Raw genomic sequence first — 72,089 nt, forward strand, 5'->3', positions numbered from 1 at the left:
TGCCTTCTCACAAGCTGAGCATCAGTGATGATCATGTAAGTAGCATTCATCAACCGGCTGTTTCTCTTGAACACTGTCTATAAAAACACTTTACATTGATTGAGTTTCATACTTAACAGGTTACTCAAAGATCTAGTTTAAGCCAAACTCTGAAGCTGTCATAGCAGTACATTCAAGATCCCTTTTTCACAGAATCACAGAATCATCTAGGTTGGAAAAGATCTTGAAGATCATCTAGTCCAACCATTAACCCAACACTGACAGTTCCCAACTACACCATATCCCTAAGCGCTATGTCAACCCAACTCTTAAACACCTCCAGGGATGGGGACTCCACCACCTCCCTGGGCAGCCCATTCCAACACCTAACAACCCGTTCTGTAAAGAAATGCTTCCTAATATCTAGTCTAAACCTTCCCTGGCGCAACTTGAGGCCATTCCCTCTTGTCCTATCGCTTGTTACTTGGTTAAAGAGGCTCATCCCCAGCTCTCTGCAACCTCCTTTCAGGTAGCTGTAGAGGGCGATGAGGTCTCCCCTCAGCCTCCTCTTCTCCAGACTAAACAACCCCAGTTCCCTCAGGCTCTCCTCGTACGAGATGTGCTCCAGACCCTTCACCAGCTTCGTTGCCCTTCTCTGGACATGCTCGAGTAATTCAATGTCCTTTTTGCAGTGAGGGGCCCAAAACCGAACACAGTAATTGAGGTGCGGCCTTGGCTTTCTAGACACCCCCACTACAGAAAATATTCTGAATACACTGTCATTAAATATAGCCTGCTTAGATGACAGTTGGGCACTAAAGTGTACAGATCTCCTGTATAAGGAGCCAAGATATTAATGAGGAATGTTATATTCTTCTTTCTAGCCAGGCAGAACAGACATATGAATACTTAGGGGTTTCGTAACCATCCCATTTTTCTGAGTTGGGTATCTCTCAGTCTTTCCTGTGAGAGTCATTCGTACATTTGTACAACATTGGTTGATTGAAGCACGGACCCTGATTGCCAGCTTTCCTCTTCTTGTTCTTCTCAGCTCTTTGTGATAGGGAAATTGAGCTGATTTATCTGCAAAACAGAACTTCTCTGTTGATAACCTCCTTCCTGTTATACTTTGAGACTCACAATCTCTCCTCAGCAGATGTTTGGCCACCTGGCTACAATTCCACCTGAAACTGAATTTCCTAGTTGTGAACTGCTGGACTAAGACTTGCCCTTTTTCTTGAATGTCATAGCTAGCTTAAACAGTTCCCAGTTCATTCCCCACAGGATTTCTTTACAAGTCTATATCACCCATTCACTGGAAGGCAAAAGGCATCAGATGGGCAATGGAAAAACTGGACTGCTCAGTGGAGTAGTATTTAAGTATTCACACAAACCCGAGTTTGGATGACTGATTTTTTTGCAGTGCTACCAGAAGTGCACTTTAAACACAAGATTATTTTGTCATGGGAAGATAATGGAAACAGGGAAAAAAGTAAAAATGGAAATTTTGAAGATTAGGGACTGAAAGTTCCAGCCCTGAGACATTAAAATACCAAAACAGGAACATTAACAAGACAGTACTTGCATCCAATTGGCTTTTACAGGTGCTAAGTAACTGTGCGTGTGGCAAAAGTGATTTTATTTTCTGATTTTTTTTTCTCCAAATGAAAAATATTTAACATTCCTTGTTTAAAAATGTTTAGGGAACCACTACAAGTTGAAAAGGTCTTAAATTTCACAAGACAAAAACCATGTAATCTGAACTTCCTCACCCCACTGGATTCCCCATCTCTAAAGTAATTTGAACAGAAATAGTCCCAGAAGTCCAGAGGATTAGGAAAGAAAAAATAATCATTTCATTCTGAGTAGAAAGCCATGTTGCATATATGAAATAAATTAGACTAAAAAGTGCCAGGACCTCAAATTTGAAGGCAAGAGAAAAAAACTCTTCACTTCAAGGGGAACTGGAGGCTATTTTTTCAGGCAGAGAACAAATTCAAAGATTACTTCAGACTTATCCACAGCTAGAGCAAACCAAGCACTAAAAATGACTCAAAACACAGAAGTAAAGCTGAAAAAAAATGCTGAAAATTATATATACTGTGAATATCCTTAGCATAATAACTAACTAGAGTAGTATGAATTTCAGCCTTTTATATTATTTACACATTAAAATGATCTAAGAAACTATATATTTTCTATAATCACATTGCTAAATAGTAACTTATTTTTTTTCCTTTCTTTCTAATATTGCAAGATAGGTCTAAAAGCAAGCATTTTAACTTTTTTAAGTAGTGACAACTGAAAAGTGAGAATTTTAGGAAATATACCCTTTCATACTACCTTTGAGTACAGGACTATTTCTGGTGATAAAAATGCCAATGGCAGAAAAATATGTCTAGAGTAATTTGAATATGAGGTTCTGATTTTGCAGTAAAAGTTGAGTGAATATAGGTGGCAGTCATATAAAATTTCCTAAAGGAGTGGTCCACCATGAACCTAAAAATTCAGGCCTTAGTTTTTTCTGTTTAGCACAAAGCCACATTTGAACAGCACATTCTATGTAGATGTGTAAACATAATGTCATAAGAAAGAAATAAAATATTTGCACCTGGTTTAGTAAATTGACTAGGAAAAATGCTTCACTTAGAAGAATCAAATTAGAATTATTAGACCACATGCACTGATGATGAATGAAGTTTCAACTGCAGTGATCTTGACAGGATTGCAAGTGTCCAGCACAGTCTGGTATATGGCCATTTTTCATTTATGTTTTATAGGTCAACATGACATAAGGAATATAGAAGATTATAATTTTATTAAGTAACAGCCATTCTCCTATGGAAGCACCTGGCTTTGCAGGTAAGCTATCTGTCCTTGCAAGACAGATTGTGAGTTTGAGAAGTGGAATAGGAAAATCAGCAGGGGATGAGGCAGCCACTAGAGATATTAGGTTTCAATTTAGAAAAATATCCACAGATCAAATACTTGTAACTTAAAAAAAACAGAAGATCCTTTATTTCTTTCTAACATCTGAAACAGGTGTTGGCTTCCTTCCTATATGCTTTCTACAGTCCACTCTTTTTTCTCATGGTGGGGAAAGCCCACTGTAATCAGAAATTTCAAAGTACCAGAGGGTTTGTTTTACTCAAGCAGTCCCAAGTGATCTAATAATTCTCGGGGCGGGGGAGGCGGGGGGAGGAAGAAGAAGAATTTAAAACTTAAAGTAGGGTAGGAAGAAATGTTGTGAAGAAAAGGAGTGTAAGAATTTAATCAAACATACACAAATCAGAAGAGAGGAACAACAAGAGTCTTAACATTTGACCTGTTACTTTGTTTTGATCATACCTCACATTCAGATCTCAGTTTGCATCCAAGCTTCTCAATTCTGACTGTTTCTAAAACAATATTTCATTTTGTTCCCTGAAATGTATTACCTGTGTTCTCATGTGCACAAAAGAGAAGGAGACTAAAGTACAAACGAAACCAGGGAAAAAGATCAGGATCAGGCCTGCTGCCTTTTCCTGTTCTAGATGGGTTACCCAATGTTTAGCATTTCTTTCTTGAAATATATTGCATCTAGATATACTTTAAATAATTTTTTCCAATTATGTAATTGTAAATTTCTTACTTCTGACTTGGAAAAGTATATTCAGTTGTCTTGAATTTCATCCATGTTCCTGTTCTTAGTTAGGAAAGAGACATACCTATAAAAATGACACAAAGTTTAAATAAGGCAGTAGGAAGATACTTAGAACCTGCCAAGAGAAAACATTAAGCTTGTAATTTTAGGTGGAACCTTGAAACCCTGTAAATTGCATAAGACAGATATCATTTTCATAAATATTTGATAATAGTAAATTTAATTTAATAAGACATCACAACTTTGTCTACATATTTATTTGTTATCTAAGGGAAAGTATTTCCTGTCCTTTAAAATTAACAGTTTCTCTAAAGCTTCAAAACTTCTTAGTGCCACAGCCAAAAACCACATCCTGTATGTTTCAGAAGATATGGTAGATGACTGTTAATAAACTAAGAAAGCACTGAAATACAGATTAAAGTGTAGCTAAAAAATAACGTTAACGATAACAATTGGAGCCATAATTGGAGGAAGCAGGTAAGATACTTGGAAGTGTCAACAAGTGAGAAATGGGAAAAATCTATAATTTTTTTCTAATTTTGTACTAGATGCTGCATGTATCTGTTGCTGGCGTTGGGAGAACACAGTGAAATGATAATTTTATAAATAAAACAATGAAAACACATATATTGATTTTTCTATGTAACTAGAACTTTAAGAAGCCTATAATTTGGAAGAACCTGATGTCCAAGTCCCGATAGCATTCTGAATTTATGGTGCAGGAGAAATAAATCATTAGGCTCTCTTGTGTCTCAATATCTGTGATACTGAGTAGGTTCTGCTTATGGTACATTCCTCTTACATCACAATGTTTGAAAGACTCTCAAAGACCAAGAAGTTCACTGGAGTACAATACCATGGTGTGCAGGGGAAAGAAAATTAAATCAAAAGGATCTTCGTACATATATTAAGGCATAAGTATTAAATACGTTTCTTAAGGTAGATCTGCAGGAAAGTACAGAGACATGCATATTGCCAGCCTGCACGACACCTGGATGAGAATTAATACAGCTTCATGGCTTCTGGTGTAGTGATAAAGTACTTCTCAGCAAGGCCTGACATGCTTTTCAAACTAGAGTTGGCAGGAACAGGGCATGCAGAGCTTGTTCATTTCCATCTGTGCCCGCCAGCATAGACGCTCTCTTCATAGGCATTTCTTGCTACCTTCTTTTGAAATTAGTAAGGCTAAAGCATCCTCAAGTACCTACTGGATTTAGCACCCAGTCAGAAGCTTCAGCATCCCAAAAGCAACTTATGAACATAAAACAGTCAAATAGCTATAGGAACCAAGGTTTAAAGAGGTTTTTCCTTTCTATCCAAAGCAGCATTGTTCACTCAACAGTTTTTGGCAACCAACCTCTAGCCTTGGCAAGGAGGCTTTATACTGACAGCTTCAGCTTACATGAACCTCATGTACCTGCCAAAAGCTTTTAGGCAAAGACCTAGATTTGCATTGCTTTAAATATAATATGTAACTCTAGGGTTTTACATATATTTTCTTAGTTTACGTGAATCTGAAAAAGGGAAGAAGAAGAGAAAATTATATCAATAAAAATTAAAAAGGAAAGAGTGTGAGACTCCAGTACTTTCTGAGGTCAGCCTGAGACCCCAGAAGACTTTTACTTGTCTTTTTTCTCGCATGTAGATTTGTGAGACCCCTAAAAATCTTGCCCATACAACATTTCCAACCCAGATCAGAAAACTGGGTATCATTTCCAGAAAGTTTTCATATCTGCTTCATTTATTCTCCAGTATAAGACACTACTAGAAGTGTTTTCTCTCCCTCTAAGGGAGAAGCAGCAAGAGAAAAGAAACACTCTACAGGACCATGACTACACCTCAGGGAAAATGGTCAGTCTGAAATGCTGTGAGACTTCAGGTAGCAAGAGGGCAAAGTTAAAAGTCCAACAGCCAAAAAAAAAGGAAAGCTTATTTTACATTATCTCATTAGCTGTGAGGTATACTGTTGTGATCAGAAAGACTGACAGTACCTTTTCAAACTTGGGTTGAACGGAGTGACTCTTATGCACCCTGTAAGAAAGAAAGCTGTGAATGAGCTGCTGCTTCTTTTCTTGATCAAAAGGTGATGTACTGGCTAACAGTGACCAGGATATCAGCCTGAACATGATTATGCAAATGACTGTGCTCCTGAGCAGGCAGAAACAGAAGACTGGCATCAAACCTTTACTGCACAACAAGCATGGTGCCAAAATGCAAGCTAACTGCAAAGCCTAAAGCAACACTGATACAGCCATACTGTTCTCAGGACCCAAGCAGCTGCCTTTATACAGCGCTCCATTTCACTCTGGAAAGGTGCTTACATGGCAGTGGTGGTGAAACACTGGAACAGGTTGCCCAGGGAAGTTGTAGATGTCCCCTCCCTGGAAGTGTTCAAGGCCAGGTTGGACGGGGCTTTGAGCAACCTGATCTAGTGGAAGGTGTCCCTGCCCATGACAGGGGGGTTGGAACTAGATGATCTTTAAGGTCCCTTCCAACCCAAACCATTCTATCATTCTATGAAAGTACCTGAGTTAATTAGTTTGAATTACAGCTTAGATACACTGGTTTGCAACAAGAATTCTTGCAGCTTTCCTCCAGTCAACGCATCCCTAGTGCTTTGCCCCTTGAATGTTACCTGTAGGATTTGTGTTTTGGGACTGGTGTTTCTAGAGCATGTTTGAATAGGAAGGAGAGGAAGAGAATAGGTTCTTTATTCTCTAATAAATCTTTCAGATTTGCAGTAGAAAAAGGTCTTTCTTGCTGAAAGCTACAGCATGCTTCTGTCATACTTCCTTATAGCATCAGTTCTATGATATTATTGCTATATATTTTAGGCAATTTTCCCTTTGTCTCAGACTATGACAAAATGAAAATATAATTCTCATTCAGTTGTTAGTCTTTAAAATTAAAGAGATTTCTAAAGTTCGTAGTAATAAAGACTAATTGTTGTTGCTGCAGAAATAGAATGAACTTTTCACACTTTTAAAAAAGTCGTCAGTTCTATGAGGAACTGTCCAAAAGCTGCAAGTTCCTTAAAAATAGTAGAGCTGAATGCCTAAAACTCTAACACAGAAGCAGAAGTAAAATCAGCTGATGCTTATCTATCCCACAAGCAGCTCTCATCACATGCTTATTTCCACTTTTTTAAATGAAGAGCAATGCAAATTAGTTCTTTTAAGCCATGATTATCACTTCATCTATTACAAGGTAAAATTTCCCTCCCTCTATACTGTAGGTCACTTGTATTTGCTTAGTTACTTTAATAGGAGTCAGACTTGATTTTTTTTTTTTTTTTTTTTTTTTAACTGGGAAGAGAAATTATCTCAAATTATTTTATTCTGTGGTATAGGTCAATTTCTGGAACATTCAAATGTCAGACACAGGCACATTTCTTGTCAGTGCCTCTGCTATGGTAGCATGATTTCTTCACAGTTCACATCCACACCTACTGTTCATGCTAAGTAAACATTTGCACCAGCCTCTATCTCTAACTGATCAACATTCCTTACCAAAATGAAGTTCACTGACCCATGGCAGATGAAGATCTTTAATGGAAGAGTTAATTTCAATGCTGTTGACCGCCTAAATATTAGAGGCCTCATTTAAGCCCCTCATCAAAACTCCTAAGGTCTCTCTCATCATTGGAAGATGGAGGGCAATTCACACCATCTTAAAACAGGTAGAATGAGTCTTCTTTCAGAAGTGCCTCTTTTCCTTGGCTAGGGAGAGATCACAGTCAACCAGCTGAGACTGAAATACACACAGAAGTTTTAAAGGGTATGTTAACAAGTAGTTCCCACTGAAAACACAGTTTTCAGTCTGTTATCTTAGGAGATTCTTCTGAATAACCCAGTCACTCTTGCCTGTACTTTGCACAGGATTAGGTAAATATAATTTGCCTATTATTTTACTGAACTACTTCAGTGTATGGCTGGGCAAACAGTTTGGGAAGAGACATCTGTGCTCACCTGAACAACAACAAATGCAAATGACATGCTTCAAACTGAAGTTGAACACTTACCCATTTAACTCCTTCCAGATAAAACCACAGAGACCATGGGGAGGAAAGAGCTTTAACATGCAGTGCAACACAAAGAACCACAGGAATTCTCTAAAGCTACTTAAAATTCTTTCAAAATGAAAAAATCCATTTGAAGAAAACACCTCCTGAAATATTTCTAAAGCTCTTCAGATATTTGTTATTATACTCCATACAGCCTTACCTAAGTTCAAGAAACCTCTGATAGATGTCTACAACTATAAACAAGGGTATCTTAGATGAATCCAGGTAGGGAGTACTGCCTTTTCATCAGGGTACAATGAGCACAAGCTGCCTGGAAAAAAGAAAGATTTCACTTTGGCCCTGTTCAGGTAACATCTGCAAATTAGATGAGGCAGCCACATAGAGGGGAAAATACAACAGTAATTTCTAGAGAAGTGTGTATGTCCATGTTAAAGAATGTCTAAACTAAGTGCTGCTTTGATTTTATTGAAAATGCTGTTGTTGCAGGGCATGATTCTACTCAGCAAGTAGCACTGAAGAAATCATACTTCTTAGATCCAAGATTATTGTTTGCTTTTGAGCTTTTCTTTGTTTTTCACTTTTCTACAAAACTAAAAAGTGCTTCATGCAAATATAAATGTAGACTGTCAACATAAGGGAACTGAAGGTTTCTGGTAGGAGAACATAGATTAGGCACTCAGTCCCTTTTAAATGTCCTGGAGCACTGCAGCACTTAACACCAACAAAACTATCATGACATTAAGATAACATTTTAATCTGAGATTATTTTGATTTGACTTGCTGAGGCCCCTGCTAACATTTCAAAATTTTTCAAACCAACAACATTAATGAAGAGAGCAGTCTTAATTCTGAACATGACAAAAATAACTCCACTTTGTTGGGGGTGGGGGCAGGGATGTTAGGACATGACAAGGTTATACATATAACTATTCTGATTTTCAAAACAGGCATATCTATGGATGTATGAGTTTGGGGGTAATAGCTAAACAACAATTTCCAAGCAAACTTTTACTTTGGACATAATAAAATGTGATTTGTTCTTTTATTCCCGAAGTAGAGAGATTACTACTCACTACTAGAAGAGAATGATATATTATCCCTTGTAAGCCTGTACATAAATTGTACAGTTTCATGTCATGTATGAATTTCAGTGAAGCTGCCATAGTCCACTGGACTACCATTTTACATCTCAGGTGCTTTTCTGTGTTAGCATTATTGCATTGATTACAGAATCACAGAATCACAGAATCATCTAGGTTGGAAAAGATCTTGAAGATCATCTAGTCCAACCATTAACCCAACACTGACAGTTCCCAACTACACCATATCCCTAAGCGCTATGTCAACCCGACTCTTAAACACCTCCAGGGATGGGGACTCCACCACCTCCCTGGGCAGCCCATTCCAACACCTAACAACCCATTCTGTAAAGAAATGCTTCCTAATATCTAGTCTAAACCTTCCCTGGTGCAACTTGAGGCCATTCCCTCTTGTCCTATCGCTTATAACTTGGTTAAAGAGACTCATCCCCAGCTCTCTGCAACCTCCTTTCGGGTAGTTGTAGAGGGTGATGAGGTCTCCCCTCAGCCTCCTCTTCTCCAGACTAAACACCCCCAGTTCCCTCAGCCGCTCCTCATACGACATGTGCTCCAGACCCTTCACCAGCTTCATTGCCCTTCTCTGGACATGCTCGAGTAATTCAGTGTCCTTTTTGCAGTGAGGGGCCCAAAACCGAACACAGTAATCGAGGTGCGGCCTCACCAGTGCCGAGTACAGGGGCAAAGATTACCTGGTTACTGAAATAAGAAAGATCTTTCAGGAGAAACAAAACTACATTCCTAAATCTTCATAATACTGCATGATACTAGAAGCTGTATTCTCATTTTGGCTATGATGGTATGAAGCCAGAATGATTCCCCTGACTTCAGTACAGTTGCACTATACTTAAAGTGGTGTTTCTAAGCAAGGAAATTCATAATAAAAGTTTTAGACACAACCTAAAATGTTTATAGACAGAAAAGAACTTAGAAAAGACACTTCGCTTATCACAGTTTAAAGTTAAATACTTAAAAAGAGAGTTATTACTTGTTACTCTGATTATGTCAAGAATGTGTTGGAATTCTGAAAGAATCTCAGGAATATGGTTTCTATTGCAAGGGAACATTTTTCCTTTTTCCTTTAGCAATCTAACAAATGGTGTCTCTCAGCTACTGCCAGCATCATTACATATCTTCCTGAAACTACATGTTCTCATTGTAAAGAGTTTTGATTTGGCACAAAAAGCATACATAACTCATGGTTCTGGTCCCTCTTCTGTCACTACATTTTATTCAATGTCTCCTTCACATATAAAAGCTATCCTTCCATTCAGAAGCATAAACCAGGACTGGATTAATGGTTGCTCATTCAATCGGTGAACTGGCCATTGTATATTCTGTTTTCATCATCTAAGATCTGCCATTCACCAACAAGTGAACAGATGCTTTAACAGGCAAATGTGGCAATAATGAGAATCACTTCAGCTAAGTTTTAAATTATACTTAATTACTCATATAAACTAGCTATAAACTAAATTATCATTTAATAATTTTGGCCAGAATGAAAAAAGTATATTCATCAAAGTCACAGTGCAAATATTAATAAGAGCAGAAATAGGTTAGTGCCCTGATGATTCAGCTATCTTTTCTCCCAGCAATGGTGTTCATTTTAACTGTCAAAGGCACAGCAAACAAGAGACAAAACTCCAAGTACCTGGAAAAGAAAAATTAGTCTGGGCTCATCATGTGCTATTTTACAAGAGGTTTGCTTGATACTTCTTGCATGATCCACTAATGACCATTTCTGTGTAAAGATCAAGCAAGAGAAAAGCCTGAAAATCTCTGCCTTGTAGAATCTGTGCTATTTCCTCTCCATAATAGAACTTGTTCAGAATGTATCAAAGAAATGAACATCCTTGTTAAAGAGTTCCTTTTTTTTTGATGCTATGTCCAAACCAGATTTTATCTCATTTTTATATTGTCCTATTAGGCTTACTGGAAACGTGTAAAATATTCACAGGTACAAATGCAAGCAGACCAAGCTGTCAGGATGTTCTGGACTTGCCATGAATGCCCAGGTTGTCTGCTCATACATAGCAAGGCAACTGATTATATCTAAGCACAGGCACTAAGGGAAATCTAGAGCCAGAACTTGAGTGCGCCCATACAGACCTGATATCTAGTCCCATAAAGTTGGCAGAAAAATAAAAGGGAATAGCATCTGTTAAGCAATAGATGATTTATAAACCACAGAATCTCTCACAGAGCCAGAAGTTTTAACAAATGCATTAAAAGTGTCATTGACATACTTTTTCTGTGTCAGCAAAAACACTATACAACATGTCCTAGTCTGATTACTTGCAAGCACTCCTACTCCTTCACTTTGTTGTCTGTTAAAGAAGCAAATAAATCATAGATTTTTATTGAGACAATATTGTTTAATCCTTATGCAGCAGAGGAGATGGTTTGGAAGGTACTTATCCATAGCAAGGATAATTATTTAGATTAATGGTTCCTCTCATTTCTGGTTGTGAGTCTTTGAGATTACAAATGGAATGAAACCACATTTTTGGCCAACAATTTATAGCACCTTTTTGGCATTCCACCTCCTGATTTTGTGAGCAGAAAAAAATATCAAAGTATAGCCGCTTTTTTACAGTAGTGATTGTAGGAGAAAAAGATACATGCTTGATTTCCATTCATACTAGTACCTCTGTATCATTTTCAGTGAAGCACCAAGTGAACAGATCCAGCCAAAGCTTTCTCCCAGGAGTCTGTCAGCATTTCTCTTAGGATTGGGCTACTGACATTACAAATTATTCTGACAATCCTCTTTGATCATTTGGTCATGTAACAGGCGAGTACATTAGAAGCCTTACTCGGATTAGCAACTGGCTTCAGGTGGGACCTTCTGCAGGTCAAGAATGTCCTGCATACACTAATGACACAGCAAGGGGAAAGCTATGACAAAACTCTTTTCAATAGTCTTTGAGGTTTCTGTGTATTTGTATCACATTGGGAATAGTAGGAGGTCTTCTTGCCTGAAACATATCACAGTATGCAACTCCAGAGAAGTGAAAGGGAACCTATTTGTTCAAATAAAGCCAGTGGTCATATTGCTACTGTTCTCTCCAAGCCATTCTTTGATGTTTTCGTGCCACAGATTCACAAAGAATAAACTCTGACAGTCTTCTCCAATGGAACAACCTACTACACTGTCTTTCAGAGAAGTCTCTGAGCAGGCATATGTGTCACAAATAAGCATCATTTTATATGCTTCACTTTGCCTTAGTTGTCAAAAAGCAAATTCATCAAAACTAAGAATTTGGTTTGTTTATGGAATAAATACATTTGAAAAAAATATTTTCTTTTTCCAATGCATACAAGTTAATCAAGAGGTACAATAGAGAAAAAAAAATGTACTAGTTAAGTTGAAAATCATACCAATGTGCTTAGAGTTCTTAAAATTAAATTAAATTATGCAAATTGATATTTGTAAATACCTCACACTTACAAAAGAACACAAAAAGTATAGTTCTTTTTAGTCCAAAAAACTTCTACGTTGAAATCTGTCAAATACGTTCCTGTGTTAACTTAACATTTAGTGTTTGTTTACACACTTCCCATCAAGAAAGAAAGAGTCCTGCACACTAATGTAGCCCTATATTGGTTTTTTATTTGTTTTCTTAACATTTCCATGTTCTTAAAGATGACTGCAATGTAGCTTGATAAGTTCAGTGGTCAAATATAAATGCAAAACTTTGAGGAGGCTGTCTCCTATTCCCCTCACAAAAAGATGACCTCCACACCTACCATTCCTTTCTACAGATGTTCTGATGAATCCATGTTAGTTAAAGATTTGACAAGCGGTCTTCTATGATGTATGTTCTGTAAACTGTGTAACTCTTTTAATGAGAACCACGTAAAACTAATTCTAGTTCAAAAAGTGAGCCAACATTTATCGACTCTCTAAGAAAAGAAATAAGGTTTTGTATTTCTGCATATTGGATGGCCATCTCAATTCTGCTTAAATGAATTACCATCAAAAAGACTGGCCATTGGTTATTTCTGAGTAACAGAGATTTTCTACAAAAAAGATGATACTGATTATTTAGAATGACATTCTTAATGAATCCCAATAAGACAAATTTGGGAGTGAAGTTATTCAGGGAATTGCCCATTAACAACTGATTTTTTTCTAAGTTAGAACCTCAGAATTTAGCCTATTAATGGTGGAGGTCATGCCTGAAAAGGACTCTATGAAGAGATATCATGAATTTTTAATCATATAGCACATTTTAAGGCAGATCTAGTCTAAAGCGTAAGTAATTCCACTAAAATAATGACATTGTACCTACATTAAATTGTGTTAAAAGGGAGCAACAGTCAGATCCTTAACCTGGTGATAGAAAATCTTTCTCTCTAGAAATTAATGGCATTTCTGTTACATTCATATTGCTTCTAGAGTAATGTTATCTCTGGTGAAACTGTGGGAGTGATTGTTATAGCAACAGGTGTTAATGTCATAAATCATAAACTACTGATGTCTAAGAACTCAAGATGAAATTTTCAGCAAAAGCAGAGATCAAATGTATGAAATGGCTTAAAGTAATTTAATAGGGAAAAAAATAGCTTGCTTTGTGTCTCTTCTTCTGCATCGTGTGAGCTTTGGTCTAGGGGTACCTATCTGAGATTTTCAAATAAGTTGTCCTTGTGAACATGTCTTCTCAAGGAAATTGAATGTATCATCTTACACATTTTTTGGCAAACAGACTACCCAGAGGCAATGCTAAGATACTAGACATTACTGAGTTCTGTAACATCAAGAAGCTAGGGATCTTCAAGACAGAAATATTTGTGACTTTTCTACAAAAAGGACAATGGCGATATTCAAATAAGCTCCAGAAAGGGAAATGTAGTCATTTATGCAAGCCAACATTCATTTGAAGAAAGGAAGGAAGGGTGACTGCGCTGTAGGGCTCTGATAAACTCAGAAGAACTAAACAACAAAATAAATACATAAAATAAAATAAAATATAGATTAACATAACTGCACAAAGTCTGTGTTAAATGCTGCACATAAGAGGTGATGAGACAAGAGAAATTTGTGTGCAGTATTGTAGATCATGATGATAAATAATGGTTTATTTGAGTAATATTTCCATTGCCTATGGAGGAAGCTTTATAATCATTTCAACTTCACTATTGACTCAATAATCCTAGTTCAGACATTTCATCTCTTATGACATATTGCCGTCATGTGCTTTGATAAGTGACATTACAAAGAATATAAGAATGTGTGAGATTCATCGTGCAGCCTGTAGACATTTCTAAAAAGAAATAAAAGAAAATCTTATTTTGGCACATACAAAGTGGTGTAAAAAAATCCACAATCCTTAACTAGGCTCTTTTAATCCCTATCCTATGTCCATTTCACTAGTATACCTATATATTTGACTTATTTGTAGATATTATATTATCCTCCCCATGAAAACACAATGTGCATGAACCATAAAAAAGTACTGACTAAAACAGGGAGAAGGCTACACTTGTTTTCATGTATTTTTCATCTCCTCTAAATACTCCAGTATTATAGTGGTACACCTGGGAGAGGGAAAGGGAGTTTTTATTGTTATTTTTGTTTCCACACACTTGGAACTTGCCTAGAAATGAACAATGACATTATTGAAATATCTCAGAAAAATTCCAGAATAATTGGTTTTATAGTATCATTGGTTTTGCCTGGAAATAAATTAAAGTTTAGAAAAATTGTCCAATTCAAAAGCTCTACGTCTCCCTGTCCCAAAAAAAAACCCCTGTAGAACAACCCACCTTTTCTTCCACCCCCAAAAATTCTTATCTAAAAAAAGCAAGAAAACAGAATAGTTTGGTTAGAAACCTAGAAATATCAACAGAAGAGCCTTGATAATACCACACAGAATTAGAAAAATATCCTCTTTCAGAATCCAGATTCTAACCAAAGTTGTTTCCACATTTACATCAAGGCCTTTATATTTTATAAAAAAGAAGCTCAAAGAGACTTTGACTATGACAGACAATGGAAGTTTAGGGATCACATCCTCAACAAATACATATAAATTATATTGCAGTCAGCTGACTTCAAATAGGCTGTACCAATATCTGCATTGCAACCACGTGAACTCCAGCCAGGTTAAGCTATGAGAATCCACACTGCCTCACTCATTCCCTGCAGGGCCATCTTTTTGTTGCTCCTGTACACACACTACTTCTCATCCACACTGGAAAAGTGGAATGTATATTATTTGACCTGAGTCAACTCCTACCCTCACTGAAAGAAAACTTTGTGAGACCAAGATTTCTGCCCAGGTAGACTGCCATACTGAGTACTGCGCCCGCTGCTGTCACTGTCTTGGATCCAAGAATTAACCAAAACCATCTGATAAAATGGTGAAGCCTGTTACGCTTTTCTGCTGTTTGCCTTGTTCCCTGTTTTTATTACATATTCCACTTTACACATGGAACCTCTCAGGTGACAAATAAAGACTGTTCTGTGAACAGTATTTATCATGTTATCTAACCTACACGAGAGATACAACTGCATTCATGATTTGCCCATACAATATACAAGGTATGCAGCTGAATAAGAAGTAAGACTGAATGGACATTGACAGCCAAATAACATCTGCTACTTCTGCTCCTGTCTGAGTAGGTACAAACATCTCTCTCCTAACCCTTACTATATTTAGCCAGCTCTGCTGCACCCTGCTTTAAATTCTCATCAATGACCTAAACCCAAATCCTGTTTCAGATCATTCAAGCTGAGCAGCTGAGGTTTCCAAGGCCACACACAGCTTGTCCATAAAAAAGTACATGGATAAAAGCTGATTTGATGGCTGATGCCTTCATGACAATTTGTATAATGCTAGTCCTGATCTGTTACTGAGCAGTTCTAATATTTAAGAGAATTTCCTTTTGACAGCAAGCTTTCAAATCTAGTGAAGAGCTGATTACAACATTTTATCTTTCCTAATATTGGAAAAGAATTCTAAATACAAGATAATAATTAAAGAGATGTTTTATTGCACAGATTTAACAATGAAGTGGATACAAACCTGTAATGTTAACAGTGTAGGAGTTAATGAAATTCAGTCACAGGAAAAGATGAAAGAGCATATAAAAAGAGCCCATTCTTCTTTCTATTCCCTTATAGGAAGCATAAGGGAATGAGAAGATTACTCTATTGAGTGAGAGAAGGTTGTTAGAGGGCAAACAGCTTCCTGGAATTTCACCAGAGACAACAAATCAGAAAAGGAGCTGCTAGGGGCTTTCTGTAGCAATAGTGAGCATAAAACAAAAAGATCTGTGAAGACAAAGATAAGCTTCAACCAAATATTTCACTCCCAACTTTCTCACCAAAAGCTTTGTGCCACCAGCAATATGGATGTTGAAGAAAATACGCCTTCATTAAAAAAAAATAAAGCTTTCATTCCTTTTTCATTCCTTAATGCTTTTCACATGAGAGCTTGCAGAATTATTCTCAAAAAGGATTTGCACCCATACAAGTGGAACTTTTTCTTCTTCAGTCAACCAACAGTTGTAACACATAAAATAGCAATTGGTAATTACATTTCTAACACCTTTAATCATTTTAGTAGGCCAGGAAGGGTCCAAATAAGCATTTTTCAAATGTCTTTTTAGTGATAGACCACAAGTAGAATTCCTTGCCTTCTTATGAGTTTCTTTTCATTGTATATTTCAGTGCTGTGCTAAATCTCCTGGTACCTGCTTCTATGTTAGCTGAATGATTCGTTTAATCACTGCAGCTGAATTTTCTTTCAAGACATCCTTCTCTGACATTGCTCCAAGATAAAATGTGTCATAGAGGCTGACACATACTATAGCAAATCTCTCAAAACTTATTCAAACATCAGCTGCCCAGAACTTCTCAAGCACTTAAAATGCACTCACCAATTCCTCCAATTGCCTATGGCAATTTACTCCTTCCTTCCCTTTCCCTATAACCAATATGGCCCACTTCCAGATGTATTACCCAAGCATTTCTCAGTGGCCAGAGATATATTGCAATTTTGGGTTTAGAACAGTGACCGGAACATTAACATACCAGACTTCATTCTATCACCTGCTCCATGAAATGAGACAAGGATATCCGTTCACAAGGAGCCCATTGCTGGGAAGACTTACACACTGGTTTATTTTCACATAGTGTAAGCCATCCTACTGGCTTCTCTAGTGTTCTCATGCATCAAAGCACAGGTTTAAAATCTTACAGGGTTAGGGTTTAAAAAAATAGTTTAGGCAGATTCAGAATACCATGACCTCCAGCTGTAATGGGGTTGCAGAACAGATACATGTCCACTCTTCATCTGCCCCAGTTCTTGACTCAGTGTCATAAAACATGCATGTCTGTAAATTATAAGTCTAAGCCAAAAGAAAAAAATAGTAAGAACTACCCTAGCTTCACAGAATGCAATATTTAGGCTTGACATAAGAGTTTCTTTTCTCAGAAAAAAATATATTTTTATGACTATGTGGAACAGCCAATCATATATTTATATATATAAATATATAAATAGCAATATTAAGATAACAATTGGTTGAAAGCAATTAAAAAAATGTCTGCATATTTCTAGCTTCTAAGAAATCCCAATTTCCTTGACAGTCACATAAATCCAATATTTGACACAAGTGCCATGATATATCACATTGTCATTTCAGAGCTATCCACACACTTTTTGATCAAAAATGGAGAAGAAATTCATTCTGTAGGACATCTGCCATTTCCATCTTTCAGAGAGACCATGTGTACAGGCCAAGAAGGAAAAGAGTTAAATAAAAAATTAAATAAGGATCTGAAACTGAGGGCTAGCAGAATGAGAAGAGCATGAAACAAATTCTTTGGCTGAATTTATGGCAATATAAGCTCCCTGCAACATAGTTATCCCTGTGCCTTTTTCTGGGCACTGGGAGCCCCAGTGGAAGAATACACACATTTCACTATTCTGCTTTGCAAACAAAGGTATGTGCTACCTATCAAACAAGAAATAGGTCTAGAAGGTCCTTAAAAAGTAGTTGCAATAGAGGAAAGTAGATTATAAGTAGGAAGAGATCTAGACCATTCAGCTTTCTCTAGCCTATTTTTGCAGATAACTCCTAATTAAAAGAAAGAACATGAGCTGCAAAAGCTTTGATGGGAATCCCTTATCTATCAGGGCTTGGGTCCCAGATTAGACAAATCTCTGGGCCAGATGCTCAGCTGCTAAAAAACCATGGAATTACCTTGATTTAAACCAGCTGATGAGATGGTCAACTCTTTTGAATGCACAGCTCAATTTCTTTTACCCAGAGCTTTTTTTCCTTTCTTTCTTAAGAAAGGCTTTTTGAAAAACAAGCTGTGTGTAAATATTAGGGTGAAATATGATTTAAAAGCATAAAGTACTGTTATAAATGCTCCATCCAGATGCAAAATCTCAACTCTGCTATGCAGTTCATAAATTTATACTGAGGATAATGGTGTTAGGTTACTCTCATATATGGAGATACTTATGTTTCCACAAGTCAGAGATGGAAAATATTATCTGGTCATCTAGCCCTGTCAGCCAAAATGCTTTCTAGTTCTTCATCAGTCTATCTTTCAACATCTGAAGCAACAGGTTTCTGTTTGTGTCTTTTGCTTTAGAGTCCCACGTTAGTTTTGTGAGTGGCATATTATATTTCTACTTCAATCATCAGAATGGCTTTAGGAGTTAATTTTGAAGTTGAAGTTTGACACTTTGACGCTGTCTAAGAAATTACAGCGGAACAATCAAAGACAACCTACAAAGCAGTTCTATCCAAGGGGAGATGGTACCCCTTGTCCTGGTAAAACTATTAATTCTGAATGTCTGCCAAGACACTAAAGAAGATAAACGGATTGCCCCACCCTGCAACTTCCTATCTAGAAGTGCATAGACAGGTAACAGAAACCAATGTGTAACCAAAAGCTTTAGATTTAGACTAAAAGCAAAGACAGAGCCACCTTGCTTCAGGTCTAAAACTGAGTAAAGATTTTCTAGAGAGAAGGCAGCAAACATGAGTTTGTCCAGGAGTTTGTTCAGGAGGGCTGTTGTACTAGTTCTGAAGTTTGCATAATGACATTATAAGGTCCTGCTTCTGCAACAAACATGTCAGGAAGTGGTGTTTCATTTAAAGGAGGAGCTGCCAAAGCCAAGACACACATAAGAAAACTACTTAGTCACTTCAGTCACTTCTTGGAATCAAAAGGAATCCACATATCTGAGATTCAGCAACTGGAAGTTCATCACAACATGGAGACAGGTTCAACATCTGGAAAGTCTGGCCCATAGAAAACACATGTGCAGTATGGGACCTGGGAACTCTTTAGGCTCTAGATCTGTGTACTTCCCAGCTTCACATCATTAAAAGAGACAGACTTCCCCTATTTCTTGCAGGAACATAGCCCTGCCAGTTGGACTGAAAGAAGAGTTTGAGTTTTCTCAATGTTGCCAACCTACATTGGACCCCAGGGCACATACAGAGTGCCCAAATATTGCAAGCAGACACAGAATTCGGTTCACTTCTTCAACAGCTTGCCAATGCAACATTTTAGAGCTATTTCAGAGCTCTCATTTCCCTAAAACAACTAACCTTTAGAACTGAAACTGTGGGCAGCAATTTCACAGCAATTGAAAGGGAAACTTAAACTTTCCCCACATACACAAGTGTGATGAGAAATACTGCCCTTAGAGTACACTGGGGCAAAGGGCATTATCTCTTGCTAAAATTTTTTGTGTGTGTCACTACAGTTGATAAAGTGAAAATATAGCCTCAGAAATACATTCACATATATGTATCTTTTAAAGACATAACTTGAGTGCTGCCAATGGCAGCATTAACTTTAATGTCCCACCTGGAAAACAGAGAAGACTCTAGCACGATTGCAATAAACGCAATGTTAACCAACTGTTAACCAACTGTTAATACTCCCTCAGTTTCACATGAAGTGGTACCACATAGATTCTTTCTATTGATCTATTCTCCCATGAAATTGAAGCCAAAGATAAAATTCACACTGATATTAGGGAAAAAACCTACACTTAAGCAACAGTGGAGACCTATAAACTTGAAATTAATGTGCCCAAAATTTGAGAAAGATCTGCAGGAATTTAAATTCAAGGGCATTTTTAACTGGTGTCAGGGAGCCATTTCTTCCAGATGATGTTCAGAAATGCAATTTCATGTAGCAAAGACCACAGAGATCTTTTTCAGAGCAATAGAGAAACAAATCAGTAAGGTGCCTGCTTGACTACTGTTTCATTACTGAATTCAGATTTATGTAATTTGATTAAGGCTGGGTGAGAAATACCTGAAAATATCTTTGGTTTGCTGATAAGCCATTTAGAAAAACTGAAGGTACAAACTGGTTATTCGGAATGTTTTTCAGAACTGTAACTGTTTATAAGGTCTTATAAAGCTGATTTCCCCCCCAAAAAAAACCCATGATTATATATCATCTGCAAAATGCTTGAAGTTATGTCACCAAACATGAGAAGACTCAAAAAGTGTGTTTATAATAGTTATGGATATTTTTTATCTGACACAGCTGGGAAGATGTGTTGTTCACTCCAATAATGGTGCCTAACAGCATCTGCAAGTAACAAACTGAAACAGAAGAGTTAACTCAGCTCTTGTGAGGTCAACATCAGCATTTAGTGTATTACAGACAATTGACCTGAACAGTAAGGAGTATAGCACTGTTGTTTGTGGAACAAAGGATTGAAGATATTTTGAAGAATATCTTGAAAATTTCCTTTTACATTGTATTTATATCCTTTTATTTCTGATGTTTCATGTTTAAACAGAAAAAGACAATAAGGATAAAGGATATGCGAATTTCTATTATCATATGAAAAGCCTCAGTTTTGCATAATCCTTAGCCTGTTTGTAGAATTAAATCTTGCTGAAGATTATAAAGTTTTTGTTATGATCTTAATTTTTTTGTCTCTTTTTTGTCTTTTTGTGTTTCTAGTTTTGGAAAAGAAAAGCAAATGCTGAGATTCTCATGAAATACCCAACTGTGAATTTACAGCAGTTTTGCAGACTAAAGGGATCAAATTAAGATCAGATGTGGGAAGCAGCAACTCCAGGGAAGGGAATGGTGATGCACCCTCCTACACCTGGTTTGAATTTTGTTGCACTTTGCTAATTCAGATACACTACCAAAAGTATTTTTCCCTGAAGCTCTCAAAAATGACTAAAATTTGCCTAAGAGATACTACATTTTTTTTTAAATTTGTATTTATACAAAGTTAACAGGAAATAGGACCTGAGGTAGCATACTAAATTTCATTTTATGACAAAGACAGAGGGAGAGGGCTGAGCCACCATTAACTGTGATTTTAAATAACTAAGATACTAAAATAAACATTTATGCATATTATTTTTATTAGTATTTGTTTCAGTAACACATGTGAGCTCTAGTCCTGGACAACCTCTGATAGATGCAATACAAACAGAATGAAAAAAAAAATGAAAAAAATCATTTCAGCTCACAGAGCTGACTGGGCTCCTATTAAGAAAAATCTTTGAAAATCCCTCTAAATTTCTTTGAAAAGAAAACAGAGAAAAAGAAAAAGGAAGTAATCTGTGTGACTTAGTTCAATAACCTACTAACCTATTCCATGTCTGTTTTCCTGCTTTCATGACTTTGTAATGGTTTGTATGACTTTTCCAAATTTCACCTTTTTATATCTGCTGTTAATAGCAATTTTCTGTAGTTATGTTTTATTTGCCAAGCTTTTTTAACACTACAAAATGTTGCATCTCTGAAAACAGACTTGAACAAAGCTCAGTAAAAATGCTTAAAAGTGCTGATGAGGTAGAATACCTGCTGATCAGCAAAAAATCATGTTTATTTGTTAAGTCATTATTGATCCTGACTCTCTACAGTCAAATCTGAGTAGTTTTAACCATTTTAAATTAAAGGTAGATATTTAGCTTGGAAGAAAAGATTTCCTCTTGGATACCCAAACAGAAACAATGTTGCATTTTGCCAAGATATACTACTCAAAGTTGGAGCATAAGGTGACATGACACAGTGGCATTTGTTTCAAACTAGTAAATGACAAATCCAATACTATTCTCTTTTTAACAAAAAAACCTGCCCACTTCACAGTAGAGATCATTCCAGTATAAATGCTTTGTGTGCTTTTATCCTACTTCACATTTGTGAACTTAAACAGGCAACCAGAAACATTAACGTACCTACAGCTGGATAAAACTGTTGTATGGGTATTGCAAACTGGTGATGAAATTTGCTGGACAAGTTTCTTTAGTTGGCAGGGTTGTAATTATTGTCTACCAAGGTCTGCCCTGTGAATGAGAATTACTTTTTAAAAAGACTTCTAATCCAAGCTTCAAAGTTATCACGGAGTCAGGTAGAAGATAAACATAGCTCAGTTTAAGAGAATAGTTAGGAAGTAACATGTCATTTATTATTAGAAGCAGGTGTGGTATCTCTTGAAAGCTCAGGGGTTTTTTCTGGGTGCTAGGCGTCAGCATGCTGACATGTCTAGTTTATAGCGATGAAAGTGCTTCTTCATCTCAGTTCACCAACTTTCAGGCTGTTATGGAATCCTGCCAAAGTTTAGTGCACACTGACAGATTCAATCTATCTCAGAACTAACCTCATTTTAGCCTTATTGCTGTCTGCACCACTAGATGGATGAAATGAAAAAGAGGAAGTCTTCTATAGACTTGCAAACAGAGGAAGATGTCATTTATCACCTCTACTGCTGATTCTTCCACCCTACTCTTACATAACTGTGTAAAAAATTTTTAAGTGCACTGCACAGTCCTGTTAAAAAAAAAAAAAATTAGTGCTACAGCCAAAAGCTTCTGCCATTTACCTAAACTTAGACTGGATAAAATAATTAAAAAAAAAAAGATCCTCATTACTTTCCTAGCATTTATAAGAAAGAGCAAATACTGCAAATCTACTAGGGAAAACTTGGGAGAGAAATGTTGCAAGCGTCCTTCCCCACCTCTGTAACTGAAAAGTCACAAACTGCTGATGATACATCCCTGGACCAAACTGCATCCCTTACCAACTTGTGTGCAACATGATGTCTAGGCTGATGTTCAGAAGACAAAAACGTTTCTGCTACAAACACTTCAGATATTCAGGCCTACCTGCCTTGCAATAAATACAGGGTCTATTCTCCCTTTTGGTTGTAACATCAAGAGGCAAAAAAAGACATCTCATACACTTGAATTGTGTAGCCATAATGTAAATCTTATCTATCTTTGACTTTTTCAAATATTTAGGGCAAAAATGGGAAACTGAAAAAAAAGCACAGAACCCAACCAACCAGTCTACTCATCTCCCACAACTTACACAGACAAGTCTTAAATGGTGCCAGAGAAACAATTTCCGTTTATATAAAAAAGATGTCCATCCACCAAAGAAAAAATGAACCACCAAGTTTGACTCTTACTTATTGACAGATACCTATTCATCCTAATATTACTGTAACTCACCTTAGCATTGGGTGTGCTTAGGTAACAGATGCACAGTAAATGACCTTTTAAGTACTACGAGAAAAAAAACAAGTGCCCGTGTTACTCAAATATTTTTATGAGCAAGAGCAGGTTTAGAGTAGATTGTAGTCATCAAATGAATGGGTCATGTGAAGACACAATAATGATAGTTTCAAGTCTACTTGATTTTGGTTTTAAGCTTCATGCTTTTTTCTGTAATAGCTGAACTACCAAAAGGAAGAAAAATTAAATGGCAAATGCTGGAATTAGTTGACCATTGTGTATGTGTCTGTATCTTAAGTAAAGTATTCCTTACAGCAAAAATATTGGATGAAAAATACAAAAACAGCACCCCTCACGCTTTAATAAATTAATCCAAATTGTATTTTTTTTCCTTCTGCTTTACAAGAAATTTGTCAGAGGAATGGTTGTCCACAGTTAAAGACAAGTAAGTAAAAGACAATCCTCAATGACAAAAATAATATTCCTATATTGTCCAATGTGTTCCTTGTGCAGCCCTGAAGAGACGTAGCAAGCAGATGCAGGGAAGGGAAGCTAATACCCACTTTGGTGAAGAACATAACCAAAGTGGACATTTGAATCCTCTGGATACTGCTTTGTTCACAAAGGAATCACAACTGATTTTGATTTGTAGGTGTGTGTAAAATGTCGTTAAATACAGATGCACAGCAAGCTGCCTGATCCATAGGAGCTGAGATTAGTCTTTAGTTTAGAATCTTTTAACACAATGGGATGAAAAGACTTAAATTATTGCAGCATCAAACTCAAGCAGTGTACTTCAGAAGACAAATTGTAGTGAGAGCTAAATAATGACATCTTTAGAGTCACTGAAATCATTAAGACTGATCAAGACACATTTAATAAGTGTAAGCATACTCTGATATAATCCTTAAATATTTATTTTCTTTTTTATTCTTACATTACAATGGTGAACATATGTCAGTTAAGTTTACTTAAATACAACAGTCACTAATCATGGGAAAAAGCTAGTAAATTAACCTATTCAAGCAATCTGCAAGACAAAGTATAATTTTCATAAAGCTTATTAGAACAACATTTTATCAGAACTACTGTTGCTCCACCCTTGCAATGACTCAGCTATAAAGTGTAAAGAAAAAAATGTGCTCCAAACTTTCTGGACGATGAAATAATTTTAAATTACTAGCTACTGAAGACACCAGAATATTTTTCAAACAGACATTTTTGCATAGCTCTGAGATGTTTTAGGCAATATTTTTTCACTGAACTACTTTCCCTGTAGTTGTGAGCTTCAGGTAGACCTACCACAACCAACAGCGTGGAAGAGTAGAACAAGAAATGAAGTATGTGAGAAGTGGGTAAAGAAAAACCTACATAAAAATATTTATAAGAAGGTGGTAGGGAACCAGGAAAGCCAACTAAACAGAAAAATATACTGGCCTGTGTTCATATGTCTGGACACTGAGCTTGTCAGATGGTGCAACTGGTAAACGGAATGGCCAGGATTTTGGGAAGGGATGTCAATATTGTACTTTGCCTGTTAAGTGAAAGTACTGGAAGAGCTGACAGACACACAGGTACTAGTTACATACTATGGCTGAATTGTAGGGATGTCAATATTGTCCTTTGCCTGTTAAGTGAAAGTACCAGAAGAGCTGATAGACACATAGGTACTTGTTACATACTATGGCTGAATTGTTGAGCATGTAGAGGGCATACAAAGATGCCTAGACCTATATGTCAGCAGGCAAGAAAAGAAGAAGGGAGTGAGCATAGACTATCGTCCTTCTTGACTGAGCTCTACTACAAAAAGCAATAAGATGACAAGCAGAGATCACCTGATTGCCTGTTTGGCAAGCACCCCAGTGTCTCTTTCTTACAAATTCATGCGTAAACTGGACTACAAAGAAAAAGAGTAATGAAGTCAGCCTTCATTGTCAACTATTAACATATTTTGGATCAGCACTTAAACTCTTTAATCACTACCAGGATTTATACACCTATTACATCATTTTGCAGGAGTAGAATTACGTATTCTCGTGCTGAAGATTGACAATAATTTTTTACAGTGTGTTCTATGTTCAATTTCGCAGTCTAATTTATGGCAGAGTGAAGGTCGAGCACTCAGGCCCAGGAAACACTGGGACATGTTTGGAAGCTCTGTTTTGATTCTTCCTGCCTGTGTTTTTAGTTTAAAATGTAGGTTCTGTGGGGTTTGGTCAAAGTTATGCATTTTGGAGCTCCTTATGACTTGGAATTTTTGCCAGAACCATGATAAAATATTATACATTCTCAACACTCTGGAGTAGGATAAATCACACAGAGTCGAGGTCTGTGTATTTATGTGTTGCAAAGAGCTCATTTGCTCTGCCAAAACAAAGCACATAAAATATTCATAGAGCCTTGCAAAAAAGGGACAGACATCATGATCTTCAGCCCAGCAGACATTTAAATGGACGTAGTAGAAGGACACTAGGACTATCAACCACCAAAATCCCCAAAAAAATCCAGAGTCCAAAAAATAATAAAATTTGTTTCTCATTTCAGTGAGTGTTAAGCCCTTACCTAGGAGCTCTGTGTTTAAATATCTATAAGGATGTAGGCTTGACTGATCACTGAAAGAAAGAGGAAGTGAGGCAGATCAGAATTAGAAGAGGTTTTCCCCAAAGTTGAGCTCCAGAAAAATTAATATTATTACAAAACTGGCCCCAGCCCAAGCTAAAAACCCCTGAGACTTGCAAAAAAATGGTAGGAGCTGGAGTTGCTAAGAAGCAATACACAAACACCCAGACAGATAGAGTCAAGTCCTAGGGAAATAATACAAGTAACATTCTCTCACCAGCCTAGGTTTCAGGTAGCAAATCTACAGCTCAAAAAGATCCTTTCCTGTGACTTCTGCACAATTTCCTAATTTCCCTGAATACTCAGATTTGAGAGGAGCCTCAAGTTCACAGTTCCAGGACACTAACATAACTCAATATTTCCCCCAAAAGAAGGGGTTTAAGACAGAATGATTTATCAGTTTAGAGAAGGAAATGTATATCTTTTTGCACAATCTGCTGGGCAAAATCCATAAGAGAAAGCCAGAATTTAGAAACAAACTGCCTTGCCTTTCACAAGAGTGTCCTCACCTGACTTCTTTTTTATTTTTTCTGCATTCAATGCCTTAATGTGTTGTGCCTACAGAAAACCAGCTCTGAATTTCATAACTGTAGCTGTCTCACAAAACACAACATTGCTTGTTCCCTACCCTTGTTGGGAGTGACTGGGCATGACTGTAAGAAGAAACACAGCACATACACACAGCAGGTAAATAGACAGAGAAATTTCCAGTGTCAGTCCCAGAGTCACACAATTAGTCTTTGGGATATATCACATCTGTTGCATATGTAAGTAATAGGATGGTTTTAGCCAACCAAAACCTTATTTACTGTTCTTATTAAAGTAACGTTTGTGTTCACTTGAGGAAATATGGATTGACCATGAGTTTTAGGAAGTTTATAATTAATTGCTAATAAGCACAATTTTGGGTTTTGTTTGCATCAGTTTTGCCTTTGCTGTTGGAATTTCAATAGAAACGTTCTGCTAAATATTTCCTGTGGGCTTGGACTTTCTAAACTTTGTTCTTTCCTTCTACTCCCACAGGCTCTTTTTCTGATGGCGTTGTAAAGACAGAGCACTCTCTGAAGGTTGTGATATGACCTAATGAACTATCCATTCCAGGGGAAAGCAAAACAGTTTTGGCTAGCCCTATATTTCAGATAAGTAGAAAGAATGGTACAAGATTCAGTAGCTTTTTCAAACAACTAGTTGCAGCTAAACATCTCTGGTGGCATCCACGAGTCTTCTGTTCCCTCTGCATCAATCCATCTTATATAAGCTCTTCAGAGTTTCCATTCTTATGCACTCTGCCATCCCCGTTTCCTCAACAGTCCTAGTCTTATTCTGAGTCAGAGTTGATCAAACACAGATTTTCACGGTGCTCTTCTTCTATCCACTCCCCACAGCTTAGTTGTACATGACCACATTCCTAAGGTGCATGAAAGCCCTGACTTTAGCGCACCTTTTGCAGATTTCAGTGCTTCTCAAGAAAGGAGATTTATTTATTAAACTGCTGACTCTTGTAAATGAAGAAACCTGTAACAAAAGATAATGTCTTTTACACTCAGCTTTTGCAATTCTGCTGTAGCAATTCTGCTGTAGCACTGGAATTTTCTTCTCTGTTTACAGCTTCATTTATAAATTCTCTCATACTACTCTCTCATTCTGAACTGCCTTTTGACACTCTTCTGTATTGAAGACTGTACAGGACAGGTAAGGACATATTTCTGTTCTCATGGGATCCTCCTTCTTTCCTTCATCTTTCACTCTTCACCTCTGTTTTGATTTACTTTAGTTCCATTTATATTTCTCTGCCCTTCATCTTCATAAACCACACTGTTTCCAATGTACTGAACTCTCCAATCTACCCTACAAGGTAAGACCAGACAATGGAGGCTTCACCATCCATTCAAATTCTACCTAGAACTTTCCTTCCCTTGTTACAGGGTGACATCATCATATGGAAAGTGGAGAAGTAGAAGCTTTTATCTCCAAAACGGATTCTTTCTATAGTCTCTGAGTCCAACTATTACTTGATAATGCCAACAAGGACCAGACTGGGAATTATTCTAGAAGTTACTCACAGTAAGACGTAACATGATTCCTACAAATCACATACAAATGACTATTCCTGATATATGACTTTTTCTGCAGATAGTACACAACAGATTTTCTTCAAGGCTGCATAATTCATCATTGGTTCTAGGGTGAGGCTAGAAAGGAGAGCAGGAAAAAGTAAGCAGGCAATTCCCACATCTGAATGTTCCTGGTGTGCATAACCATCTGCATAGAAATTATGTGCACACTGACATATGCCCAGTCTTTTGGGACCCAGATCATGCTTTCTACTGGCAGAAGAGCATCGGGAACTTCTACATGCTGGGGCCAGATGCAACAACAGTGCAGAGGGAACAATGCTCAGTGACATGACCCCTCTTCTGCCACATCACTTAGACTACCTATGGTCCCAGCCAGTGCTAATGAATGTGTAAAGAAGGATAGAGAGCAGGAAGCCTGTGCACAGAGCACCCCTGCACACCTCTTCCAGTGAACACAAGACAGTGACACCTCCATGTCCTCAGTGGTCTGAAGCAGAGAGAAGACATGTTCCCAACATGCTTTGCCAAACTTCTGTGAGTTACTTCAAGAAAGACTTGTAGATGATTTGGGGAGAAAAGGAATGTTCTCTGCCCCATTTTGAGAAGAAAAAAATATGTGGGTAACAGAAGAGCTGTCTGAAAAATCTGAAACTTTTCTATGAAGTGAAGAAAAAAGGCTGTAATGGCCCTGAGGCAAGGTCTAGATGGTGCCTCAGCTTAAATCTCTACCAACTTTGTGGCCCAGCATCCAAGCCTCTCTAGTCAATGGGCATCACTCTCAAAACATTGCCGGTACAAATCACCTATAGCCATATATGTGGTTTTAAACACAGCAGAAACATAGGAATTGCCATAAAGATCAGAAAATGCACTTAGTCCAGGGACTTGCCAGGGGTCATATCCTTCAGAGGACAGAAAAGGGATCCTGTAAAAGTTTGTATACAATACATTGATGTGCAAAAAACCAGAAAGCCTCATATCAGATATCTGCACCTTATGCTAGGGAGCTCTTAATCTTTGCTAGTTAGTTAGGGACATAATCATGAGTTTAAATATCTTTCCAAAATATTATCACTGCAAATCTGGATATTCTACTCTCCCATGTACATATTCAGTTTCCCTATATCACTAATGATCAGACATTACATTTATTATAGCCTTTCAGTGTGGTTCCCTAATTCTTCTGCACACAGTGTTATGTTTACTTGGAGTTTAATATTGTCTGTAAATTTAATATAACTTCTCCTTATCCTGTCCTCTGGGAAGCTGTTAAAATAAAAATGTAAGGTTTATTACTGTCTCCTGCGGTTTTGGCTCTTAAAAGCAATAGTTCTACAATATCATAATGGTTTTGACCAGTACAAACTAGCACATACAAACAGTTTTCTCCTAAGAGCATAACTTTCAGTGATGGTATTTTCTGCAAGGATAGCATTCAATATTTTCTGGATTATTTGCAGAGCTTCAAAATAGTAAAATTACGTGACACACTCTGAACTGCTTTTTAGACATAGTAAGAGACAGAAATGTTAGCCAAAGAAAAGAAAACAGATCAGAAAACTCTGTCTGGCTAATATGTTAAGAATTATGTTGAAAAATAACACAACACAGGATAATACAGAGACTAATGGAAAAGGAGGGTGTTCTCTTTGCAGTTTTCTCTCTCCACTCCCCTTGGGAAGGTTGCAAAGATTCTCTTTTCTTAACCTCCCTATTACTACCTCTCATTCAGTTTCTAATTTGTGAAAATAGCATCTCTTAGCCTAGGCATATGAAGCCTCTAAATCCAGTGTTGACATGCCTTTAAAGCATAGCTGTCTTTCCCAGACTTCCAGTTGTACACACAATCCAGATTTACAGTTCACTTTTTCAGGGATACACAATAGCAAATTGATATGTGGATTTCATCTTGCATCAGGAAAAGTGCCTCTCAATATTTTCCTGCATGCCATATGACCACTGTAAGATATTTTCTGGGTTAGGTCGGCTACTGTGAGGCATCCAGAATCTTTCCTCTCCCCTGCTCTGGCTTCTCACTAGTAAAGAGACCATCCTCCTAGTGTTACTACCAGCCATTTAAATTTTGCTTCTATTCCTGCTCTCTTCAGGTTTTCAGAATCCTGCTACGATAATTTCTTAAAACCTCAGGCTTCTTTCTTGGGGTTCCTCTCCTTGCAGTCAAAGTACTTCTTTGTCGTTCAATTATGTCTCTGGAGAACTCAGAGTTGAAAAAATGCTTTAGTAAAAAGAAAGTCAATTCATTCAGCTGAGCCTCCACACATGTAAATGATCAAGAGTTAAAGCCACTTTGCTGCTAGTGCTGTGTTACTTTCTCTGAGAATTGTGTTGTAAGGGAAGGCAAGAGAGAACACAAATAAGCTCTTGCATGTATTGATAATAGAGAAATTACAATACCAAGTGTATTTCATGTTATGTATGTATATATATGCATTTCCTCAGTTGTCACAATATTCAAAATACATTGATGCTCTGTGTAAAACACTGGACAGCACTAACAAGTATTATCTAGGAAAATGGTCATTGGAATTTCATTTGAAAAGTGGTGTTATCCACCAGGAAGGGATATCAGTATGAAAATACAAAGGTTAAAAGTAAAATAAATATGCACAAGTATGCTTTCCATTTACAGTGAGACCTCTTTATATTACACTGTCCATGTGTAAGAGCTTCAGCGTGCACACGTTTTACCCAATAGATTCCTCATCACTGCATGAGAATATCATACACTACAGTATAAATTATATTTGGACACTATTTTATTCATTACAGGCCTGGATCCCATGAAAAACTAATTGCTAGAAGCAATAAATCTTCTGTCTAAAAGAGAGACAGATTCTGGTCAACTCAGATCAATAGTCTTCCATCAATTTCAATAGGAAGCAGATCAAAACCATTTTGTGCAGCATATTGTCTTCTGGATCAGCCCTAACATATGCTTCTGCCCGGTCTTGGCTTTCATTAAATTAATTGCAAGAACTCAGATGGGAGGAAATGCAAAGCCTCAAGTTGATGGTCAATGCAGCAGGGACTTACGAAAACAAAATGGCACCTATCTGAAAACAGTAAGCTATTGCTTTGTAAATCTGTCTCTCACCAGCTGATATTCTATCCTCTTGGGTATTGCCTGCTGTGTCTTGAGCCCTTTGCATTAAAGTTCCCAGGCACACATCTGCATAGCTCTCCTTTTTGTAAGTTTTAAAAAGTTAATTAACAACTTTGTTAATGTAATAAAACTATCAGAATTTCCACCCCCCAAAAAATATTAATACTTTATACTTAATCGGGTTTGTATTATTGGCATAGGTCAACCTGTTGCCTTGGTGATGGAGAATCTGGTTTTTGCCATAAATGTTACTCTGTTCTCCAGAGAAAGAAGATAAATGGATGATGTAAATAGCCTCATAATTCCACCTTTCATCTGAATTTACATCTTCAATAAAGAAGTAATTAGAAGTGAAGTTCAAAGTATTCTGAAGATATCTACTTCTCACAATCTGTCTACATATAGAACATGCTATTAGGATCTGAAGAAAACCAGTATTAATTCAAATTAATTCTGTCAATTAATATCTACTTCTTTATATGATATTTCACAGTTTCAGTGAGAGAGACCCACTGCTGAGAAATCAGGTTTGACTCCAAGCCCCTGCTCCTCTTCTTCCTTTTACCCCAAATATAGCAAATCTACAAAGCCAGAAGTCACAGGCAGAGTTATTTTTAACACAGTAACATGACTGGAATTTGGAGAAAAAATAGCACAGTTATTGAACATCCTTACTGTGAATGCATCATGGGAAAGAATCATATAACAGTTCTCTTTATGTGGCACAGTTGAGAAAATGCAGAAACCAAATTTAATACATGACATGACCAAGCTTGAGAGAGACTTGTTGTAAAACTCCCGAAATTTGGTTACTTTTTTTTAAAAAAACAACAATGACAGTAGTATATAAGAAAGTATGCTGTAGGGAAAAATATGAAAAATATGTCTACTTTTAAATACAACCATCAATTTTTTCCATTGGCACTCGATTATTGTAACATGATCCTTTAGATTACAGAGGAGTAAAAAAAAAGAAACTAGACTGTCAGTATCTCAGGAAACATAAAAATTATAATAGACTGATCACCGTAATATAAATGACAAGAGGAGACAATTCCACACTCCTTTGCTTTGTAGACAGAGTGAGGTCAACACATATCAGACTCTATAAATCAAAGCTACAGGGGCTTGCCCCGTGTCATTTTGTGCTATATTTTTTCTTCATCACACAAAATGTTAAAAATATAACTCTTAATTTTATAAATCCAAACATAGGCTTGAATTCTTAAATAAAAATATGGATTTTTTTTCCAAATCTTGAACTCTTCAACCCTGCAAAAATCAAATATGTATAAGAGTCAGATAAAATCACTGCTGGAAACTAACTTGCATTTTTATCCTAGATACTCTACAGATTTATACTGCAATGGTTGTAAGCCAATTGGTTACATGAGGAAAAAGGAGGAACCATCATGGACAAATGTAGGAATCAATTTTTCTGTCCATTCTGGCTCTGTGCCTACAGAGCTTTCAGATACACAAATTCTTACTGCTTCTTAAAGAATCAAAATCTCTAAAGATCCTGTTTTTCTCTTTTCTCTACTCCCTTGGTTGTTCTAAGCAGAGAAAAGATGGAAGTAATTCAAACTGGCAGCTGCAGGCAAATTTGGTGGTAAAAATAGGAACTAAGAGCTTGGAGCTGTTTCACAAGATCATTTCTCTAGCAGTGAGGTTTCTGTTTAGACAGAGAATACTAGAGCTTTTAATTCTCTAGATGAGTTCTGGAAGTAATAATTCTAACAAGTGAGGTTGTTCATAAAGGGTATACAATGTCCAGCACTATTACAAAATCTCTTTGTCTTGCAACACCCAATACTTGGAAAACTTACAAATTAATCCATTGGCTCCCAGTCCAAAGTCTGGCTTTTTGGTTTTCTCCTGCCCAGGAGGAGAAATTACAACAGATGAGAACTCAGTAGTGGAGGCAGTTGAAACATTCCAAAAAATTCAGCATATTAATGAAAAAAAAGTTATGTTTTGTGAACATTTTTTGATCATCTCTGATGAGCAGAAGGAGCAAGACACTGGGAATAATTCCATGACAATCAGCTAATTCTGCAAAACCGACAAAGGCCCAGAAGACATTCACTGAAATGGGCCTTTTGTACATGCCACACTAAACAACAGACTCAGGCATCCCAAGTATGAATGCGTTCCTGGGTGCACACCAAAGAGTCCCAAGGAGAGGGTAACTGCAAAACACAAGCAGAAGGCCACATACAGACACAGACATATATATGCTGGCATTATACATACAGCAGTTTGTAAACAGCTGCATGCTTTTTTTTTGTGTGATACAGACACAGCTGGGCATGGGGGGCAGAGGAAATAGGGAGCCTCTGTCCCCCACTGTCTGTCCTTACTTAGGGACCAGGCTGTTCAGTGGGGTCTCTGCCAGCTCCCTGATTCCTGCCCTTGGGGCAGAGTCATCAGCAGAAGGAAAGGGGAACTATTTAGAGAGCAAGTAGTGAGATGAGTTGACCCTTGCTTTTCCCTGTTACCTCTGTGACAGCCAGACAGCACAGGGGTGGCAGCACTTCTTGCAGGAGGTGAAAGCTGGCTGCTTGCCCTGTCACTTAGCAGAACACAGCCCTCCCTCAGCCCTCCCTGAGTTCCAGGTTCAGCATAGCTGGGCTGCTGGTGGTGCTTAAGATAGAGAGGGGAGTTTTAGGTACCTCCAGCACACTGAAATCTTCAGGCAGTGTGGTGAACACATTGAGAGGAGAATATTGCCATGACTGATACTGCAAGGGAGTGTATTTATGCTGCTGTGCAAGTGTTCCCTCTTTTAAGACCATCCCCAAGGGAAACACTCTCACTTTAAATGATTACATGCCTACTGCATTTGATTATAATAAAGGTATTGTTATGCTGGTAGCCTGTTATTAGGGAAGCCCAGTAACATGTAGTACAAAACTTGTTTTCAGTTCTGAGGAATAAAAAGCAAAAGCCAATTATGTATCTGTCACAAAACAGGTAGAGAAAATGAATGTCAGTAGACAGAGCAGGTGAAGACAGGGTAGATGGTCATAATCAGTCCAGAGATCTGAGGAACTCTGAGTGCTGTAGTTAAAAAATAAGGCTGAAGCTGGAAAAAAAGGTGTGTATATCTAATGGAATGCATTCAGCCACAGGGTCTGGGGATTCACTATAGAAAAGACATGTAATTAATTATGCTTTAATACTTGACCTATTTTATGTCAGTAAACCACAAATGCTTATGTTCATGCTAAGCCTGGAAGTAAAAGTAATGCTGTGTCAGCTTTCAGGGCGAAAAACACTACGCTTTTGTTGCCTCCACAAAAGTGTGCCTAATTATCTCCTGAGGCTGAAGCCAATAGAAAGGTTAAACTGTGATCTGTTCTTATTATTCATTATTCAGATTTATCTGAATTAGAAATATGTAAGGTTTACAGCAAAAAAATCTAACCATCTCCAGGCCTATTTACAAAGTAATTCAGGGTTTCGTCCAGTACTGCCTTGAGATTTGTCTGGTGCAGAAGTCTGAAAGATGCAACTGCTGCTGGGCAATCTGACTTAAGACCAAAGAAATGTCATTTTAGATATTAATCCTGAAGTCACACAGCAGAGCATAACAAAATGGTTTAATAGGCATTTTAAGCAAGTCTTCTATACAATGGAGGTAGCTAAACACCTAAGAGGCTGAGCAATACTCCAGTTCAGGTCAGCTGTGCCTCAGAACAAGGCAGTGTACCTACTTTTGCTCTCCTATGTGTCATCTTGAACTAAGTATTGCAGAAGGTCCCTCGCACCAATAAAATAATGAACTTTTTCCATTGTTCATGGCTTATTTTGATGATCAGTCTGCTCCACTAGAGAAATCACAACAACCAACCAGCCACATGTCAGAAACTATAAGGTATTTTGTGCCTTATGAACAGAGAATGGAGTACAGTCAGCTCAGCACAAGCTTGCCTGTAACAGAAAACCAGGAGAGTAATATTTCACATTAATATTCTGATAAAACTGCAAACAGTTGGGAATAGCAGACATTCTTATCTGGTCCCTGATTTGCCACTGTCTAACAGTGCTATATCTATTATCTTCTGAAATTTGTGAACTCTCTTATTTTAAATTTGCTGCAATATAATTATCACTCGGTTTTCAAGGAAAATTTGGACCCACTTTTTCTTCTCTTTTGCCACCTTCCTGAAATCAACAGAAGACTGTAAATAATAATAAATATCTAATAATGATATGCTGATGGAACTTTAGGATATTGAGGAATGTATCATGAGAGAAGGGAGAAAAACTAAAATTTAAACTGTTTTAAAACTCAGTTGTCTTTATCTACCCTAAGAAGTAACACCAGGTTAAGTAAAACAAGGCAGTTAACACCACTTCTAATATAAGCCTTTAGCTATTTGGACATACTACTAGTATTAAGTCTTCTAACGTTATCATTTAATATGTTACCAGAATCTTTACATTTTGCAGGAATATTTTTCCTATCATTTCCACAGTGTTGTATCTCTACATACCCGTATCCAGCATAAAGTTGTAAACCTGAGAATTATTATATTTATAAGGATAGAAAAAAAATGGTTTACAGAGAATCAGTGAATGTCAAGGGTCAAGTCTTGGTGGATTTTATATCACACAACTCTATTACAAACAGTTTTTCACTAAAAAAAAGATATTTTTCACCTTTTTTAATAAAGATTTGTTCATACAATACAGTTCACAAAGACTTGTTCATTATAGCAGTTGCAGAACTCACTGAATTTAGCAGGAGTCTTGCAATCTAAGCAGCACATTACTTTCTGAAAATGTGGAAAAAACAATAAATTTTGAATAAAAAATGCAAATGTTTGTGAATAAAATGTGATAACAAAGTGCATTTTAAATAAAAGTGTTCTTCTATACTCTTGTGACTGGTATTAAGTTTATAACTCACAAGAAATTAGAATTTTAAATGGACAGATAAACCAATAACCAAAGCCTTTTTTCAATGATTCAAAACCACATATTCATTTTAATAGATATGTTTTCTGCTCACTTCTTGGTACACATTTCTTATACACACATTTGGTTGAGGTGTGTGGTAAACAAACTTCAAATGATTCCTAAATCAGGAATACTGGATCTGTCACCTTAGCTAACTCTTACAAATTTAACAAAAATGCTATTTTAGTTCCTGCTCTGACAATTTTCACATCAGTCTTAAAAGCAAAAGGAGAGAGAGAGGGAGAGAGAGAAGAGGAAAGAAAAAAGACAGGGAGATAGCAAATATTTTGAAGGTTTTTGAGGAAAGTGCACTACACAAGCAAGTGTATTACAGGAAATAAGACAGCCACAGAGTCCCCCTCTGGTGTATGTGGAGGGGGTACCCACAGGAAAAGACTCTCAAAGTCAAGCCCAAATCATGAATCCTGGCAACAGCACTTCTTGTGACTGCTGCTAACATCCCTGCCCTCCAGAACCTTCATCACAAGCTAATGCATTAGCCCCCTTGTCACATGCATTTGCTTATTTTCCAGACAAAATTAACTAATGTTGTAGCACATGCCATTTTAAAAACAGGTTTGGAAATAGAAGTTGGTTGCTCTTCAATGTAACAGCTAATTCACAATTTTTTCTTGTGGCTTTTCAGGCAAGAACAAATGAAACTACAAATAAGGTAAATCTGTCACCCACAAGCCTACTATGCCTCTCTGTCACCTTGACCATACACAGGAGTTGTTTATGGGCTGGATACCACATCCTTTTGAAGGGATCTGGGCCTTTGGGTTTACTGGGGGAGGGAGGGGCAGGCAAGGGTGATCAGAGCTTGTTTTCTTCAGCTTCTGGGGACTGAAATTACCAACCAGGGAGAGGAACTAGAAGAGGAAGTCAGCAGAGGAACTTAGAGGAGGTGGTGGCGGTCACAATAAGGAGAGCAGAGGGAAGGAAGGCAAGGTCAGGAAGAAAGTCCTACTATACAAAGAGTGAGGAATAAGCTATAAGCAGAAAAACAACATAATTGAATGATTTGACTGCTGAAGATATTAGGCCATGATTTTCAGAGAATGACAATGATAAATATCTTGTTGCGATGATAAATATCTTGTTGCAGAGGTGCACAGAATCTGTATCAGTGTTGGGAATAATTCTACCAGCCACTTTGTAGCGATTAAAACAGTACTTAATGTTATGTATCACCACCACAATGCAAAAGGGATTATATAAATTGATTTTACAGAAACACTTCTTCTGAGGACTAGAAACATCTGACTATAGTTGAAAATGTGTAACATATTTCTAACCAGCCTTCCAGCTAAAACCAAATTACACAATACTAGAAGGCTCTAAAATCTATTTACACAAAAGGAGCAACACTAACAATAGTGAGCATTTGACTAATCATGATGAAGATGATGTCACTGGGAACAAAGAAAAGGTTTAGGCATGTATTATTTATGATTTCATTTACAAATAGTTTATGAATAACTAAGAGATTCTTAATAGTGGTCCTAAGCATGTCACAGACATTGATAGTACGTGCTATAGCTGGTTATAGGCAATGTATTGTTATAAATTATGCATGGATTTCTAGGACTAATTAATGACACTTCATTAAAATTCTGCTGGGTCTATTATTGACATATTCCACATAATTTATAAAACCTTAATGCAAAGTTTGATAAATGTTTATTTTGGCTTTTCAGTTACAGTCCTTATTTTCCATCTGATAGTTAAATCAATGGGTGAAGAAAATTAATGGAAATTATGATTGCAGAAAAGCAAATTTTTACCAAACATCATTTTTCAGGAAAAGTACCTATGTTATGTAAAAGTGTTGACTTTTTATAAAGACTGGAAATCAAGATTAAAATTACTTTGTATTCAGATTGCAAAGTGCCTTATGCTACCAATTCACTTTATCAGTTTACTTTATATGTCTAATTCTCTGGCTGGCCACCTTCTTTGTTAATGCACTACAGTCAGAGATAGCTATAAAATGTACCACACCTTTGAGACAGGAAGAATACTGAATCTGAAACGATGCCATAGGAGAGGAAGTGCTGGTGTCTTTATCATTTTCACTTACAGGCTTGGATCTGTGTCCAGATTGATCATTTATAATACACCTGTTTCTCACCTTCATAGTTTTACTAGATCTCTGATAATTGTAGACAACCAAAAATCTGTTCCTTTGCCTGTACATATGTTACAAAGGGATGATTTAAAACATCCTGATATTTCATCTCCGTTTCCCACAGGCCCTTATTAAACATGTGCTGTCTCCTGCACTGAATATTTACAGTAATTGTGCCCTTTAAACAATGAATGAGTGACCTGCTGTGAAGAAAATAAGATTCACTGTTTAAACATTTGCCCAAAACCTGACTTGAAATAAAAGCTTTCCATTTGCTTTTTGATATTCTGAAAAACTTCAGCAAAGAAAATATTGAGAACTTTTCCAGTCACTGTTGAGGAATGATCCTTTATTCCTCCTGTCTGTCACCTTCCTTCCCACAAGGTCCCTTGCTGGATATCTACATTGCTCGTTTTTTCATTTCCACTGCCCTAGTGTATTTGAGGGGACACAATGGTTGACCTCATCCTTGTGTTGGCTGTGCTGTGCTGAACTCCACTATGGTGAAAATCAACAGTTAAACACCTTTACCAAATTCTAACAGTGTTGTTCCCTATCCCAGGATGAAAAGGACCAGCCTTATTCAAGGTAAAATAAACAACAGGGAAAATTTCTGAATATCCTAGCCGTTTCTGTCTTTTTTATAGACTAGAGGGCTGCATTCCTCCCATACGCCACTGCCAAACATCTGTCTTTCAGGCTACCAATATATTTCTCTTATGTGGAAAAGACCTCAGAATAGGCAGGACTGGTATAACACTTCCAAGTGAAATGGGTTTTGTTTCCCTAATCCAACTATTTCAGATGAAAAAGTATGTAGAAAAGCCCAAATCCCTCAAAATGACCAGTCAAGTCATTGTGTAACTGTGTAATCACCCTTTCAGTCTAAACAAGCCACCTCCAAAGTGCTAGATCAGGAATTCCTTTCCAAAGGTACAGTCTAATGAATGTGCCAGGCAAGTCTGGTGCAGTCATTTATCTACCAACTATTTGGCAACTCACTATTTACACAGTAGGTCTGGTTTCGGCTTGGAGACAATGCCTACTGTAGTACTACTACGTATTCTATAAATAGAAAAAAAAATCCCCAAGGGGACTGAGGCAGCGCCAACACTTTTCTTTTAATTATTTGACTAAATTAACCAGTTCCTACTATCTGGGATTTGATTTGTTTTATACTACTCCCCTTAATAATTCAGTCTTCCTCACACAGACAGCTCGCAATGACCATACACAAAGCTGTTGTATAAAGTGGAATAATGCCTTAAGACTAATAATTGATAAGGTCTCATGCAGAGTGTTATCAGCTGACAGTCTGGCAGTTTCATTAAATCTACATAATTTTTATTACCTTTGCTTCTTGGAGTTTCCATCCAAAATCTCATTAGGCCTATGAGTGTGGCATACCTGAAAGTCTAACCCATTTACAACTGATTAAATATTATTCCTGGTTTTCCAGGTTTCTTTTCTTTGTGGGGAAACAACTGATTTAAGCCTAACCTGGTGAATAACTCCATAAACATGTTCCTGCTCTTGTACTAAGGCCCATATATCTGAAGATAATCCAGCCTCTCCTCTACTGAACATAGCCCATGAGTTTTACATAAAAACATCTCATCTTTCAAAGTGGCTCAGCTATACCTCAAGATATTTTGCTACATATCTAGAAAAAAGTGGGACAAGTGGTGGGACTGTTAAGTGCCTGAGTAACTCTGAAAAAGAACTAAACCATCTAGGTCATTCAAGTCAAGGCAATGACACTTATGGGAGTTTTCAAATATTCCTGGGAGTCTATTTCAGTTTATTTCAATGAGGGATTAAAGAGCCTACTTGCATCTTTCTGCTTCTAAGTATTTTTCAAATCTGGCCACTAAGCCATGCAGCCTAAAATCCTTAATATTTTTGTCCCAGAGCCATAATTTCTCTCTAAGCCTTGGACTGGTTTATCTCTATTCCCATGAGTTTCTCACCAAATAATGACATATAGAACATCATTTTAAAAGATCAGCTCACTTAAAGCAATATGATGTTCTCATTGCTGTACCTCAACCCTCATTTACAACAACTTCTACTGATAATGCTGGAGAATCTTTTTTTCTTTTATCTTGAAAAACATCATTAATGAAAACAGACAGGGCTTAGTTTTATTTGCAAGAGATAAATAAAACCCTGCAAAAACAAAGTTGAGAACACATGTTTTTATATATATGTTTACAAAGAATACAGTGTGCTTTCTAATATTATGAGGTGACCATGAGACACTCTGCAGGAAAGTGAAGTGATTACTTGAAGAAAAGAGAAAAATTATTTTATTTTTGCTATGTGTTAATATGTTCTGTTTATGGCATACACTTAGTCATTTGAATACTGAAGAAGTAAAAACACAGCATAGAGTCAGAAGAGCCAGAAAGCATTTCTGGAGTTTATTTCTAGCATATGGTGAAAGTTCACAGTCTAGCTCAGAAAAGGCATTTAGCTATTTCCTGTTGTTTAACATCAGCTTGTCCCTGCCTACTGAATAAGGTACAGGTTACATGCTGCAGCAGTTGAACAAAGTCCCTCTCCATATTTCCATTGTGTCATTGCAGGGGATCATGGGAAGCCCCCCTTTTTTTGGTCTTCCTGTAAATAAAAATACCTTAAACCAAAATGATAGCTGCAGATAGCTTTTTTAAGCTATCAAAAATGAGGCTTTTCTTGGTCAGTTACTGATGTTATTTTGCTTAGGAAAGTATTTTCACCTTTTTCTCCACTTATTTGAACTGAATTACATTAAAAGATCCTTATGACAACCAAACCATCAGAAACATTTGCTTACTCCTAAACTTACTCTGAAACTATTTAAAGTTAATGTATACATTCCAATTAAACTCTGACTTTGGCATAGGCTGCACCAGTTCCCATTTCATAAGCATATGCTTTTAAAAATCAGCACATAAAACTGTCTATCCAGAGAAATCCTTTGGGCCTGAGATGATATCCTACAGAGTTGTTCCTCGCACCTAAAAACTTCTCATGCTTGGTATCATGACCACATTCATCATTACACATAAGCCCTCAGGCAAAGATCTGGTATTCAGTTTTAAATAAAACCTAAGTTCTCCAGCAAGGCCCCAGACCTCTTTCCTAAGATCTATTTTAGTACATTACTCTCTACACAAACAATTCAGTGAGCATTCCTTATGATTTGTGCCACTGATGGCAAGCCATGCATCCCTCACAGGTTTATATCAATACAGTTACACAAAAGTAAGTGGAATGGCACCTCTAGAAACCAGCAAATCATCAGGCTTTAGTTTACTCTCCCTCTCTAGTTTGAAAGTATAAAATTGTCTTTAGTGTAAAAGAATAACTTTTAACTAGGTCCACCTTTAGAAGACATTGGAGGTGACAGGGAGACATTTAAGTCATTCAGGAAAGTAAGGGGGCAGTTTAGAGTTATGGGATCAAAAGCAATTAAAGGGGTTTTAGTTCAAATGCCCTTCAGTGAAATGGTTAACTATGTTCACATTGGCACATTTAAAGGCTATTCAATCTCTGGATGGGCACTGAGCATTTAAGACATCTCTTAGTCATTATTTCAGTTCAGTGGTGCAGACTCAGCCATTAGTAAAATAGCAGTCCTCAGGTGAATCATGGCTGAGACTTTTATGCCCACAGGAAGAGGAAAAAGTATGCAAAACTGTGGACATTTATATCCTGGATCATAGTTCTATGGAAAGGGTAGAAGATGCAAGAAACTCCACAGGCATGGTACCAAAGGATGTAAATGCCTCTGATCTTACTGTGACTGGCACCTCACATGCAGCAAAACTCTGTTTCTCTGTAACACACCATAATGCTCAATTCCAGGAGCATACGCTCAGTATGGACCAGCACACATTACTGCATTACACCAGCAGGCATTTTCTTTCTTTATTTGCTCTCTGCTGCTTTTCCCTATTAGCTCTGTTGCTCTGTTCTGTTAGGTCTGCATTCCTGTCAAGTTCCTATCTCTGCTAACTCTCTTAGTAAGGACAAGACTGGGAGATTTTCGTGATTCCCAGCCTTTGAAATGCAGCATGTAGGAGGTGTGAGGAGAAGAAACAGTAGAGCTAAATTAGCACAGAATGAGGAAAATTGTAACCAAAAAAAATCTAGGAAAAAAACAAACAAACAAACAAAACCTATGTATGTTCATGATTCCTTTTCATTTAGAAGCTCAGTGATTTTTCCAGATGATGGATTACTCCAATTTAGAAGATGAACAAACTCAACCCAGTGACCTTCAGCAATATGTTCAAGGTCCTTCAAGCAGTGCTGAAATCCCACTCTTCCCTTCATTATCCATTTAATGGACATCTAGACCACATCTTAACAGAACAGATAGATGAAGAAAGATTCAACTATTTTATATATTTTACACAATTTTAAGAACAAAAAATACAAAACCACATGAATAGGCCTGATCCCAAACCTGGGCTATGGTTATTTAAACATTCAGAGAGTTGGACCCAGGATTTTGTGTCTGCTTACTGTAGCAAAGGCCTCAGCTTTGAAAAACACATTTGAAGAATTCAAAATAGACTTAATTCATGGTTATGTAACTAAATTATTTTACTTTTAATTATATAGTAAAACTTTTTGGTGAAAAATTCTAATTCTTGTTAGGAAGTTTTGCGTTTTGACAGCTTGTGTCACCTGATTAGTGCAGAAGAAGGGGAATTGTGGGCAATCAAGTTAACTAGACTGGCTTTGATAAAATGCTAAGCAGGGAAATAGTTAATAGCTTTGATTTTAATGTTATATTCATTCAGTCTTATTGTCAACTTATTCATGTCACTAATGTCTCTAACAGGTATAATTCAGTTACCTGATCATGATTAATTTGCAAACCCAGGAAAAAAGTAAAAATTTTCACCCTTTCAATCAGAATCATAAATATTAAGTGAGAAGCATAAGTATTTATCAGATGGAAACCAAGGCTCTAAAGATCAGTAATTGAGGAAGAAATGGGCAAGTCAAGAAATATGCCAAAGTCTGAGCAGAACTTAAGGCCTATACTGCATAGAAGGCCACCCAAACTTGTTCTCAACTCCTCCCTCATAAGGCAACAGGCTGAAACAGTCCTTAAAGTCATACAAAAAGTGACAAGATATTACCTGGAAATCAGAAGAGAAAGTCATGATATGATCCAAAGCCATAGTGACAGTCAGTATTTAATAGCTTTTCCCTCATAAAACATAGACTGAAAAGTTGTGAGCAAAATCTCTCTGTCAAGAGTGAAGCACTGATTACTGTCAATAAATCACAACATTACCCAAGCACTGCCTACATTGACTAGATAACCTGTGTATAACATCTTGCCATTTCTTTTCTGCCTATGTACACACTTTGGCCTGACGACTTCTTTTTTTGATTGTTTTTGACAGTGATCTTCAAAGGACTCCAGATTCTCAACAACATGTATGAAGGGACTTGACCTCCTGGGACAAGTCACAGAAAAACAAACAAAGCAGAAGCTGAACACTGAAATTATCAACATTCAAGCACAACTATGAAGCCAAACACTGTCAGCCCTCAGTAATGTCCACAAAAGGCTATAGATAGTTACACTCAGAAAAGAATTCAATTAAGGTAATGGTTTTCTAACTCTAATAAAAGAGTGACCTATCAATTAAGAGAAGTCCAGGACAGGTTGCTCAAAACTAACAAGCTTAGCTTGAGAGGTCACAAACATAATATCTGCAGGTATAGAATGATATATTACTTTAGAGTATTGAAATGTTTGGGTTATGATTTTGTATTCATTTGTTCTTTTGAAATCTCATTAACAATGCTGAATGACTATCAGAGAAATCTGCAAGCCTCTCCTGTATATTCTCTTGCTGTTTCATTAAAGCAATTTTGTATAGGTTTCCTAAATTCCATGGTAATTTAAAAGTTCTTTTTATAATCAAGCTCTTTGTATGAGGACTGAGTTTTAAATTTTGACCCCTAAATTACCACACTTGCAATCTCATCTAATAAAGACAAGCAATATGATGTGATTTATTCAATCAGTCCACCTTTAACAGTACACTTTAATTTGAACTTGACTTCAAAGCTTGCTTTTGGACAACACACAAGCACAAAAAGCAATCATGTTCCTCAGGAACTGAATATTTTTCAAGTTACAGCTCAACATCTAATTATAGAATAATTAATAAACCAAAAATTACATCAAGAAAAATAAATTATTTTCAGAAAACTTTAAGAGGCCAAACTCATCCTAAAAGGATCCATCCAGTATGCCAACGGAATCCTGTATGAACATCATGTGTGTCGAGATACAGCTGTACACAGTTTAAGGAAAATATAGGAAGTTATGTTAGACCTAATTTAAAGTAGTGCATAATGTCAAATGGACAAAAATTCAGTTTCCATTCTATAGGCAAGACTCAAAGAAGATAAGGACATTATTAAATTCTCTGTGCTCAACACAGACTTGATTTCCTCCCAATATTTGTTGTCATCATGAAATCTAAAAATGAAGGCAAAGCTTGAACAGGTTTGATAACATGGAATTCTCAAGAACATTTCAGCCTAACACAGACAAGGTCAGAATAAGTCAAACCAAACTTCTGTTGTCAAAGCTTGAGTTCAAAGCATATTGATCCTAAAAATATAAGACATACACAAGCTGTTCATGTGAATTCAGGCAGTAATGGCTGTACACCTTATCGGAAGCCTTCTTTTGAAGACTCCAGTTGGTGCTCTGCTTCTGCTTATTAGCTGGGGGCAGGGGGAAACATGTTCTGAATGGCAAGTATGTTACACAAAAGATCAGGCTAGGAGAATGGAGAAAGACTAATGCTACATCCACTAAAACTACATCCACTAAAAAAGAACAAAATGTGCTAATTGGTTTTGTCAGAAGACAGAAGCAGGTGCTCTCTTCAGGGCTTTAACAGAGACCTGAAGGCTCTTTGGCTGATTGTGGTATGATCTCCACTGGCAACAAATTATCAGGCTACACAAGGGGCTGCAAAAGGACAGTCTTTATTGTTCTAATATGTGCAAAATATAGATGAACATTCTCTAAATAGAAAAGTATTAGCTTCATTATGGATTTTTTTAATGTGTTATTCATTACAATATCTGAAAGTTTGAGAAAAATAGAATTTATCCCCATATTTCTACTGGCAGGAAAAGGGAGGAGGGCTGAAGTTTGAAAGGTAGCAGGGCTTAACCCAATTTAGAGATTGGCAAGCAAAACATTTACAGGAGTGCTACCCAGAGATGAGTAGTATCTGTTTTTTCAGGGTACTTATCATTCTTACAGTTATTTCTGTGCCCAAGTCTCAGTTTCTCATCGATTCGGTAGCAGCTGTGTATGTTTAGCACTTTTTTTGAAACTCTGGCTTATAGTTAACAGGAGTAAGTTGAACTTGTCACGACAGAGAGAATTCTCCTACGCAGGAGCCAACTGCTTTAATCTAGCAATGCCCTTTTTATTCCTGTGAGACTTTCACTCATTCTCTGGATGTCCTCTATGTTTGATGTAAGCAACACTGAATTTCTGCAGCAATAAATGAAGCCTAGTCCGTGTACAAATATGATAAATTATAAATTATAATTATAAATACCAATCAAAATCTTCTTCTTTTATGTGTTCCATAAATGGTGTACAAAAATGAAAGGATAAAGCATCTATCCTTCCACAGAATCATCCATACAGCATACTGAATGAGGTAGACTCTAACAGAAAAAACTATGTCATCACATGATTAAATGTGACATGATATGAACAAATTCAAGTCAAACTGGTGATGTTTCATGGAATTGAAAAGCACAAACTGTATCTAATTATGTGGCAACACAGTGACATTGAATCATCACTGGGGCTTTTATCTTTAACAGCATAAATCTCTGTCTTTGAACAAACAAACAGCCAGAGCTGGCAAATACCTCTGAACAGAGACAGACTTTATAGTTCTGATTGTAAGGGAAAAATAGGAGAATGTGTTTTAGCCATGACCTACTCATACAACTGCTGACAACGTGTCAGGGCCTTGAGTGCACTCCCCCACTTCTAGGAGTGTAGCTGGCTACGCAAGGCCAGCTTGCTGATAAGATTGTGAAGAAAAAGCTTTGTGGGGAGGCCTCAGCAAGGACTCCCCACTTCCTCTGGGAGCTGCTTTTAGCCATGACTCTCACCACTGGACTCCACCTGGGCTACACTGTAGCTGTGTGGTAGTCATGCCTGTGCCTGGCCGTGTAGCCCATTGACCGGGACCCCTGATCCTGACCTACAGTCTGACCGCTCTGGGACCTCATCACTTTGGAACTGCCCATCAATCTAGACAATTTCTGACTATTTTCACCAGGCCTGCTTTGCTTTTGAGAATTGTGGGACTGCACCCTGTTGGGGAGGGCATAGCTCTGCCAGCCAGGCAGGCACCTGCCGTCACAATCCCTGCCTATGTGGAGCAGCCCACATTTCCCCTGACAGAAAGTGTCTCAGACACTTTGTGCTTTGTTGCAGTCACAGGAAAGGAACAGACTTCTCTTCCCAGTCCAGCCAGTCTTCTTACCAAACTTCTCTTCCAAAGTGTTTACACCTTCTGGCTTTTGTTTCCTGTTTCAGGATCAAACATTGTCTAGATGGAAGGAGAAAAGCAGGAAGGGGAGAGGGGCTCACTAGCAGCACAGGAGGGACAATCTCTCGGTTTGGTACCAGCACACCCTCCAGCTCAAACTCTTGCCAAGACCCATCACCTTCCTGGTGCACTCCTGGTTTTTCTCTTTAAGTTGTACTTATGCATTTCATGCTGCGTTAGGAGCTATTAGAGAATTCAACATTGCAGAAAGCTTCTGAGCATGTGAAGACACAGCTTAGCCAAATTTAGGAAATACACGAAAAATACAAAAATCATCCAATAAATCCATCAACATTTTGCAACAACAATGCTTAGAAGATAAAGGGGTACGAGGCTGACTAACTGCCATCCTCAGTTGTGCTGCCATCTCTATTATGGAGTTAAGGAAAGCCCAGATTTTATGACTAACAAGGACTCATCCAAATTCCTACAAATAGGAAACAGCATGAGAGTAAATCAGCCTCTTTTCTTTAGGAATATATTTTAATATATTCTGTGATTATTGGACTAGAACTATTTCTAATATAAGCTGATTTCTCACAGGTTTCTTTCATTGTCAACTGATATACCACTTCATTCTTACCTTTTCACGCATTTAAAGTAGGCTATCTGCATAAGGCACGTGTTAGAGACATGTATGTGTTAGGAAACACATTAAAGTCACCATCATTCTTTGCCCAGCAGTCAATTGTTTGAGACATTACAGTTTTGGACCCATTCTGACTGTAGAACAGTATCATAGGACAGAAAATACTTTCACTGTGCTTCTTGGGATCAGTGATTTTTGCAAATGTTTTGTGTTAACAAATAAAATTGGATGCTTTCCTTATTTAGTTACATTATACTTTTCATTCAAACCCCCAAAGAAACCTTGCTTCTCAGTGATTTTGATGGCAGCCACAAAAAATTAAGACAAGAGAATTCAATGTATATTTTCTCACAATTCAGAAACTAGAGAGCATCCAATGAAATTTCCAGGTACCATATTTAAAACCACATTACATAATAAACTGTCCAACTCATTGACACAGTAAGTTTTTGAGGCCAAAAGTTTGGACGAGTTCAAAAAAGAACTGGACAAAAATCACAGAAGACGGGTCCACTAGAGGCTTTTGAACACAAATAACAGTCTGTCTCAGAAAGTCTGCCCTGTTAAATGCCTTAAGCTGGGATGTTTCAAAGGAGTATTGTTCTGCACCTACCCTGATTCTTGTTATCCCTCTAAGCACCATCTGTGAGCTACCATCAGAACAGGAGACAGCAAGCTAAACAGAACTTTGGTCTCAGACTATATGACGTGCTCCTTTGGAAGAAAAAATATTTGAAAATGAGTTCATTTCTTCCCATTTAGTGACATATTTTAGTTATTTTAAAGTCTTTAAGGTCATGATTGAGCATAATAACTAGAGAAGGAAAACATGAAAAGAAACTAAGTTTAATCAGTAAATATGTATTATTTCAGTAAAATTGAATATATTGCTATTGCTTGAAGAAAATAACAAAATTAAATGGCAGACACAGTACTGCAGAGACAGATCATGTCAATGTTAGATATGCATAAAACTTTCAATTATCATTACACCTGTAACAGATGGTGAGACTGTTAATCATGTTGTAACAGTAGTGAATTTACTGCCCACAGCAAAATGTAATGTTCCTATTAGCTTTGTGCTCTTGTAATAATAATAATCTCAATGGACTTTGCTTTGTGGATCTCAAAGCTTTTGAAGATGTTTTCTTCTCAAGTGCTCCCTCACAGATATTTGAATGACTTTTTATTAGTTTTACAACAAGAGACAGAAATGCTAAGTGATGTGATTGCATTTACAGAAGTTTATTCTTCATGAAGTGAAGACCACATTCACATTCACATTCATGCGTCAAAGCTTCATTTCCAGGCCTTGTTCCACTGAAAACACTGGAACTGTTTGTGCAAGAAGATTACCTGATCATACATCATGGCCTGGCTAAACAGGGACCTTTGGCTGGATCTCAGGAACAAAAGGAGAATCTATTGCCTTTGGAAGAGGGGGCAGGTCTCTCATGAAGACTACAAAGATGTAGTGAAGCTATGGAGGGAGAACATTAGGAGAGCCAAAGCGCAGCTAGAACTCAACTTGGCTGCAGCTGTTAAGGATAACAAAAAATGTTTCTATAAATTCGTTAACAGCAAAAGGAGGGTTAGGGAAAATCTCCCTCCTTTCTTGGATGCAGAGGGAAACATGGTAACTAAGGATGAGGAAAAGGCTGAGGTGCTCAACGCCTACTTTGCCTCAGTCTTTAGCAGTGGAACTGGCTGTTCCATGGACACCCAGCCTCTTGAGCTAGGAGATGGGGAGGGGAAGCAGATTGAGGTCAACACAGTTGGAGAGGAGGTGGTCAGAGACCTGCTACACCACTTGGATGCACACAAGTCTGTGGGACCGGATGGGTTACACCCAAGGGTGCTGAAAGAGTTGGCAGATGTGCTCGCCAAGCTGCTTTCCATGATTTACCTGAAGTCATGGCTAACTGAGGAGGTCCCATTGGACTGGAGAGTGGCAAATGTGACACCTATCTACAAGAAAGGCAGAAAGGAGGATCCAGGAAACTATAGAACTGTCAGTCTGACCTCAGTGCCAGGGAAGGTCATGGAGCAGGTCATCTCCAGTGCCATTAAAAGTCATATAATGGACAACCAGGGGATCAGGCCTAGTCAGCATGGGTTTATAAAAGGCAGGTCCTGCCTGACAAACCTGATCTCCTTCTATGACAAGATGACCCGACTATTGGACAAGGGAAAAGCTGTGGATATTGTCTACCTGGATTTTCGAAAAGCATTCGACACAGTTCCCCACAGAATTCTCATAGAAAAACTGGCTACTCATGGCCTGGATGAGCGAACGCTCTGCTGGATCAAGCACTGGCTGGATGGACAGTCCCAGAGAGTGGTGGTCAATGGAGCTAAATCCAGCTGGCAGCCGGTCACAAGTGGTGTTCCTCAGGGCTCAGTGTTGGGACCATTTCTGTTCAACATCTTTATTGATGATCTTGATAAGGACATAGAGTGTATTAACAGTAAATTCGCAGATGACACCAAGTTGAGCGGGAGTGTCAATCTGCATGAAGATAGGGAGGCACTGCAGAGAGACTTGGATAGATTGGATCAGTGGGCCAATGTCAACGGGATGCGCTTCAACAAGGCCAAGTGCCAGGTCCTGCACTTGGGCCACAACAACCCCATGCATCGCTACAGGCTTGGGGAGGTGTGGCTGGAGAGCTGTCTGGAAGAAAAGGATCTGGGGGTTCTAATTGACAAGCAACTGAACATGAGCCAGCAGTGTGCCCGAGTGGCCAAGAAAGCCAATGACATCCTGGCTTGTATTAGAAACAGTGTGACCAGCAGAAGTAGGGAGGTGATAGTCCCCTTGTACTTAGCACTGGTGAGGCCACACCTGCAGTATTGTGTCCACTTTTGGACACCTCAATACAAGAGAGATATCGAGGTGCTGGAGCGAGTGCAGAAGAGGGCAACGAAGCTGGTGAAGGACCTGGAGAACAAATCCTATGAGGAGAGATTGAGGGACCTGGGACTGTTCAGTCCGAGGAAGAGAAGGCTGAGGGGAGACCTCATCACTCTCTACAGCTACCTGAAAGGACATTGTAGAGAGGTTGGTGCTGGTCTCTTCTCACAGGTGATTAGTGACAGAACTAGGGGGAATGGCTTAAACTCCAACAGGGGAGGTTTAGACTGGACATTAGGAAAAAATTTTTCACAGAAAGAGTGGTTAGACAGTGGAAAAGGCTGCCCAGGGAGGTGGTGGAGTCACCATCCCTGGATGTGTTTAAGGGTCATTTAGATGAGATGTTGGGGGATATGGTGTAGGGGAGAACTTTGCAGAGTAGGGCTGATGGTTGGACTCGATGATCCCAAGGGTCTTTTCCAACTTGAATGATTCTATGATTCTATATATGTCCAAAATTCAGTCTCACACCTTCTGAACACATTGTAACTCATAAAGCACAGGCCAGATCATCAGATGGTACAGATTTGCATAAATCCATTGAAATTGGTTGGAATTGTGACAAATACATATGTAGAGGATATCCAAATTTGCATATGATGAAGTTATAGACAATGTTCACATTACACCATCATTTTCTATTTGTGTGTCTCATCAATATTTACACTGCCATGGGCATCTGAGGGTCTAAGAGTTGTGGCAGTTTTCCTTTAATTACATATTAAAATATTACATGAATAATGAGGTTTCTATGTACTTCTGGCACACTTCTGCCTGAATAAATTAATAAACCAAATGAAAGTAAAGCTAACACTAACAATAAATTAAATGCCCATACGTGCCTTTAAAACCATCAAGGATCCTGAACCCCTGACTTTTTGACTCTGTTAAACAAAGGTCACAGCTTTCAAAAAACAGCTCTTGAACTTCTTGATCTGCAGCTATACCTGCAGGAGCAAGTGCATAGTCATACTCACTGGCAAGCAGCAAAGGCACCAGGAGCATGGTGGGCTCCCTGGGGTCAGCCACAACAGGGCCTGGCAGCCAGATCCTGTCCCACCCCCAGCCAGGAGCAGGACAGAGGGGGGGCACTGGGGCAGCCCCAGACCTGGACATTGGCCACCATTTTGAGGACAGGGATGGACCAAGGCCAGGCTGAGACATGAGCCCACAGGTAGGCCTTGCTCAGCAGGGCCCATGGTCGGGCAGGGCAGGGCTGTGGGGAGCTGGAGACCAGCCCTGCTGCAACATCGGTGGAGCAGGGGCTGACAGCCCTGGGGGTCTGACATGGGGCCCTCGGCCGTGGGTTGTGTGGAGGGAAAGAGCCCCAATGGGGCTAGGCAGGCATGGTCAGGGCTAACAGTGCCCTGGGGCCATGACACAAAAGGGAAGAGTCATATACCAAGAGTCATGATATCCCCAGTCAAACTTGAATCCTCGTTTAGAAGTGCTTGGAGCAAGCATCCCATCCCCTTTCTAATACAGTACATGTGCTGGCCGCAGACACTACTTCTGCAGAGCAGCCTGGCCTTAAAAATGACCATCTTCATAGCAAGAGCATTGACCTCATCAGGGACTGAAGACATTAGTGTAACACTCTTTCACAGTAAAGCATTGATCATTCCACTTGCTGCATATTCTTGAGAGTAACACTTCATATAATCATGTAACTTCAGTTGCGGGGATTTCTAAAAATAAAGTATTTTTTAAGAAATCATTCTCAGTCCTCCTCTGCAATTACACTAGTTAAAGTCCCACCAGTCAGGTGCCAGGTTTCTTGTCCCAACTGAGCAATATAGTGTAAATTCATATAAAATGTTAGTATAATTTCAAACAGCCATTTCAATTCATGATAGGTCTTAGACCATTGAAGTAGCCCTCAGGACTCATTTTCCCATCTGTTGGTCTTGAGATTTTGAGCTCCATGGTCTTGTTCAGGGTGTTTTTTTTTTTTACACTGACAGCCCATGGCTGTGCTCTAAGGCCCCCACTTCTCTTTTCATCCCACACTGTTGTCTCTAGAAGCCTTCTACTTACCAGGACATTGCCACAAATGCTAGTTTCTGCCTCACTGCAGCTTGAGTGTCTCTGATCCCTAACTCCTTGCCTATGATTCACACAAAAGACAGATTTTTCCAGCGTGTGCTCATCCTACCTATACAAAACTGCCATCCAGCCCATTGTTTTGTTCCACTTATCCCAGGAGTGGTCAAATGTGGATGCCTGAAAAAGAGTGAAGAAACAGGGAAGGCATGTAGTAATGCCCTAAATATTTACCAAGTCACTATAAATTTGCAGATTAGAGACTTCCTGAGTCAGAGTTGTTATCTTTGTGTGTAAAAGCCCACAATGGACTTATCTTCCACAGAGTATGGGTTTCCAAATTTTGATTTTATGTGCAGTTTTAGCATGCGCATCATCTCACAGCACAGCTTTATTGTATGTTTTCTAAGGCATTGTCTCCTTTTTGTTTGATTTGATCTTGACACCTGATACCTTTATCTAATACCACTTGGTTTGTGTACTGGAAAAGGAAGTGAACAGTTGTTCCATGATCGCCCTCTGCCCTGGGTTATCATGCATAATGAGAAACTGGTCCTTGAGGCATCGAGGTTGAAGTTGGCTAGGATACTCTTACACTCTTCTGCAGTAGCATCCACACTGGTAACAGTTGTACCAAAGTGGCCTGCAACCTCTAGAGTAGCTGTACTGACTGAAAGTAGAGATCTGAAATGTATTAAATTTTTTTGGAAGTTCTCTTGTAGTTTTCCTGAGTTGATGCCTGCAATAGAAGGCAAAGACAGTTTAGTCTGCTTTCTTCTACACAGTGTTTAATCTTATCTACCTTTCCCTTTTCTCTTCCTTGGGGAGTAGATGGGAGGAGGTCATCACAAGCCAGTGTCAATAGGATGTTAGAGGTTAATGAGATAGATAGGGATCCATAAACCCTAGAATGCAGTGAATAAGATAACTGAGTCAACAGAGTGGCTGCCCTCCCCTTACTGACAGTATTCAAGAGAGGGCTGGTAAAGAATATCTATCTGAACGACTGTTACACTATACCCCTTGATCACTACTCACTAACCCAGTTAGACTCCTTGCATGGGGTCTATTCTTTTCTTAGTAACCAATGAGCCAGACAATTAGGTGGGGGTGCATCCTGCAACAGAAGGGGACAACATAATGCAATGAAGACAGAGAGGGGGGAAATGGATGCGTTAAAGAGGTAAGGCTGAAACAACTGCTTCAAGCAGCCCACTTAGGTTGCTTACCTGCAGAGACACAGCAGTAGACAAAATTTCTGGTTAGGGATTCTATTTTCTCTTTCCTGCAGAACAGGCTACATCCTCTCATCTTACTCCTCTCTTTAATAACACATGATATAACCCTTGCCAGACTTATCTCTCACTCACAATTTTGCTGACTGATTTTTTTCCTTATTCTTCAATTTTGTTTTTCTTACAGCACATAACAGAATAGCATCAAAGTTTTTTAGAACCATTCATCTGTCAATCTGTCAACCCCTGTTTAACAGATCTGACTGATTACAAGCAATCATTTCAGAAGCAGTGCAGTGCTAAATTAGACCTTCCCAGTAGAAATTGAAGTTCCCAATGAAGCACTACACTTGCATTCTACCCTCAGAGAACCATAGTACATAACTAACATAAGATGTGAGATCTGCAAGCTTCTCATAAATAACATCCAGCTGCTTTATTTAAAATGGAAATATCTAAAGCTAGAGAAAATCTTCTATGCAAACACACATTTTTACTATTGTATATGAAACTGATCTTGGGTATTTAGACACAACTAGCAAGTACTGAACAATTTAAATATGATCATCAGACATTTGTCTGATGGGAATCTTTCAGAGAGCTTAGCATGTCTACAGCTAATCAACTCACAAAAGAGATCACAGACTTTCCTTGGATTTAGGGGACGTTAATCTACCACTCAAAATAGAGAACAGTGAAGAAATGCCTTATACAGATGAGCTTGTTAACAACTATCATGAAACATTTTGGAGAGGCCAATTCCCAAACTAGTGGACAGTCGTAAGGTAACCTGAAGTACAAAACTTGCCGTAATGCTTCAGAAATCATCATCGCTTAGGACAGAAAAGAGATACTTAAGAGTTGCTATAGGAATTACTGTTATCAGTGAGCTAGGGTTCCAGATGATGCTAATGTCACTATTGCATCTAGGAAGCCACAGAATCTTCCTTCTTTTTGGATGTGTAGGAGACATTGAACAACAATCTTTGAATGCCCTATTCCTCATGTTTACTAAATGGAAGAGTTTTCAGTTCCCTGGATTCCTTCATATGAACCTGTCATGGTTTAATCCCAGCCAGCAATAAAGGCCCACACAACCACTCGCTTAGTCCCCCTCGGTGTGATGGGGGAGAGAACTGAAAGAGTAAAAGTGAGAAAACTAATGGGTTGCAATAAAGACAGTTTAATAAATAAAGCAAAAGTTGCGCACACAAGCCAAGCAAAACAAGGAATTCATTCACCACTTTCCATCAACAGGCTTCATCATGCATAATGATGACTTGGGAAGACAAACACCATCACTCTGAACATCCCGCCTTTCCTTCTCCTTTCCCCAGCTTTATATGATGAGCATGACATCATATGTTATGGGATATCCCTTTGGTCAGTTGGGGTCTGCTGTCCCAGCTGTGTCCCCTCCCAACTTCTTGTGCACCCCCAGCCTACTCGCTGGTGGGGTGGGGTGAGAAGCAGAAAAGGCCTTGACTCTGTGTAAGCACTGCTCAGCAGTAACTAAAACATCCCTGTGTTATCAACACTGTTTCCAGCACAAATCAAAAACATAGCCCCATACTAGCTACTATGAAGATAATTAACTCTCTCCCAGCCAAAACCAGCACAGAAGCCATGACATATGAAACACAATTTCTTGCTGCTACTGTTGGCTCTACTGTGGCTAGATCTTCCAGCCTTTATGAATCAACATACATAAGACATCTAAATAGATCAAATGACACAAAATCATGCTGCTTGTTGGCAGTGCACCAGTAAGCTCACAGTTCATTTCCAAGTTAACTAAACCTAATTAAAGCATATCTCAAGATATAGCATTGGTAGGGATATGTCAGAAACCAAGCATAAACAAACAGGTTCATAAGAAAATCAGTGATAATTGGAATTTTAGATGGTGACATGGGCTTGCAATGTCAGGGTAGTAACCATTCCTATGGAGATTAAGAATTTACTGAAAATTCATGTAGAGCCTTTCATAGGCTAAGTAATGAAAGATTTGAGCAGATGGAGACCCCTGTGTCTTTGGGGCAAAATTAATATTATCTAAATATATGTACTTCCCAGAATGTTGCACACCCTAAGAGATTTCCCAGAAAAAAAAAAAAAAAAAAAAAAAATGTTCTTAATATTTTTAGGTAGCAAAAGAGAGGACAACAGTGAGGTACAACACTGCATAAAGTGTGACTTCTAGTAATACTCAAAAGTTTCTACTTCCTCTGGAAATTTTAATTTGCTCCAACACCTATCCAAAAGGACTGTGATTTCAGCATGACAAAGCAAGGTGATCTTGGGGAATCCATTTTCTCTCCTGCACTGTCATATGACCAGCACTGACAGCCATATAGTTCTTCACAATAAAAATACGAATAACATCACAAGTCCATAATCTCAGCCCCTTAGCACAGAGGTTATCCAGAGTGGCACTTCAAAGCAGCTCAGGATTTTACAAGGGAACTTAATCTCCAGGGATGTCTCCATTTTTTTTTCATTGAAAAGAGAGTTTATAAATATCTATGGTAAATAAATGAATAAATTAGATAGTAAGGTTATTATGCCAAAACCACACATATCTATCAGAGGTTAAGTAGCCTAGAGACCCATTCCCACTACAGGAGCCCGGAGTGTTGTTGCATGCTGTTTCCTGACACCCCACTCCCCTGCACAACAGAGAATGGAGCCATATGATGCTTTGCATTCCACTAACCCAGGAGAAAAAGAAACTCAAATCATTTTAACAATTATGGATAATCCTTTACAAGTAAATATCCAGGTCACTATAGGATATGCAGGTAGCATGAGAATGTCTCACTGCAGTTGTGTTTCCCTCCAAATCTATAATTCTCTATGGCTTTTTTAAAGGTTGGATTTTCTATATATATATTTTTTAATTTTTTAATCATATAACAGAACAGGTGTGTAAGAATGGAATTAACATTAATTCTTGCCCTGTCATTTATTTAAAAATAACCCTACATATGGAGCATATTACTGCAGGGGGGGGGAAATCACCTGCGGTGATTATCCTGATAAAGTTACATGTGGTTGAATAACAGCAATATTAGCATATCATAAAATAATCCTCTGGTCTTTTAAAATTATTTCACCATAGACATAAACTTCTAAGACCCCTTCATCACGTTACATCATCAAAGTACATATTTTATAGCTACATAGCTGAGAGAAACTGCTGAAGTCCTTTGACCTCAACAAAGCAGTACCGCTTCAAATCAGGAAGGAAATGACCCACTTAAAGCTAGTGTTTTTAGGTTCCACAATCATTTTGTTTCTTTTATAAACCGGAGTGACTGAATATTTTGTAACTATTTTAGACACTGAGTAACAAGTAGTTATTCAGTTACATAAAAACTGCCTGGAAAGGAATTATCTGGCAGATTGGGTTGTTTGAGGGTTTTGATGTATTTCACGCATGAGATAGAGCACAAGTTTACAGGAAACTTGTAAGAGCAAGAAATAGACTTCTTTAGGCATATCTTGTTGAGCAGCCAACATTTAGAAAAGCTTTCCAGCTTTGAAATTAAATATAAGTACTTGATCTTAGGTAACATCACCTGCATCTCAGGGTTTGATGATAGTTGACATTCAACTCATTTAATGTTTGTATTCCTTAAAATGACAAGAGCCCTTGTCTAAAAGCTCCATGTGCTGTTTTACCCTTCCAGAGCTCTATAACATGGAAGTTGTAGCAGTCAGGGAGACACACAGTTCCACCTGCCAGGAGAGAGACTGCCTTACTCCAGTGGCTGAGGCCCTCCAAACAAGACCACACTCTGAAGAAGAAATATATTTAAAAAAAAAAAACAAAAAACAAAAAAAAAAAACCTCTTGTATTTTCTGCAGCTCAGGAGTAAATCTGAAATTCCAGAGTGTGCCACTTTCTGGGATGAACAGAAGTAACTGTGTAAAGCTGTAGTTAATGAAGAGTCCTTTCTCAAGTTACGCAAGATCAATAAAGCATATAGTGTGTGTTAACACTCATTAAATATGATGTGCAAAGGGCTTGCTCACTCTGTCTACATTAGCAGGTACTGTAAGTTAATAGGATTATTCCTACCATGTTCAAAGAAGCAGGATTTTAAATACATCTCAGTAGACAAAAAGTTACACAAAGGAACTACCTGCTCATGTCTAAAATTTTACTTTCAAAAAAAAAAAAAATAAACAACACACAACACTATTTGTTTAATATAAAGTTTAATATGCAATTCTGATATACAACTCAAAGAACAGACCAAAACACATACTGAACTTCCTTTTTTCTGTGGCAGAAAGCTTCTGTCCTGTGCACCAGATATAAAACATTTAATTCTGGCCCTGTGAGAGTTGGAGGGAGATCTGTTACCAAAATGGAAGGTCAGAAAGTGAACTACGGGTGTATTTTCCATGAATTATTGACTGAGATTTTTTTTCCAGTAACAGGATAAATGCTTTCAGAAAAAGAACTAGTGTAGCAAGAGGTTTGAAGTGTCATTTTCTCTCTGTGTGCTAGAAGAAGCAGGGGAAGAGGGACAACATTTCATTGTTTATTTTAAGGAATTAATTTTTTATACAAAGACTGAGATTATCACTCTAGTCACTGACCATACCAAAGTAAGAGCGTATAGACAATGTATTCCTTTGCCATTTCAGATTACAAATCAATAATTCCAATACATTTAATCTGTGTACACTAATGTACATGTTCAGAGCTCAGCAATGACTGTCTTTTCTTCTGTAACTATTGAGTGCATCTCCCATTCCAGCTTTACTGTATCTTAGCTGTCCTCTTTGGACTAAAGTGTTAACCAGTGTGCATTACCAAGTACACCTCAGGAGTCACCATGGTGAGTCAAACCACAGCATTCACCAAAGACCCAGGTTACCTATTCCTCATGGTCACTTTTACTATCAGACAACATACATTGTATTTTTGCTCATCACCTTTCCCACATTTATGTTTCCTTTATGCGCAGCCAGTGCCTGAAAAGAGCTAAATAGGATAGAATATAGTTTTGGGTTTGTTTTTTTGTTGTTGAGGCTTTGGGTGTGGTGAGGGAGGAGAGGCTGGTTTGTCAATATACATTCTGCTCTTAATTTAAAATAAAAACATGGGGAAAAAAGTTTAGTGTTCTGATCACTTGATAAATGTAATCCCCATGAGCAGACTTTCTTCCATCTGGATTAGAAAGACAAGAGTAGACAAGGCTTGTCTGTTTACCAGTCTATAACCAAATCATAGGGTGCAATAGGTTTTACTTGGATAGTATATAAAGCTCATTTACAACCTTACTAATAATTGATAAGTGCTTATGAATTTCCATGATGTGGATGTTAAAAGCATTTCCTTGAAGCAGAAAGTTCAGGTCCCAAAGTTTTTGTATTTTGATGTTTCTTGCATTCTTTGATCTATTACAAAACAGAGCAAATGGTTTGAATTAATTTTTTTTTAGGGAAAAAAATTATTTTTTTTCCTGACTTTCATATTAAAATAGTATGAAGTTGAATCCATTTTAGCCCATAGTAAAGTATTCATACAAGGGTATGAACTGAATTAACATTTCAGCATGAAATCAGAACATATGATTTTTTGCCAAAAATTATTGTTCTGCAAGTGAAACTAATTTAAACAACAGTTTTAAGTAGAAATGTTTCCTCATAAAAGAATATATTGACTAGCTCTAAGTATTGACAGATAAATCAAGCTGGACAGATTGTTTGCTAGATTGAATGTGGGATCCATTGACCTTCAAATCTATCATGTTTTGCACATAGATTCAGTTGACTTATAGCAACACACTTTTCTTTATTCTCTGTCAAGCAAATACCTGACATATTGTATGCACTATTGTCAAACAAAATAATGGTTCTTTCCCTGGAGTATGGCATGCAGGTGGGAGGGGAGGACAGAAGTAAAGGTTATTTTAATTTAGTTCTCAGTTCTCTCAGACAAGTTGCTTAGCTCACCATAAATTCATCACCCCACAGCTCAGCTATTCCTACTATGTTGCCTTTAAAAATTTATTTATGGATGCAGTCATGGAGTAACTCAAATGTCTGGAACAACTTCATGACAGAGATTCAAAAGGAGTATTACACCTTCTCTACATTTTCTAGTAGTCCTTTCTTAAGCTGATGAAGCGATTAAAGTTAAATGCACCATGATCCCTGTGGCTGCGCTTCTATGTTCAGAGATATTACTTAAATTAATTGCCCATCTAAACCAGAGAGCTCTGTCACTGCAGCAAGAGCATATAAGGGAACAAGGACAGCTATTGAAGAAGGAAAAGGCAATCAGCATGATGAACAGGAAAAATTAATAGCTAAAACAGAACTGGTCTGCTACATCCCATTCAGCAACTCCCTAAACAAAGTACTATTGGATTACATTTTCTCAGTCAGGGTATTTGTCTGAAATTCTAGAGCCATCTAGACGGGATTAAATAGGATAACAGTGTTCCCCATGATAATAAATATTAAATCCAGTGACTGAATGAGAGACAGAGGGCGATCCTGTTTGTGTGTGTGTGTGTGAGCACAGGCGTGTGTTCCCCTGCATGTGATGGCCTCTGTAGGCTTGAGTGATTTGACTACATTTCTGACACAGCCTTTTATTCTGCATGCACACAGTCAAGTATATTAAATATTTATCATTGTGGAGCAGAGCGATGCTGTGAGTTCTGAGTGCTAGTAACGATCGTGTCCAAGCAGCTCCCTAATAAAGTACAGATGTGGTTTCAAAATGGAACAGAAGTATAGGACACACGCATGCGCACATCCACACATGCATACACACAAAATAGGCTGTGGGTTATTTACGTTATGCCTGGTATTGATTATTACCAGATGGGAGGGGAAAGCAATAGCTGACAGATTAACCATATGGATCTGCTTTAATTTACCCTGAGTTATAGGTTTGCAATTCTCCCTCCTTCCTTTTTGGCTCAGAAACCTATGATTTGCTAAGGGGAAAAAAATGTAAACTTACTGTAATGAGCACAGTTCCATCATAAGCCTCCTAATGCTACACTCAGGGATTGAGCTATCTTTCTTTGCAGGAATTGCAGTTCCGGCACCACTTCCTAAAGACACAGCCAGTACCATGAGCAGGAGATTTTGTTACAGACCAATGAACAAAAAGTGTTTCAGTACTGATGAGCCTTGCAGACAATAGATCCTAACTGAAGAAGCTTTGTTTAAGATTCTGCTTTTCACAAAGCTGTTTCAGACAGCCTCATATAACATACCAACAGAAAATCCAAAGACGGCAGTTGTCAAGGAATCATTCTATTCTGAAAACTGGGAGCCCTCAGCAGTGCTTTGAGCTTCAAAGCCTTGGCTCTGGAGGCTTTCTAAATAGCTGCTCTTCCTACAAGAGTCAGATATAGCAGGAGCTACAAACTCTCTCAAAGCAACAAAGGAAAACACAGTCTCCCCACCCAGCTGTGACCTTCTGAGACTTGTGCATTATGCATTAGAAGGCTGGAGTGTAAATGGATACTTCAGAAAGGCTTAAAGAAAAAAAAAAAAAAAAGTCTAATTGACAAAAAAAGCTTTTTGGTCTTTCTGCTAAAAGTGGATTTGAAACAATGTGTTTTCTGTACAGTTTAACCTTTAATTTCTATTGTTTTGATTTGCAGCCACCTCCATCCCACTTCCAAGGGCAGAGGGCAAACAACCCTCTGTTGCTCATAGGTTTTATTTATATATATGCACCATTATAGTTATCTAACCTTTCTGCTTTTCAAATCCATCACTTATGCCTACTGCCAAACAAGCTGCTGTAGGTTTTTCAGTGCTCTCTAAATCCATAAGAGCTCTAAAAGAAGTAGCATGGGCATCAAAGAAGCAACACATAGAGCTGAGACAGAACAAAAAGGGACGATGCAAACTAGGAAATCAGCACTAGAAAGAAATGTACACCATGTTTCAATGTGCTATTCATATCTTCTGAGGGTGACAGGCAGATTCCAGCCTCTCTGGCACTAAAAGGCATGAATCCTTCCTTTCAGTTCTTGAGTCAAGAAGAACAGTGATAGACAGAGTTAGTGACTGGTCAGAGTTTTGTCCCTTGGTTTTATGACTCTTTCTGTGCAGTCCTGGACAAATGGGGGTTTTCATTCCATTTTCTTACCCCTAAAATGGGAATAAACACTAATTCATGCACAACAACTACTAAGGGAATTAGTAAAGCATTTTCAAATTCATAGTTAAAAGCCATGTCCATCTACTCTAGCTCTGCCTTGACATAATTCTAAAACCACAAAGAAGATGAGAAGGTTGCACTCAATCTGGTAAACTATTCTCAGTTGAAAATTTAATAGCCTGCTGGAACAAATGGCAAAAGCCCTGCTGATTTTAACACAGTTAGGATTTCACCCCACTAAACAGAATTCCTAATGGAAGTCATGCACTTCAAACATTTGCACACTACAGCCCTGTATTTTCAGTTTCAGAAAGGTATTTTGTAATTCATGCGTGACTGCTGCTCTACAAAAGAATATTAAGTAAAATGTCAGTTTCACAGTTCAGTGAAACCTGTACAAAATACAGTGGTTGGCCTTAAAATCATGCCTGTAAACAAAATCGTGTTTTGTAAATAAAACTATATTTAAATTCAATGGCTGCTTGAGCAAGAAAATTATCAATTTTGACAAAAGCTAACAGCTTAACACTCTGAAACACATATAATCAATGTCCAAAGAGACACTTCAGAAAACATTAAGGCCATTTGTAGTATTTCCCCTTCCTCAGACAAAAAGCACAAAAAGTTCCGTTTACGATTATGCTGTTGGCTCACATACTAAGTCTGTGACAAAACCAGGATGGGAATATACAGTGCTCCAATCCCAGCCCTATGCATTAGCAGGTAAACCATACCATTTCCTTGTGTGCCCATGCTGCTGTGGTGGTAGGTAAGACTAGAAGCCAATTTAGGGAAAACTACTATTTTACTGTAAAAGAAGGAAGGTTACAAATCCCTCCTTGAAGATGAATAATGAAGAGTAGTATGTGAATAATGTCTCTGAGATTACTTGTGTGCCCAGTGCTAACTTTTATACCTGTGTGGAGAAACAGGATGACATCCTGGTGATACAACTTTCGTCATTTACTCAGAGTGACACTACTGTTCATTACTGGAGGGCGCTGGCCCTTATTTCTAAATGGTACTCCTGGAGCAATGCTGACAGAAGCTTGGAAAGAGGCAGAACTGTACTGCAGCCCTTTAGTTTCAGCCTAAGGATAACTCATTCATACATTACCCTTGGACATTCAGGATGGAAGGAGAGGTTATTTAGTGTTGTGATGCAGAGGAGGAAAAACAGACTCACGTTGGTATATAAAATACATGCAAAAGGGCACACTGGCAACCACGCTTAAAATCTTTACATTTCAGCCATAAAGTACAGGCACATGTCAAATTACTTTCCCTAACAGAAGACAGAAAATCTGCTTTCTTTGGAAGGCAACTTGGAGAGCAAACTCAGTACAGAGCATGTCAAGGTAGATTTCTTTCAGCTCTATGGATTTGCAAATCCAAGCATTCACCCTGAAAAGTCAAATTCAGAAGTGCTAGGTTTCACACTACTTTCACCAAACCAGAAAATGCAAGCAACTCTTGATAGACAGCTTTGTTCCTAAGTTTCCCCTTTGCATTTTAACTCAAAGTTTCAGGCATACCTAGCTAATATTAGGTAAATAATCAGAATATCTGAGTGGGATTTAAATGGAGATGTAGACTCAATTCCTTCCATATACAGTACAGGCAGAGGCCATGCAATTTGCCTACTTGAGAGGCTATATGCAATGTACTACACAAATGTTCAGATTGCAGCTGTGTTGATAGATTCCCCGAGTATGGCTTGAATGTATTCAGTAGTTCTGCTGGGTTTCTTGACTTAGCTCCTTCTTTATCAGGAAAAAGTAATACCACTTCTGGCATCAAGCAAACGTGCCACTTACATGACCATATGCCAGTATATTATGCAAACTTGTGGATGCCTCCATACATAAAACTATGTAAGACATTTTAGCTGGATTAGTTATACTGGTTAAATCCAAAGGTGTGCATCTGATTTGTAAAAATTGTTCTTATACTGCTTAATGTCCTGGCTTGATGTTCTGACACACCTCTGACAATAGATTAAAATTAGATGACACAGGTGTCCCTCTGTACCTTCCTGACAGAAGGTGCTAGGCACTGAAATAGACATAAATCAAAGTTGTGGACAATAACCCCTTCAATCGTCTAGTTTTAATCCATTGCCACAAATCTGCTGGATACCATAGAAGCAGTTATATTGTCCAAAAGTGCTTTTGTCAGTATAGCTCATTTCACACATTGAACCACTGTAAACTATGCTAGCCCTAGCACTTTTTTGCTAGTATAACTGTGATTCCATTAGTAGGGTTTTATTGGGAAAGTTATCCAGTAAAGCTATCTGTAAAGCCAGGTCTTTCATTAGGAATGAAACTGCTAACAAGTCTGACATTTAAATTACCATTACTAGCTGTCATGGTTTAACCCCAGCTGGCAACTAAGTGCCACACAGTCGCTTGCTCACTCTCTCTTGGTGGGATGGGAGAGAGAATTGAAAAAGTGAGAAAACTCATGGGTTGAGATAAAGACAGTTTAATAAGTAAAGCAAAAAGTTGCACACACAAGCAAAGCAAAACAAGGAATTCATTCACCACTCCCCATGGGCAAGCAGGTGTTCAGCCACCTCCAGGAAAGCAGGGCTCCAACATGCGTAACGGTGGCTTGGGAAGACAAACACCATCACTCCGAATGTCCCACCTTTCCTTCTTCTTTCACCAGCCTTATATGCTGATCACCACATCATATGTTATGGGATCTCCCTTTGGTCAGTTGGGGTCAGCTGTCCCAGCTGTGTCCCCTCCCAACTTCTTGTGCACCCCCAGCCTACTCGCTGGTGGAATGGTGTGAGAAGCAGTAAAGGCCATGACTCCATGTGAGCACTGCTCAGCAATAGCAAAAAACATCCCTGTATTAACAACATTGATTTCAACACAAATCAAAAACATAGCCCCATACAAGCTACTATGAAGAGAATTAACTCTCTCCCAGCCAAAACTAGCACACTAGCCAGAAGAGTTATCTTGCTGAAATGAATGGACCATTCAGACCTCTCAGAACTACTGCTTCAAGCTCTTTGCTCTCTGCCCATGATTCAAGTTTCTGAGGTTTTCTTCACACGTAGAACCCATAAAACATCATTATTTTTCAAAATTCAGAAGACCAAGCTATTGCTACAAAAGGGTGCCTGATATGATCTGCTACCACTTTCAGACCTACTCTAGGCACTTACTGCAATAGCCTGGAAAATTCCCTATGCTACCTGGAAAGTTCCCAAGCTCCTGCTCAGCACAAGAAAATATTCTAAGAGAAAGAACAATCTCATGGTTAATGTTCAGGTTCTCCTATATGACTTTGGGCAAATATTTTTTTTTTTTTTTTTTTTTGCTGCAGGTTTCCCACTGGTGAAAGGGGATAGTCCTCTTCCTCTTACCAGCATGCTGTGTTGGGCCTTGCAGCTCACTGCATGAGTAGGAAGAGTCAAAAGCAGATCCAGTCTTTCAAGTGCTTTGAGAATAAAATAACAAAATAATGTTGATCAAGAGACTGCTAAGAAAAGGAGGGTAAAATACATCAATTGTGCTCTTTCTGGATGTTGCTGTACTGGTTTCAAGCTTTTTGGTTGAAAGCTGCAGAAGTTCTGCCACAGCAGTCATAGGGACTCTTAACTGAGGCTATGACTACATGATCAAAGAGGTCATATGCAGGTATACACTTGAACCAGAAAAAAGGTACCGTGGCAGCTCCTGAGAAAGCAGCAGAACATGTATTTGAAAGCCTATGAAAGAAGCAAGCTGTATGCTGAAAGACAGACATTTGATCATGCCAGAAATATAGCCTTGACTCATCCAAGGGTGCTTTGGGACAGCTCCAAGCTGTACTCAAGCCACGTGATGGCTTTGTTGTTTATCAAAAATCAGGACAGCTCTATTTGCCTTGGGTTAACTTGTTCACATATCCCTTGCCTACATATGATCTCATGTAGCTGTTTATTAGGATGCCCATTATGTAGGAAAAAAAAAAGCAAAAAAATTACATAAAGTAAAAAGCCACCGGTTCGGGGATTTGAGGGGGTTTTTTTAAAACCAAAGGCTTCCTGCATAATCAAAACCCTGGCTTCTTCAGACTTAACTTATTAATGTGATAGACTGTGGATTACAGTAGAGAGGTATTTCCAGATTTGAAAGGACCTTTGAAAATCAGAGGTTAGTAAATAAATGTAGGTAGCAGGGTGGGGGGCAGCTCTTGATTTCCCACATGAAATGAAAAAAAAAAAAGACACAGGAAGAGGCCTGACCTTCCTCTTCTGTGGACACTAACCCAGCACAGAATTATCATCCCATCTCACTTGCTTCATGCAAACAAAGAGTAATGCCTGTGAATGGAGGTGCCCTGGCCCAAATTCTTCTCTGCTTGCTTTCATCAGCTGCAGTGTGCTCACCCAAGGTCTAAATAATGCTGCGTGATTTCATGGCTATTCACACTCTGGGGCATCACGGCCTAGTAAGTAACAGCATTCACAGAAGCTGGGAAGAGATTCTTGTTAAATAAATAGGACCAGAATTAGAAGGCAAGGATTTTAAATAAAGCTAGATATTTCTAATGTATATTTCTGACAAATCATTCACTTGTATTAAATGTTTTAAGATATACAAAAATGTACGTATATTTAAGACAGCTGGATCCCCGTGTCATCAAGTGTTTCTGAGGCTGCATTTTTACAGTTTGAAAGCTACTATGCTAACTTGGTGCCATATATTTGAAAAATGTTTGCTAATATAAAACAAATAAAACAAGAAAAAACACTATTTTCATTGCTGCCTTTTGTTTTACAGGACAATGCAAGGATTCTTGAAGGTTACAGAAGAAGGTGGCAGGAACATTTTCTAGGGATATTCACATAAACCTATTTTTGAGAGTTATAACAGCTGGAGACAGTAAAAACATCTACAAGAATGCCAGGCATAAGGCAGAGCAGAAATGCATAGGGCAGGTAGAAATGCAGAAAGCAGGTCAGGCTTGCTACAAGGTCTCAAGAAAAAATGGACACTGTTAAGCTTTACATTTTGGGTTCAATGTAGCTGCCACAGATTAACTATTTGCTGGGTTTCACCCACAGGTGGCCAGACAACATTTGGCAGTTTCACTTGAGATGGCTATAGTCAAATTTAGAGTCAAACATAGTGACATTCTCAGACCTGATTCAAGAGCTTACTACTCAGGCCCTGCTCAGATAGCAAAGAATTATGCTAAAACAGTGCAAGCTCACAGGTATCAAATCAAAGAAAATAAAAACTCCTGTGCTTTTTTTTCCCTCTTTTTCTTTTTTTTTTTTTTTCTTTCAAACCTACTCTGCTGTTTTTGTACAATGCACAGATCAGACTGACCTAAAAATTTTACAGGGATGGCTCTTGACGTAAAACCAAGATATCTGTGCTTATCTCCCTGGGCAGTTCTGCATTCCCTCCTGTCTACTGCATTCCAGTGACTCTCTGCTTTCAGAACTCTCTATACAGCATGTCTGGCTCTTACAGAGTTGGTCAGCGGTAGGTATTTTGGTCACAGAGGTTTTCAAACACATGGAAGAAAAATATCGTGATACATTTGGCTATTTGTATCCCAGGGCTAACCCAAAAGATACACCCATTTGGGTAACTCTGATTATCGGGCCACCTTTAATCTCTTTTTGTCTTCTTTCTCCAGCTATGCTTTCTTCTCACTGAACCGAGACACTAACTACGCCCCTAGGTGAGTGGGTGGGGGGACGTATGGAAAAAGTGTTAGCTCAGCTTGCTAATAACCTGAGCTGCCCAATTTGATGACAGATTTTGGCAGGTTCTTAATATTACGATAGTAGTAACCGGCCCATGTTACATCAAAATTGTTTCCATCTAAGCATCATAGCATACATTAAACTAACCTGGTTTCTAAACTAATATTAATTTTTCATGTAGCACTTGGAATAAAAGAGAAAACAAGCAAAACTGTCCTTTCACTTTCTACCAAGCCAATGATACAGTTTACTAAGCTATGCTGAGGGCATAAATCATATTTCACTTTTGTCTACTTCCTTTTCATAGATTTGTGGAAAGCTGGGGGTTGAATGTTCATAAGGATTTCTTTGCTTATCAGATAACAAAGTCTTCCATAAATAATCTCCAGTGAATTTCTTTGGATGGGAAAAAATGACACTAATAGCAGTGCAAATACAAGAGAAACAGATTGTTTCAATTCTCATTGAAAATAAGAGGCAGGATTAATGCAATGATAACATTGAAAACAATTGTGAGTGGATAAAAATCTGTTTGCCTACATGGACAGTATTTAAGTCTAGAAGAAATGTATTGTGCAGTATTTGTAAGGTCCATTTTGGTCTTCAAAGTGCTTTATAAATGTTAGAATTCAGATCCTGAAGCAGTCTGAGATCCTTCAACTCCTATTCCAAATGATTCAAATTAGGAAGCCTCTTTAGAAGCAGACTATACAGACTTCTAAGATAACTTGCTCATGGATAAAGAGGAATTGAACATAAAAGCTAGCACTGGATGTCCAGACCTCTAACCTCCCACCTGCTCAGGTTTAGATCAGACCAAATCACCTTCTCCGCTTGTTTGGCTCTGTTTTCAGTGATAATGATTCTTATGATCATAGAATCATAGAATGGTTTGGGTTGGAAGGGACCCCAAAGATCATCTAGTCCAACATGGCAGGGACACCTTCCACTAGATCAGGTTGCTCAAAGCCTCATCCAACCTGGCCTTGAACACTTCCAGGGAGGAGTCATCCACAACTTCTCTGCGCAACTTGTTCCAGGGTCTCACCACACTCACAGGAAAGAATTTCTTCCTTATATCTAACCTAAATCTACCCTCTTTCAGTTCAAAACCATTAAACTTTGTTCTGTCACCACACTCCCTGATAAAGAGTCCCTCCACATCTTTTCTGTAGGCCCTCTTTTAATTCCTGAAGGCTGCTATAAGGTCTCCCTGGAGCCTTCTCTTCTCTAGGCTGAACAACCCAAACTCTCTCAGCCTGTCCTCATAAGAGAGGTGCTCTAGCACCTGATCATCTTCATGGCCCTCCTCTGAACCCACTCGAGCAGGTCCATGTCTTTCTTATGCTGGGGGCCCCAGAACTGAGCACAGTACTCCAGGTGGGGTCTTACGAGAGCGGAGTAGAGGGGAAGAATAAACCTCCTTCAGCCTGCAGGCCACAATTCTCTTGAGGCAGCCCAGAATGCAGTTGGCTTTCTGGAATGTGAGGGTCCATTGCTGGCTCATGTTCAGTATTTCATCCACCAGTACCCCCAAGTACTCCACAGACCTGCTCTCAATCCACTCTTCACCCAGCCTTTATTTGTGCTTGGAATTTCTTCGACCCATGTGCAGGACCTTGCACTTGGTCTTGTTGAACTTCATGAGGTTCCACAGGCCCACCTCTCAAGCCTGTCAGGGTCCCTCTGGATGGCATCCCTTCACCCAGCATGTTGACCACACCACATGATAGGGCTACTGTTGTGAGTTTCCATCACTCAGTCCGGTCGTTAAGAAACCCTGTCTTCAGCATGCAGAAGCAACGGCCTTTACCATGACTAGTGCCATTATAATTCATTATGAAGTGCTTTAACAGTACCTAGATACCCGCAGAATCATAGAATAGTTTGGGTTGGAAGGATCTTTAAAGGTCATCTAGTCCAACCCCCCCTGCACTGAGCAGGGACACCTTCAACTAGATCAGGTTGCTGAGACCCTGTCCAACCTGACCTTGAATGTTTTCAGCGATGAGACCTCTCTGGTCAACCTGTTCCAGTGTTTCACAACCTTCATTGTAAAAAATGTCTTCCTTATAGCTAGTCTATCTTCAGCATAACCCACATTGGTGCCCCATGTACTAAGGATTAGCCAAAGACAATTATTCAGTATTGCAGTTTGTTCCTCATGAACAGATCTGCAGGGAACAGGCAAATTCACAAAGAATAAGTTACTCCTCTAGATTCAGCCATTTCACTGAGACCTTGTAATTTGCCCACATTTTAAAGAAACCCAGGAATAAACCAGCATGGGTGGCTGAACCATCTGCTGTTGAGCCTAGAGGCAGTTTTGAGGAACTGAGACTGTGAGTTCTCATTCAGAAAATGTTTACACCCCAGTCCCTGCTGTCCAGAAAAACATTTCAGAGACAGCTTCAAAGCACTTTGATCAAAGGCTGCAAGCAGGGAAGTAGTCACACCATAAATCTCAAATGGTACTAAGAAACTCAAATGTTTACTTAGATTCTCAGGTGGAATTCATAACCTGTGTTGAGCATCATGAATACACTGAGAGCACTACTTGAGTTATCTAGCATTAAAGTAATCTTGGAAAAGCCTTTTTTAACCACAATGACTACAATATTGGCACATCCTTAGGTTGTAAGATTTTTCAGGAAAGAAAATACACTTTTGACTGAGTAACTCAGTATCTGTGCTGGCAAGGGCAATGGCACTCCAATTTCCAGCTGGGATTTTACTCACAAATACAAAGTTGGAAGTAGGAATTACTAAAAATCGGATGTCAAATACTGTGTCAAACAGATGATTTTTCAGTATGCCCGGTAAAAGACAGAGCTACTTAGTTTCAACCAAGTTTTACTTTCAGTCATTTCAGCATTAAAGCAAGCAGTTCTCAAGAAATGTAAAAGCATACATTTCAAACAAACCTTCACAAAATAAAACTGTAAGGTCTCACAGAAATCTCTATATCTGCTGTATTTAGTTTGCCATTTTTGTTCCTATTGCTTCTTCCCTTTTTTTTTTTTTTAACTTGTGCTCTTGAAGTAACTTTCTATTCCCACACATTCTCTGCCCATCATTCACCACCTACCTTCCTGTAATAATAATAAAGAGGGGATTTATTTCTAATTTGCTGAATTCACTGTATTCATTTATTTCCAGTACAGAGTATAAAAAAATATATATATAAAGAAAGCTGATATTTACTCTTTTTTTATTAAAAGAATGTATTTTTATTTTGTTTTTTCTTCCACAAGTCACATATAACTTTGTTGTCACAGATTCTGGGATTGTGACAGCACTTTTAAAAAGCACCATCTAAATAAGTTAAAATCATGCCATAGAGCAAACTGAAATGAGGCAATAAATCACATCTTCCATAGGTATAAATCTGCAAAATTCCTTTCAGGTCAATTGTTTTACACTGATCTGCTGAGAGAGTGGTGGTTGGGGAGGGTTGAATCCCCTTTTGCATCATTCTTCCCCTCTCCTGCTACACCCCTATCCTCTTACCACCTCTTTTTGACTTAAAGTAAGACTTAAAGTCAGAAATATTTTCAGGAAGTTTTCATAATGGTGATGACACTTCAAAAGGGTTAGAGGGGGCAGAGAGAGAAAGATTAACTGAGTAACTATATTTGTATGCATTAGCTCAAAAAGCAATTAACTGCTGTAACAGGAGACCTAACAGATTGGTGCCTAGCAAGAGTATATATGACTAATGCTGTGTGACTGTATCAAGAAGAGCAGTTTGCCCACTAGAGAAGCTAACACATTACTATATGGGAAGTAATTCACTTTGAACTCACATTTTTAAGCTTGCAGTTGCTCTCAATTTTTATTTTCTAGTTTTCTGCTCCCTTTTTTCCATAATTATTTTTGACAACTCCATCCCTCTTACTCAGCCCAGTGCAAAGCAATGCAGTGGAAAAAGCATTGCACTTATATCACAAAAATGAGTAGTTGTATATTTTCTTGTCAGTCTGACCTTTCTTCCCTTCCTCCTCCCCAGAAAGCCCCAGACCTGAGACATAAGAGAGGACAAAAGCATAATATCCACTATTCTAGAAAAGAACAACAGAACTCCTATCCACTCCAGTGACAGCCCTGTCTGGCTTGATAGTAAAGCATTTCTCACCTCCTACCCACCCCCACCCCGTTTTTTCCCAGTATAAAATGACCATCCCAGATGGATCCATCTGACAGTTCCTCATTAGCAGTTATTTCAGACTATAAGATTGGCTAAAAGCAGTATTACTTTGCAAGAGGTGCAACATAGGCCACATCCATGTCTAGTTTACAACAGTACTCATTTTGATGTGATTGCTTCTAGCTGCAGTGGTATCTGATGTTGTGGTAACACTGAGAAATCACTAGAGGCCTTGAGAGTTTGTCTTTGTAGATTTCCTGAAGGCTGGACCTCTGGTCCTTGGGGAGGAGGGAGATGGATGGTGAGTGAACCCCTGCAGGGCTTCAGGTTACACAGCTCAGAGGCAACCCAAATACAGCAGCTGTAAGTTAAACATCTTTCGCTCTCCTTCTCAGAGGACCCCACTACCTGTGTATGAAGACACACATTTTATATCAGCTTTACATTACCTTCCTGGAAGACAGCCTTGGAAGACAGATCCATGGCTTCCTACCTAGCTGACGTTGGAGGACTAAAAAA

The sequence above is a fragment of the Strix uralensis genome, chromosome 1, assembly GCF_047716275.1.
Source record: "Strix uralensis isolate ZFMK-TIS-50842 chromosome 1, bStrUra1, whole genome shotgun sequence".
Lineage (NCBI taxonomy): Eukaryota > Metazoa > Chordata > Aves > Strigiformes > Strigidae > Strix > Strix uralensis.